General features: G+C 33.1%; 1 protein-coding gene across 1 annotated transcript; it reads left to right on the top strand.

Annotated features, from left to right (window-relative positions):
• Positions 1-27544: 27544 nt before the first annotated feature.
• Positions 27545-70326, top strand: LOC134714446 (zwei Ig domain protein zig-8-like). The gene is made up of 7 exons (XM_063575688.1): positions 27545-28122; positions 62822-62937; positions 64900-65113; positions 65851-65874; positions 68405-68707; positions 69307-69330; positions 69622-70326. Exons 1-7 carry the CDS (start codon positions 28056-28058, stop codon positions 69753-69755), a joined length of 882 nt encoding a protein of 293 aa, XP_063431758.1. The 5' UTR covers positions 27545-28055; the 3' UTR covers positions 69756-70326.
• Positions 70327-72089: the final 1763 nt, after the last annotated feature.

The following is a 72089-nucleotide window of genomic DNA, read 5'->3' as shown; positions in this document are numbered from 1 at the left end:
CGGGTAAACAAGACAAAACGTTCTCAATATCAGTTAAAAAGACAAAACGTTCTCAATTATAAGAGAAATAACGGTAGTTTGCACGGCAAACCAATATACACTAATATCATTATGGTTCAAACTGATACATTGTTAAATTAAATTAACACTGAAAATAAAGCATGTTATACTTTCGTGTGAAATACGTTCTCCCCAGACGTCCATGGAAGATGATTGAATTATCAAAGATTTCCATTATCCTGCATAAACAAAGAAGTTGAAAATTAAAGTTGTACGTTGTCATTGTATCATCAAAGGATTAGTCAGAAGGTAATTAGATCTCGCAACCAAAACGTTCACTTGTATTCAGTAAGGGTATGAAATATTAATATGTCTAATTATTACCTTAATAACATGAGACTTAATATCAGGATTCTTTGTTGAACCGTATAATAAAATAATGTATTTACCTTGATATAGACAACAGAAAGACGTTAAATATTTGTCAAGGGATTTTAGTGTTAATATTATATATATAATAACCAAAGATAACAAAGAGTAAAAAATAAATGAAGGGTGTCAATTCCAGCTTGAAAAAAAATAAATAGGTCAATATTTAATTGATTATACCAGAAGGTACAACAAAAATAAAGCATGCCTGTTCCAAGTTACAAACAGCAGACAACCTTAAAATTTAAATTGTGAGCAATGAGAAAAGACTCGTGATTACGACAAAACAAATAAATTATATGTTTTGCTCTCGCAGTATTATTTCTCTCAATAAAAATATCGAAAGTAAGTCCACCATCATCAACCTCGTACATGTTTTACCATAACTATCAACAGTAAGTCCACCATCATCAACCTCGTACATGTATTACCATAACTATCGACAGTAAGTTCACTATCATCAACGTCGTACATGTATTACCATAACTATCGACAGTAAGTCCACTATCATCAACCTCGTACATGTATTACCATAACTATCGACAGTAAGTTCACTATCATCAACGTCGTACATGTATTACCATAACTATCGACAGTAAGTTCACTATCATCAACCTCGTACATGTATTACCATAACTATCGAAAGTGAGTTCACTATCATCAACGTCGTACATGTATTACCATAACTATCGACAGTAAGTTCACTATCATCAACGTCGTACATGTATTACCATAACTATCGACAGTAAGTTCACTATCATCAACGTCGTACATGTACATGTATTACCATAACTATCGACAGTGAGTTCACTATCATCCACCTCGTACATGTATTACCATTACTATCGACAGTAAGTTCACTATCATCAACGTCGTACATGTATAACCATAACTTTCGACAGTAAGTCCACTATCATCAACCTCGTACATGTATAACCATAACTATCGACAGTAAGTCCACTATCATCAACCTCGTACATGTATTACCATAACTATCGAAAGTAAGTCCACTATCATCAAAACCAAAAACAAATTTTTTAAAGAAAACATTTACATATTCAGGTTCTCAAATATGGAACAGTTTACCAAATGAAATCAAAATGAGTGATACACTTGTATCTTTTAAAACAAAATGTTACAAATTTTTCATCAATTGTGCAAATTAATATGCATTTTCATTATTATTTCAATACAATTGTATATTGTGTATAATATAACTTTATTATACTGTTTGTATTTATAACTATGTTATTATTATTTTGAGGACTCTCAGGAAGATTAGTTTTAACTAATGGGATCATCCTCTTAAAATAAAGATTATTTATTTATTTATTTATTTACAAGTTTGATCGTTTATATCAATATACAATGTTATGTCCATTGTTTTGTGCAATGAAGGTCTACATATAATAGTAATGCTGTAGCTGATTTAATAAGCTTATGTAACATGTCATTGGTCTGTATTCTTTATTTTTGTTTAATTATTTTGTTTAAATTTCTTTATACTTTACCACCCTATTAGCCTTTATTTTTTATATTGGGGTATAAAAGCGTATAGTATGCATTTACAGTTTAAAATGCCATAAATAAATTAATATAACTTCTGACACTACAAATTCTGTTAATAAGATATTTATTTAGGCGCTCCATATAAATAACATGATAAGAATCAATCAATGGACAGGTTACTCTGACATTTTTCTATAAATAGAGAATCAGGTGAAAGCTGCATGGGTTCTTATTATAGGACATTAATCACGACCAGGTCAAAAATGTTGCATAATTAGTAAAGGTTGAATCAAGTGCATTTGGTTACTATGCAATTATTCTAAACATGTAAAATCACGTGAAGGCCGCGTGGAGTCTGCATGCACAAAGCGTGATAGATATTGTTCGGAACCAAATAGCGTTCTGAAATTCTCTTGACTTTTTATTACTTTAACGTATTCCCAATCATTTATTTATTTAGTATATTGATATATAATTTATTTAGTCCACTATCATCAACCTCGTACATGTATAACCATAACTATCGAAAGTAAGTCCACTATCATCAACGTCGTACATGTATTACCATAACTTTCGACAGTAAGTCCACTATCATCAACCTCGTACATGTATAACCATAACTATCGACAGTAAGTCCACTATCATCAACCTCGTACATGTATTACCATAACTATCGAAAGTAAGTCCACTATCATCAACCTCGTACATGTATTACCATAACTATCGACAGTAAGTCCACTATCATCAACGTCGTACATGTATAACCATAACTATCGACAGTAAGTTCACTATCATCAACGTCGTACATGTATAACCATAACTATCGACAGTAAGTCCACTATCATCAACCTCGTACATGTATTACCATAACTTTCGACAGTAAGTTCACTATCATCAACCTCGTACATGTATTACCATAACTATCGACAGTAAGTTCACTATCATCAACGTCGTACATGTATTACCATAACTATCGACAGTAAGTCCACTATCATCAACGTCGTACATGTATTACCATAACTTTCGACAGTAAGTTCACTATCATCAACGTCGTACATGTATTACCATAACTATCGAAAGTAAGTTCACTATCATCAACCTCGTACATGTATTACCATAACTATCGAAAGTGAGTTCACTATCATCAACCTCGTACATGTATTACCATAACTATCGACAGTAAGTCCACTATCATCAACGTCGTACATGTATTACCATAACTATCGACAGTAAGTTCACTATCATCAACGTCGTACATGTATTACCATAACTATCGACAGTAAGTCCACTATCATCAACGTCGTACATGTATTACCATAACTTTCGACAGTAAGTTCACTATCATCAACGTCGTACATGTATTACCATAACTATCAACAGTAAGTCCACTATCATCAACGTCGTACATGTATTACCATAACTATCGAAAGAGTGTTCACTATCATCAACCTCGTACATGTATTACCATAACTATCGACAGTAAGTCCACTATCATCAACGTCGTACATGTATTACCATAACTTTCGAAAGTAAGTTCACTATCATCAACGTCGTACATGTATTACCATAACTATCGACAGTAAGTTCACTATCATCAACGTCGTACATGTATAACCATAACTATCGACAGTAAGTTCACTATCATCAACGTCGTACATGTATTACCATAACTTTCGACAGTAAGTTCACTATCATCAACCTCGTACATGTATTACCATAACTATCGACAGTAAGTTCACTATCATCAACGTCGTACATGTATTACCATAACTATCGACAGTAAGTTCACTATCATCAACCTCGTACATGTATTACCATAACTATCGACAGTAAGTTCACTATCATCAACGTCGCACATGTATTACCATAACTATCGACAGTAAGTTCACTATCATCAACGTCGTACATGTATTACCATAACTATCGACAGTAAGTTCACTATCATCAACGTCGTACATGTATTACCATAACTATCGACAGTAAGTTCACTATCATCAACGTCGTACATGTATTACCATAACTATCGACAGTACTATCATCAACGTCGTACATGTATTACCATAACTATCGACAGTAAGTTCACTATCAGCAACGTCGTACATGTATTACCATAACTATCGACAGTACTATCATCAACGTCGTACATGTATTACCATAACTATCGACAGTAAGTTCACTATCATCAACGTCGTACATGTATTACCATAACTATCGACAGTAAGTTCACTATCATCAACGTCGTACATGTATTACCATAACTATCGACAGTAAGTTCACTATCATCAACGTCGTACATGTATTACCATAACTATCGACAGTAAGTTCACTATCATCAACGTCGTACATGTATTACCATAACTATCGACAGTAAGTTCACTATCATCAACGTCGTACATGTATTACCATAACTATCGACAGTACTATCATCAACGTCGTACATGTATTACCATAACTATCGACAGTAAGTTCACTATCAGCAACGTCGTACATGTATTACCATAACTATCGACAGTACTATCATCAACGTCGTACATGTATTACCATAACTATCGACAGTAAGTTCACTATCATCAACGTCGCACATGTATTACCATAACTATCGACAGTAAGTTCACTATCATCAACCTCGTACATGTATTACCATAACTATCGACAGTAAGTTCACTATCATCAACGTCGTACATGTATTGCCATAACTATCGACAGTACTATCATCAACGTCGTACATGTATTACCATAACTATCGACAGTAAGTTCACTATCAGCAACGTCGTACATGTATTACCATAACTATCGACAGTACTATCATCAACGTCGTACATGTATTACCATAACTATCGACAGTAAGTTCACTATCATCAACGTCGTACATGTATTACCATAACTATCGACAGTAAGTTCACTATCATCAACGTCGTACATGAATTACCATAACTATCGACAGTAAGCTCACTATCATCAACGTCGTACATGTATTACCATAACTATCGACAGTGAGTTCACTATCATCAACGTCGTACATGTATTACCATAACTATCGACAGTGAGTTCACTATCATCAACGTCGTACATGTATTACCATAACTATCGACAGTAAGTACACTATCATCAACGTCGTACATGTATTACCATAACTATCGACAGTACGTTCACCATCATCAACCTCGTACATGTATTACCATAACTATCGACAGTAAGTCCACCATCATCAACCTCGTACATGTATTACCATAACTATCGACAGTAAGTTCACCATCATCAACGTCGTACATGTATTACCATAACTATCGACAGTAAGTCCACTATCATCAACCTCGTACATGTATTACCATAACTATCGACAGTAAGTCCACTATCATCAACGTCGTACATGAATTACCATAACTATCGACAGTAAGTTCACTATCATCAACGTCGTACATGTATTACCATAACTATCGAAAGTGAGTTCACTATCATCAACCTCGTACATGTATTACCATAACTATCGACAGTAAGTTCACTATCATCAACCTCGTACATGTATTACCATAACTATCGACAGTAAGTTCACTATCATCAACGTCGTACATGTATTACCATAACTATCGACAGTGAGTTCACTATCATCCACCTCGTACATGTATTACCATTACTATCGACAGTGAGTTCACTATCATCCACCTCGTACATGTATTACCATTACTATCGACAGTAAGTTCACTATCATCAACCTCGTACATGTATTACCATAACTATCGACAGTAAGTTCACTATCATCAACCTCGTACATGTATTACCATAACTATCGACAGTAAGTTCACTATCATCAACCTCGTACATGTATTACCAGAACTATCGACAGTAAGTTCACTATCATCAACGTCGTACATGTATTACCATAACTATCGAAAGTGAGTTCACTATCATCAACCTCGTACATGTATTACCATAACTATCGACAGTGAGTTCACTATCATCAACCTCGTACATGTATTACCATAACTATCGACAGTAAGTTCACTATCATCAACGTCGTACATGTATTACCATAACTATCGACAGTGAGTTTACTATCATCCACCTCGTACATGTATTACCATTACTATCGACAGTAAGTTCACTATCATCAACGTCGTACATGTATTACCATAACTATCGACAGTAAGTTCACTATCATCAACGTCGTACATGTATTACCATAACTATCGACAGTAAGTTCACTATCATCAACCTCGTACATGTATTACCATAACTATCGACAGTAAGTTCACTATCATCAACGTCGTACATGTATTACCATAACTATCGACAGTAAGTTCACTATCATCAACGTCGTACATGTATTACCATAACTATCGACAGTAAGTTCACTATCATCAACGTCGTACATGTATTACCATAACTATCGACAGTAAGTTCACTATCATCAACGTCGTACATGTATTACCATAACTATCGACAGTAAGTTCACTATCATCAACGTCGTACATGTATTACCATAACTATCGAAAGTGAGTTCACTATCATCAACGTCGTACATGTATTACCATAACTATCGACAGTAAGTTCACTATCATCAACGTCGTACATGTATTACCATAACTATCGACAGTAAGTTCACTATCATCAACCTCGTACATGTATTACCATAACTATCGAAAGTAAGTTCACTATCATCAACGTCGTACATATATTACCATAACTATCAACAGTGAGTCCACTATCATCAACGTCGTACATGTATTACCATAACTATCGAAAGAGTGTTCACTATCATCAACCTCGTACATGTATTACCATAACTATCGAAAGAGTGTTCACTATCATCAACCTCGTACATGTATTACCATAACTATCGAAAGAGTGTTCACTATCATCAACCTCGTACATGTATTACCCTAACTATCGAAAGAGTGTTCACTATCATCAACCTCGTACATGTATTACCATGACTATCGAAAGAGTGTTCACTATCATCAACCTCGTAAATTTATTACCATAACTATCGAAAGAGTGTTCACTATCATCAACCTCGTACATGTATTACCATAACTATCGAAAGAGTGTTCACTATCATCAACCTCGTACATGTATTACCATAACTATCGAAAGAGTGTTCACTATCATCAACCTCGTACATGTATTACCATAACTGTCGAAAGAGTGTTCACTATCATCAACCTCGTACATGTATTACCATAACTATCGAAAGAGTGTTCACTATCATCAACCTCGTACATGTATTACCATAACTATCGAAAGAGTGTTCACTATCATCAACCTCGTACATGTATTACCATAACTATCGAAAGAGTGTTCACTATCATCAACCTCGTACATGTATTACCATGACTATCGAAAGAGTGTTCACTATCATCAACCTCGTAAATTTATTACCATAACTATCGAAAGAGTGTTCACTATCATCAACCTCGTACATGTATTACCATAACTATCGAAAGAGTGTTCACTATCATCAACCTCGTACATGTATTACCATAACTATCGAAAGAGTGTTCACTATCATCAACCTCGTACATGTATTACCATAACTGTCGAAAGAGTGTTCACTATCATCAACCTCGTACATGTATTACCATAACTATCGAAAGAGTGTTCACTATCATCAACCTCGTACATGTATTACCATAACTATCGAAAGAGTGTTCACTATCATCAACCTCGTACATGTATTACCATAACTATCGAAAGAGTGTTCACTATCATCAACCTCGTACATGTATTACCATAACTATCGAAAGAGTGTTCACTATCATCAACCTCGTACATGTATTACCATAAATATCGAAAGTGAGTTCACTATCATCAACCTCGTACATTTATTACCATAACTACCGAAAGTGAGTTTACTATCATCAACCTCGCACATGTATTTTTTTTCAAAATTTCTAAACGTTAATCTGCTATCTTCAAGCTCGTATCACATAACTTCCAAACGTTATTCCGTTTGCACCAACCTTGTATAAACATAACTTCCGAATGTACATTCGATTTCATCAGTAAACTAGTATAAAAGGGGCACTAGCTACTAAATATAAAAAAATAGACTATGATAAAAATAAAATTGAGAAAGGAAATGGGGGATGTGTCAAAGCGACAACAACCCGACCATAGAGCAGACAACAGCAGAAGGGAAATGTGTTTGATTCATTCATATATATGAGTGAATTAACGAATTAATAATTCGTAATTAGCTACTAATTTGTTTCAATTTTGTCAAAATACTAGTAAGCAAATTAACATTGCTGATGAACTATTCATTTGCAAGTGAATAATTCGACCCTATTAAACCCTTATTTATGTGAGCTTTAATTTAATTCAAAGCTGAAGATTGGTTACATGTACGCATGTACAAAATGGTACACAATTAAAAGGAAAAAAATGTAAACATTGAAAGTGAAACAAAGGTAAACCATTTGGTTGACCGATTCAACACAAAAAATATTCTTATACAGGTAAAAACGATAATTAACATTTCTATTTAACCCATAACATGAAATAAAACAGACCTAGAAAAATCCAATTGCACGATGTCTTTATTTCTTTCTATTTTTTGTCTATGTTTATATCGTGTTACATGACAATCGCCAGTCTCCGGTGTTATATCGTGTTACATGACAATCGCCAGTCTCCGGTGTTTATATCGTGTTACATGACAATCGCCAGTCTCCGGTGTTTATATCGTGTTACATGACAATCGCCAGTCTCCGGTGTTATATCGTGTTACATGACAATCGCCAGTCTCCGGTGTTATATCGTGTTACATGACAATCGCCAGTCTCCGGTGTTATATCGTGTTACATGACAATCGCCTGTCTCCGGTGTTATATCGTGTTACATGACAATCGCCAGTCTCCGGTGTTATATCGTGTTACATGACAATCGCCAGTCTCCGGTGTTATATCGTGTTACATGACAATCGCCAGTCTCCGGTGTTATATCGTGTTACATGACAATCGCCAGTCTCCGGTGTTATATCGTGTTACATGACAATCGCCAGTCTCCGGTGTTATATCGTGTTACACGACAATCGCCAGTCTCCGGTGTTATATCGTGTTACATGACAATCGCCAGTCTCCGGTGTTATATCGTGTTACATGACAATCGCCAGTCTCCGGTGTTATATCGTGTTACACGACAATCGCCAGTCTCCGGTGTTATATCGTGTTACACGACAATCGCCAGTCTCTGGTGGTCATCTCGAACGTTAATTTAATGACGTCAAGACTAAAACACACACGAGATTATGATATACTTCAAGTACAGGCAGTGTTAACTGTTTATTTTAGACTTATTGTAATATAAATATACGTTTTAGTATTTTATGAATCAAATATGAGAATTTGAGTCAAATTGGTGAACATAAACTTGACAGCTAGTGCTTCATTCAAGTAACTTCAGAGAGTAAATTAGATATCATTAACATCAGACGTTTTTGTTCTTCAGTAACCAATACCTTTTTGTGAATACGGAGTATGCCCGATAGTGCTTAAGAGAAGTTAAAACTAATATATTCTCACAGACGGATTTTGGGAGGAGGGACAGGGGTCCCCTTTTCTGGGAAAAATGGTTGAATATATTTGCAATTACTGAAACTTGACCGGAGCGGGCCCTCTCTTATGAAGTCAGTGGGCCCCCACTAATGAAAATTTCTGCATCCGCCACTGATGCTGTTTTTACACTGAATATATTGGTGGTCGAACGTCCAGCAGCCAATGCTCCATGTGTTATATGTAATATATAAACACATTTCAAATAAATATACCTAAGTTCAGCTAGGTATGTTGATTCGATAAGCATAAGGAGTGTTAGAAACAGCAGAAAAGCCTTCAAACTTGTCATCATCGGAACCATTAGATGCATTGCAAGGGTTCGTAAAATGTAGAATATGCATGGCGACTGATACCAGACATTTTTTCGGTTTACGGATATGGATAGTTAACTGCACATTGTTAGAAAACAAAGACATATTGTTGTTAACGTCAAATACGTGAAGAAAGTAATACAAATAGACAGGAAATACTGAAAACAAAAACATTGATTACAAATTTTTTTAATCTGCTAACCTAATCCCTGTGGGAAAATCCAGAAAATCGCATCGGACGCATGAATTATCAAACGTGTTGTTTTAATCTTTTACAACAAGAGCTTAATCGACGGGAAGACCAAGGATGGGTAAACTTGTATACAGTAATTTCCTCCTTTTTTTATAAATGTAACAAAAAAAAAAAACATTTATCGATAACATTCGTCCAAGACAATAGATTGGATACGTCCTGTCATTTGCGTATCATTTGAAATATTGTAAATTATACAATTAATTTTTTGATGAGGTCAATATGCGTTGTTATTGACTTTTAAACAAATCCGAATTAATTTACTTAAAGGAATCTGTTTGAAAATTCTTTAATACAAAATATTTTACGGCTATGTTAATTCATTCATTTTCAATCGAACAAAATCCAGAGCCTATTTGAGGACTATGTTTTATAACAGACACCGAGCAGACGATCGATCGATATCACAGCCACTAGCACGTGAATATAACAGATGTTATAAGAACTTTGTCTCGTGCGATTCACAGAGTAAATGACTGTAGTTAGCACCAAACACGAATGCATTAAACTGATTATAATCGACGAATATTGCAGGAACTGTCAGATATTAATATTGGACTTTGTTACCAAAACACGAGGGGAAATTCAAAGGAAAATGTTTTAAATTAAATCATGCATCCACATATTATTTGTTACATATAAAAAAGAAGATGTGTTATGAATGCCAATGAGACAACTATCCACAAAAGACCAAAATGACACAAACATTAACAATTATAGGTCACCGTACGGCCTTCAACAATGAGCAAAGCCCATACCGCATATAGTCAGCTATAAAAGACCCCGATAAGACAATGTAAAACAATTCAAACGAGAAAACTAACGGCCTTATTTGTGTAAAAAAAAATGAACGAAAAACAAACATGTAACACATAAACAAACGACAACCACTGAATTACAGGCTCCTGACTTGGGACAGGCACATCCATAAATAATGTGGCGGGGTTAAACATGTTAGCGGGATCCCAACCCTCCCCTAACCTGGGACAGTGGTATAACAGTACAACATAAGAACGAACTATAAAAATCAGTTGAAAAAGGCTTAACTCATCAGATAGACAAAAAATAATAGTGGATAGTGTGTTAGTGACCTAATATGATATATATACAGGGTAAGTAAATTCCATATTGGGTTCGAGCAAAGATCGCTTCTAACCAATCATATTCCGAGAAATGTACAGAAGGTAAGATAAATCTGTATACAGTCCCATTGACTAAAGCAAATTAACGAGGAACTGCTTAAAGACTATAATATATTCTATGAATTTTAGCTGATAGCTCGAATAATCATGTATTTCCTTAATGTGTTTTCTCGGACAGAACGACAATTGTTAAAACAGTGACGTATGCTCAACATAATCAACGTTTCATTGCCGAATTCCCAATGTTTTATTGACGATACTGTTCTTTGTTTTATTTACGAATATCAGTACCTATTGTATTGATGAATGCACCACGTTTCATTGTCAAATTTTCACAGTCCATTTTCATGTGACTGCCACTTTTGATTGTATCTTTTAATGCACAGTGATAGCATTTCTATGTCAGGATGACACTCATGTTTTTGCATAGTTCCGGTCCGATTACAGTGCGTTCTTATTACTTAAAGATATATTAATTATGTACATACTTCAAAGGATCGGTCCGTGATGAAGAAGATAAATAAATAAATTGCCTTTTTTTTGCATTCGACTAGTTAAATCAATTGCCCTCCAGCGAGTCTTTTATGAACATATTAACCTTGTCCCAAAGTACTTTTAATAGAATATAACTACCCAGCTATTTGCGTGGTCATGACTGGTAAATAATAAACTATTATGAGAAATGTTTTAGGTTTTTTGTCTCATATAGTTCATAAAGACTTACTTGAAAGGAAAGTCGTTTGAGAGATCAGTCTTTCTTCTCCGGTGAATCATTCTTCAGAGCGATAAAATATAAGTCAGAGTGCTCAAACATTAGAAATAGGGATTACATTCGAAAACAGGCATTCAGATACAATCAAAAGAAAACGTTTAGCAAACTTCTGATGATTCAAAAGTTTTATACTGAAATAAGATGTACAATAAACACCGACGACTAAATATTAAGCAACACGGACCCCAGCTAATGCTAATCGGAGCTTTTGTTTCTTGATTTTTTTTTTATTTCAACCTAAACAATGTTTATGATTATAAGAATTATAAATCTTTATGCATTTCAGGGAAATAAGCATGAAATCAGATTTTTTTTTTAATATTCTTTGATATTTTTCCAGACATCATTTCAAGATTTGGAGAAATATATAGCTTACCAGTAATATATGAATACATCTTGTACTTTTGAACGTTTATCTCATTTTATCATATTATACTTATAGAAATTAATGGTATAATTGTTCCCCTTTATAAAATTAATTTGTACATATTATAAATTATATTTATAGATCTCAGAACCGCTATGGTACTCAGAACTGCGATGATCCACACTGAAGTGCGATGGTTCTACGCTGAAGTGCGATGGTCTGTCTGACTGCGACAAAGAGTAGAAAGCAACATGTGCAGAAACTGTTTAAATGGTATAACATCATTAAGATTTATTTAGACAAATGCAGCTGCTGACCTCGTATTTAAAATATCTGTGCAGGTCCAACCAAAGAATTTAAATCGTAATTTGTTTCAATTTAGTTTTGAATTCTCCTATTAGTACGTAGAAGTATCGAATCAGAAAATATAATCCTAGTGTACGTTGATATATCAGGTTAATTTCGGCCTAATATGATTTACTTAACTAACAACAATAAAATAAGGCTAGGGTGATGATGTTTTTACAAATATAACCGAGTTCATCTTTTGCCGCTTTAATTTTGTTCCTAGAGTTTGCCACCTCACAAAGCAATGTATGTTATATCCACCTGTACTAGTACTGTTGAAAACTAGAACTGTTGAAAACTAGTACTGTTTAAAACTAGACTTAGTACTGTTTAAAACTATTACTGTTTAAAACTAGTACTGTTTAAAACTAGACTTAGTACTGTTTAAAACTAGTACTGTTTAAAACTGGTACTGTTTAAAACTAGTACTGTTTAACACTAGTACTGTTTAACACTAGTACTGTTTAAAACTTGTACTGTTTAACACTAGTACTGTTTAAAACTAGTACTGTTTAAAGCTAGTACTGTTTAAAACTAGTACTGTTTAAAACTAGTACTGTTTAAAACTAGTACTGTTTAAAACTAGTACTGTTTATATCTAGTACTGTTTAAAACTAGTACTGTTTAAATCTAGTACTGTTTAAATCTAGTACTGTTTAAATCTAGTACTGTTTAAAACTAGTACTGTTTAACACTAGTTCTGTTTAAAACTAGTACTGTTTAACACTAGTACTGTTTAACACTAGTACTGTTTAAATCTAGTACTGTTTAAATCTAGTACTGTTTTAAACTAGTACTGTTTAAAACTAGTACTGTTTAAATCTGTTATAGGACTTGAATCGTTCTTTACTTTATTTTTCCTTTGTTTGCATGAAACTTTCGTCTACTCACATAAAACTTTCATCTTCAATATCTTATTCTCCTGCCTGTGAATCCCTGTTGTATTTGATGTATCGTTGTATTTGAAAACGTCACAAGTATTCAGACGTCATGCCAAACCATCTACTTCAGCGAAAGGACCATCGTACTTCAACGTATGCGTGGACCAACACACTTCAGCGAAAGGACCATCGCATTTCGACGTATGCGTGGACCAACACACTTCAGCGTCCCGCACCACCGAGTCCTACATGTGTATTCCTTTAATTTGAAGAATTGTCTTAGCCGTATAATGACTTCCGTGATCAACTGCTTTCGGTATATATCCACTGCTTTCGGTATATATCCACTGCTTCCGGTCTATACCAACTGCTTCCGGTTATTGCACGTCTTCCTTTAATGTTATTCTGCTAATTCCGGAAAAAACCAACCTAAGTCGTACATTTTAGTAAAAACATAACTAAATAGAATAAAAGGACGAATATTTAGAAACAAGAAAAAAATATTATTTAAAAATGCAAAGCAAATAAAAGAATAAATTAATTTTATAATGTTTTAAAACATTTTTCTTATATCTATATCCTCTGCAGTCCATCGGATACATGTACCACACAAGTACACATATCCTCTACAGACCATCAGATACATGTACCACACAACCAAACATATCCTCTACAGACCATCCGATACATGTACCACACAACTACAGAAATCCTCTACAGACCATCAGATACATGAAACACACAACTAAACATATCCTCTACAGTCCATCAGATACAAGTACCACACAACTAAACATATCCTCTACAGACCATCGGATACATGTACCACACAACTACACAAATCCTCTACAGACCATCAGACACGTGTACCACACAACTAAACATATCCTCTACAGACCATCAGATACATGTAACTCACAACTAAACATATCCTCTACAGACCATCAGATACATGTAACACATAACTAAACATATCCTCTACAGACCATCAGATACATGTACCACACAACTAAACATATCCTCTACAGACCATCAGATACATGTAACTCACAACTAAACATATCCTCTACAGACCATCAGATACATGTAACACATAACTAAACATATCGTCTACAGACCATCAGATACATGTAACACACAACTAAACATATCCTCTACAGACCATCAGATACATGTACCACACAACTAAACATATCCTCTACAGACCATCAGATACATGTACCACACAACTAAACATATCGTCTACAGACCATCAGATACATGTAACACACAACTAAACATATCCTCTACAGACCATCAGATACATGTACCACACAACTAAACATATCCTCTACAGACCATCAGATACATGTAACTCACAACTAAACATATCCTCTACAGACCATCAGATACATGTAACACATAACTAAACATATCCTTTACAGACCATCAGACACGTGTACCACACAACTAAACATATCCTCTACAGACCATCAGATACATGTAACACATAACTAAACATATCCTTTACAGACCATCAGATACATAAACCACACAACTAAACATATCCTCTGCAGTTCATCAGATACATGTACCAAACAACTAAACATATAGTCCACAGACCATCAGATACATGTACCAAACAACTAAACATATCCTCTACAGACCATCATCAGATACATGTACCACACAACTAAACATATCATCTACAGACCATCAGATACATGTACCAAACAACTAAACATATCCTCTGCATTCCATCAGATACATTTACCATTCAACCAAAGATATCAGCTAAACAAGTCCACAAGTATATTAATTACACAATTGAACAATTCATTTGCAGTCCGCCATATCAAATAAATTCAATTATCCTCACATAACAGTTTGCACATAAATGAACAATTCATCTGCAGTTCGCATAATACGTTTATCAAACAATTAAACAAATTGTCAGCAGCTAACAAAGTGCATTTATCCGACAACTAAACAAAGTATGTACAGTCAGCCGAATACATATTGCCCACATAATTAAACAAATTATCTGTAGTCCGCCAGATACATTTAGCACATATCAGTAACTAGACATATTTTCTCTGCAAGCCGCCAAATACATTTATCCCATAACTAGAAATATTATCTGCAAGCCACCAAATACATTTATCCCATAACTTAACATATTCTCTGCAGTTCGCCACAAGATACCTTTATCAGATATCTAAACAAATGCAGTCCGCCGGATACATCTATCGAGTGGATCAATTTTTCACATACAGTAATTTAGATGACAATCAGGAATTACAATATTATCGTAAAACATTTTATCAAATTATTATATAAGATTAGATATTTAATTCAAAATTGAACACTTTAGGTTTATTTTGGAATAAAACACTTCCAATATCTGCATATACATTAGCTTACAATATAATATGTGTATTTAGCGATCTGTTGTTTTATTGTAACAGTTACTAAATGAATAATTCCTATTAGTTTCGCCTGGTTCAAGTAAATAGTATATAGCGTCTGATTATCTTGATAACTCCATGTAATGTAATATACTACAAAGAACATGGTTTGATTAATGTCCATTAGTTATAAAGACAAAGTAACTCCATGTAATGTAATATACTATAAAGAACAATCACACATAAAATATGGTGATTCTATCTCTATAAATCTCACACATAAAATATGGTGATTCTATCTCTATAAATCTCACACATATACTATGTTGATTCATACTTAACTTTACATTTTTGTACGCTCTTACCTTTTTTTTAAAACCTTCTGGATCATCACAGAAAAAAAAACACTTTTAAGAAAAAGAAGTAAGAATGTACTTGGATAATCAACACAATGAAAACATTCAGTTAAGAGTTAAAGGTGCACTAGCTGTTAAATTCATGTTCACAGAAATTAATCTAATTCTCATATTTGATTGATAACAAAGTAAAACATTAATCCAACTCGTTTCGTGTGTATTTTAGTCTATATGCCATCTAATTTACTATCGAGTTGACCTCTAAAGTCGTCCAATGACCATATAAGCGATGCAAACATAAATATAGATATAAATAGATTTAGCAAACTCGTGATGTTGGATTTTTGTAGGTCTATTTAATTTCATATTATAGTTACAAAATAAATGTTTATCATCGTTTTTATCTGTATAAGAATGTGGATCGAATAAGTCAATCAAATGCTTTATCTTTGTTTCACTTTCGATGTTGACATTCTTATTCTTTAAATAACTTTACACATACAATTCACGTGTAAAAAGTAAAAACACAAAAAATACATATAACATTGGTAAAGTCAAAACACGTTTTCAATGGGGAAAAATGTTTATATCTAAATATGAATCTATTAGATGACAAATATTAAGGACTGTTATTTGAACCATCTGATATTTTCACAAGTGGTATACATCTCCTTTATAGAAAAGCCTTAAAGGTAATAAATGTTTGCTTATTGTATTCTGACAGATGGTTTTATTTCTATGTGAAATTTCCAGTAAGGTTTTGTTTTGATCCAATTACCAACTACTATGGTGCTATAAGGTTACCTTATTATATATGATACTGTGAAGAACATATGAGTGGCCGTTCATGTCATTTGCGCGATTATATACGCGTATATAATTTTCAACGCGTATATATACGCGTATATTGTGGTTTTCAACGCGTATATTGTGGTTTTCAACGCGTATATTGTGATTTTCAACGCGTATATTATCGTTTTATACGCGTATATTGTTAAAATAAACACGTTTATACTTTATTCCAATTTATTTATCATATACGCGTTAATATACGCGTTGAAAACCACAATATACGCGTATATATACGCGTTGAAAATTATATTATGAGTGGCCGTTCATGTCATTTGCGCGATTATATACGCGTATATAATTTTCAACGCGTATATATACGCGTATATTGTGGTTTTCAACGCGTATATTGTGGTTTTCAACGCGTATATTATCGTTTTATACGCGTATATTGTTAAAATAAACACGTTTATACTTTATTCCAATTTATTTATCATATACGCGTTAATATACGCGTTATTTGCATAAATATACGCGTTAATATACGCGTTATTTGTGTTAATATACGCGTATGAAATCATTATATACGCGTTAATAAACATTCGTTTGTCTTATTGTTTTAACCAATGAAAGCTGCGTTCTTAAACTGGTTTGCATGTGACAATTGTATAACGGTCCGTGTAACACTTATCAAATCAAAGTTTTAAAAAGTTTTGAAATTTTAGATTTTTGGAATTTTGATCCAAGTTTTAAAATATCAAAATTTCAAATTGTGTTAAAGTTTTGAAATTTTGAAATTTTAACCAAATTATTAAAATATCAAAATTCTTAATATCGTTTATAAATTTGATAGTTTAGAAATTTGATCAAACTTCTAAAATACTAAATCTAACGCGCAATTTTAATTATTTCACTTTTTGAAAGTTTGATTTTTCAAATGTTTGCTTAAAATATCAAAATAGAAAAGGGGCAATAAGAGGGATACCTGTAAAAAGCGAAAGGAAATAAAAGCGGAACGATAAGAAACAATATGAATTAAAAACATACTGATACTTAAAAGTTTATGTATGAAATAAAACGGACAGTTGTAAGCGGTGAAAAAATAATGACAAAATTAATATTTCTTCAAAGAAGATACCAGACGTACGGCTCTGATATTGACCATTTTACCTGCTGGTTTTTCTAGCACCCATATTTTTGGAGAAACAGGAGTAACAGTAAAAACTGAACAACTCGCAGTAGTTCATATAGTATGGTTATGTTGAGCATGTATATATACATTTTCTACTAAACTCTTAAGCAATAAAAAAGCCCAATACACGATGTATTACTTCTTTTGATTTTATTTTTTTTTCTGTTTTGCTTTACGACTTCTTACTTTCTGCAATCATGTTGGCTAAAGAATATGTCATTTCATGTACAGAATGAACGATCATCTTAAACGTTTTTATCTATTCTTTGTAAGTTGTTTGCCCTAAATATTCAGCTTTAAGCGTTCCGTAAGAAGGTTGGTCAAGAAAAGCGCTTCATGATACTGAATGCACGGTGTCCTAATTAAGGTTGTGCTAGTCCACAACGTGGGAGGTTTTTAATATAATCTTATTTACGCTGAAATTAAGACGGTACTAAGATCCAATATCACAAAATTGGAGCCAAGATATTGTTACAAGGTATCTACAACAACTCATCATAGATTGATACCAGGTTATAAATTTTGCCGCTTTTTGCGCCAGACGCGCGTTTCGTCTACAAAAGACTTATCATTGACACTCGAACCAAATTAAGTTAAAAAGGCAAATAAAGTCAAATGAAATTGAAAAGGCCAAATAAAGTAAACTTTTAAATCCAACGTATAGCTCTGGTTTTGTAAAAGTTGAAACCTTTCATATCATATATAAATGTATACCATAAACATTATTTTCACGAGCATTTATATTTATGTAATAGTTACCGCTGTACTACATTTAGCACCCAACCGTTTCATTCATGTTTATGTAATATTTGCCGCTGTACTACATTAAGCACCCATCTATCCAGTTGTAGGTGTTGGCATTTTGAAAGTTGAAAATTGTTTTCAAAGTTTATATCAGCGATAAATAGTAATCTTCTGGGAAACCAATATTTAGATAGTCACTATTTTTTTACTTGATACTACCACTAGGGGCTTCGATAATGGTACATTAAAATTATTATGATCCTCAATTTGATGAGGAAATCAATAGGGAATCAAACGGCATGAATAGAGGAGGATATAATAAACGGGGAAGAGGAAATAAAAGTAATCGTGGATACCGTGGTCGTAGTTAGGTTTTATGCGGATCTTGGAATGTAAACGGTTGGAATGATGATTTTAAAAGTGATAAATATAATCTTTTAGTGGCCTGTATTAATTCTCTTGATGTGGATATATTGGGCATTGGTGAAACACATTTAATAAATTCTAATAGTATAAATATAAAAGGCTATAAATGGTACGGCCATAACCGTAAGAATATTCATATACGTGCGAAGTGTGGATCAGGTGGTGTTGGATTTCTTATACGCCAAGAAATTGTAGATGTCTTTAATATTGAAATTGTGAATGATGTCACAGATGGAATTTTATGGGTAAAACTACAGGATAAACTATGCTTGTCGAATATATTCTATGTTTGTGCAGTGTATTTGCCACCTGAGAATTCAACACGAGCTGTTAACGTCCATGATTTTATGGAGACACTTATGACACATATTTATACGATACCAAATGGTCATGCATTTTATATTTGTGGAGATTGGAATAGCCGCTGTTCTGACTTCTCTGACTTTATAGAGGGAGTAGATCAATTACCGGAGCGGAACATCATTGACTTTCAGCACAATTCGTATGGCAGTGTCTTTTGCGACTTCCTTATTGATGTGAACTGTTGTATATTGAATGGTCGTAACTCGCTTCATAATGACTATACTTTCATATCAACCAGAGGCTCAAGTGTGGTTGACTACTGTGTGCTACCATATGAACAATTAAAATCTTTCAGTGACTTCACAGTACATAGAACTACTGAGCTAATTAAGAACATTGGTATGGTGGATAAATTTGACCTGCGTAGGATTGTTCCAGATCACTCAGTTTTAATTTGGTCTATGAGCTTGAATTTTAACTTTGTTGATAATATTAGTTTAAATGATCATGAGCCTGTGAGAAAAGTTAAATATAGCGCTGATAATATTCCACAGGACTGGCTTTGTGACCCCACTATCATAACTAGTATTGATAATATTATTTCTTACTTAGAACATAGTGAAACGACACAATTTGCCATTGATGACATGTATGATAGCTTTGTAACAGTGATGAAGTCTGAGATGTCACAGAAATTACCATGTAAAACTGTTTTATATAATAGTAATAACAATAAGCCTAGGCGATGTCAGAAGCCATGGTGGACTGACAACTTAGGCACTTTATGGAACGATGTTTGTAAAGCAGAAAAAGTCTGGACTAAATGTAAAGGAAATACCAGTAAAAATTTACGCCATTTATATGTAGAAAAAATAAAACTGTTTGACAAAAGTGTCCAGAAAGCCAAACGTCAATATTGGTTTTCGTCGCAGGAAGAATTGATGAACACTGCCAGCAACCCAAAAGAATTCTGGCGAAAGATCGGCAAAATTGGTGTGGGAAATGAACGTCAAAACAATATACCAATGGAAGTAAAATTAAGTGATGGTTCCTTATGTAACAATCAAAATGTAGTAATAGATACATGGAAGAATAGTTTTTGTGATATGTTAAACCAAAATCATAGTAGTTTTAGCTTAAATTCAAACCAGGTTATTTTTGATGAATTTTTGGATAATGTAATTTCAATAGATGAAGTTTATAAAGTTTTGAATTTGTCTAAAAATGGCAAATCACCTGGGATAGATGATATTCAAGTTGAATTGTTTAAAAATAATACTGCTTTGAATGCATTGACACGTATTTTTAATATTTGTTATGATTCTGGTAAAATTCCATCTTTGTGGAGTAAGGGTATGATAACGCCAATTCCAAAGTCGTCCACTTCTGACCCACATGATCCTATGTCATATAGGGGAATAACTTTAGCCCCGTCATCATATAAACTTTATTGTGGAGTACTTAATGCTAGACTTACAAGTAAGCTTGATGATTTAGATTGTTTAAATGATGAACAGAATGGTTTTAGAAAAGACCGTAGCACTATTGACCATTTGTATACATTAACAACTATCATTGAAAGCAGAAAATTAAAAAAGCTTTCAACTTTTTGTGCATTTATAGACTTTAAAAAAGCCTATGACTGGGTTAATAGAGGCTTATTGTTCACCAAACTTGAGTCATTAGGTATAAGTTCGAAAATGTTAAAAGCATTACATGCTATTTATAATAATGTACAGTCATGTGTTAAAATAAATGGCCATATGACAGAATGGTTCAATGTAAAGTCAGGATTAAAGCAAGGGTGCATTTTATCACCTCTTTTGTTCAATATTTTTATTAATGATCTTATTGATGAGGTCAAGAGGTTAAATGTTGGCATAAAACTTGATGATGATATTGTTTCTGTACTTGTATATGCAGATGACATTGTATTTATGTGTGATAATGAAAAAGATTTACAAAAAATATTAGACATTTTAAGTCAATGGTGTAACACTAATGATCTTGTTGTAAATTTAAGCAAGTCAAAAATTGTTCATTTTAGACCCCAGTCAGTACAAAGAACAAAGTTTCAATTTATGTTTAATGATAATAGCATAGATATTGTAGAAAAATATACATATCTGGGACTAGTGTTAAATGAATATTTGAATTATATAGATATGGCAAAAGCTGTTGCTAAGTCTGCCAGTAGGGCATTAGGTTTGTTAATTGCCAAAAGTAAAGCTAATGGTGGTTTTGAGTTTTCAATTTTTACAAAACTTTTTGATACACTGGTTATGTCAGTTATTGAATATGGTGCCTCAATATGGGGAGCTAGGGAGTTTACATGTATTAATGCAATTAAAAATAGAGCCATGAGATTTTTTATGGGTGTTGGTAAATATACCCCAAATTTATCATTATATGGAGATACGGACTGGATGCCATGTATTATTAAACAATGGTCATGTATTTTTAGAAATTGGTCAAGATTTTTGAAAATGAATGATACCAGACTTAATAAAAAAGTGTTTTTATGGGCAAATAGAATATGTAACAGTAAAATTAAAAACTGGAATTTTAGAGTTCATAGTAAATTTAGAGAACTTAATATTGAAAATTTTTGTAATATAAACTGTACTTTTAGTAAAAATGATATTAAGAATATTGAAAGTAATGTTTTTGATATGTACAAGAGAAAATGGTGTAATGATTTAAACACAAATGATCGCAGTAAACTGCGTACATATAGATTATTTAAACAAGCATATTATAAAGAACATTATTTAAGTGTTCATATGCCAGGAAAATATAAAAGCGCCTTTGCTAAATTTCGATGTGGTGTGGCGCCGATTAGAATAGAAACAGGCAGATATGAAGGGGTTTTAAGTGAAAATAGATTTTGTTTTAATGATTCATGTATACAACAGAAACTCATTGAAGATGAGAAACATGTTTTACTTAAATGCCCTTTATATTCACAGGCAAGACAAGAGGTTTTTACTAGAGCAGTTTCTTTTAATATCGATTTTTTAGACTTAAATGATGATGAAAAATTTATATTTTTATTTACAAATAAAAATTTATGCTTTTATTCGGCCAAAATCTGCCATGATATTTTAATTCAAAAGAAGAATGTTTTATATAGATAAAAAATGTTTTATATTTTTATCGAGCTGTCCTTTTTTATGTAAAAGTCTCTCATAACTCTTTTGAGAGTGGCTCTCGAATGTTTTTAAGATTGTTTTGTACTTATAATTAAAACATGTTGTATATATATATTGTGTTCATGTTTGTATTGTACATGTAGAGAGGTGAGACTATAATAAAATATTTGATTTGATTTGATTTATAATATTCTGTGCCAGCAGAGGACAAAAGAAAAATTCTCCATGCCTTTAATGTTAGATATGAACCAGATAAGTTGATTAATAGCGATGAAAAACTTTTAAAAAAGTTAGCGCTACGACACATTTAAAAAATAAAACTTTCAAAAAGTGAAATTATCAAAATTGCACGTTATGTTTAGTATTTTAAAAGTTTGATCAAGTTTCTCAACTATCAAATTTATAAACGATATTTAGCATTTTGATATTTTAATAATTTGGTTAAAATTTCAAAATTTCAAAACTTTAACACAATTTGAAATTTTGATATTTTAAAACTTGGATCAAAATTCCAAAAATCTAAAATTTCAAAACTTTTTAAAGCTTTGATTTGATAAGTGTTACACGGACCGTTATACAATTGTCACATGCAAACCAGTTTAAGAACGCAGCTTTCATTGGTTAAAACAATAAGACAAACGAATGTTTATTAACGCGTATATAATGATTTCATACGCGTATATTAACACAAATAACGCGTATATTAACGCGTATATTAACGCGTATATTAACGCGTATATTTATGCAAATAACGCGTATATTAACGCGTATATGATAAATAAATTGGAATAAAGTATAAACGTGTTTATTTTAACAATATACGCGTATAAAACGATAATATACGCGTTGAAAACCACAATATACGCGTTGAAAACCACAATATACGCGTTGAAAACCACAATATACGCGTATATATACGCGTTGAAAATTATATACGCGTATATAATCGCGCAAATGACATGAACGGCCACTCATAATATAATTTTCAACGCGTATATATACGCGTATATTGTGGTTTTCAACGCGTATATTAACGCGTATATGATAAATAAATTGGAATAAAGTATAAACGTGTTTATTTTAACAATATACGCGTATAAAACGATAATATACGCGTTGAAAACCACAATATACGCGTTGAAAACCACAATATACGCGTTGAAAACCACAATATACGCGTATATATACGCGTTGAAAATTATATACGCGTATATAATCGCGCAAATGACATGAACGGCCACTCATAAGAACACAACAATGTATATGAATACTAATGTATTAATCGAACCGGTAAAACATCAAATCACAAAGATTATCGTTGAAGTGAATTCAAAGGTGAAAATATCAGATGGTTCAAATAACAGTCCTTAATATTTGTCATCTAATAGATTCATATTTAGATATAAACATTTGTTCCCCATTGAAAACGTGTTTTGACTTTACCAATGTTACATGTACATACTAATAGTAGTTTTGATACGACAAACTTAATATGATACAACACTTTTAAGTTTTATAAATAAAATAGCAAACACATTGATTGTACTCATCAACCCTATTCCGTTTTATTATATTTCTCTGCACATTGTACTCATCAACCCTATTCCGTTTTATTATATTTCTCTGCACATTGTACTCATCAACCCTATTCCGTTTTATTATATTTCTCTGCACATTGTACTCATCAACCCTATTCCGTTTTATCATATTTCTCTGCACATTCTTTTCATCAATGATTATTCTAAATTAAATGTTAAGAAGCTTACACTATATATCTCATCACAATCTAACTAGGTTCACTGGGATCTGGCTGATTGCTATCGTTGATGTCCATATAACATAAACCGTAGTTCAGAAGAGGTTTTTGGAGGTTTTTTTTATTGCTCGACCGACTGTTGTAAAATTGTGTTCAATACATCTAAACACTGTAAATAACTTTGAACCAAGTAATTAGTTTCTCTAAATATTCTACTTCAAACAAATCTTTGCAACTTTCGAGGACTTTAAATGATGGTATTGCAAAGTTGAACAGTTCAAACTGTTTAACATGTGCTATAAAACACAGTATTAATTTATCATTTCATATTCTATAACTCAAAGATTAACTTTGCATATACCTATAAACAGCAAAACACCAAATCTTTTAACTGATAAATGATACAAGTAGTCTCTAAGAGATTACGGACCAAAAACAGAGGTAGTCAGATATAGGAAGATGTGGTGTGAGTGCCAATGATACAACTCTCAATCCAAATAACAATTAAAAAAAAGTAAACCATTATAGGTCAATGTACGGCCTTCAACACGGAGCCTTGGCTGACACCGAACAACAAGATATAAAGGGCCCTAAAATTACCAGCGTAAAACCATTCAAACGGGAAAACCAGTTAACGTTCTAATCTATATAAAAAAAACGAGAAACGAGAAACACGTATAAATTACATAAACCAAACGACAACTACTGTACATCAGATACCTGACTTAAGACAGGTGCATACATTAGCAGCGGGTTTAACGTTTTAATGGTAACAAGCCTTCTCCCTTTTTCTGAAACAATAGCATAACATCAAAACATAGAAAAATACACGATAAAATATCAATTGGCAGGCATAACTCAATCAAAAAACGTAAATTATTACACTATGAACGAATAAATTTAATCTGCTATATCTGAATGCAAATGCACAGTTAATAAAATATTAGGAAGAAACATTCAAGGCCAACATGCAAATAAACCAGTCCAAACAAAACCATGACAAGACACCAATGCGTACAACGAGGGACTTAAATTACATTCAATTTAGCTTTCAGAGACAAAACAAATATTAACAGATATCACAATTTAATGATTGCTAAAAATAATTGAAACAAAGGTAAGAGGGTGTAAAAAAACTATGAGTGGCAATTTTTAGTTTTTTCCGATGTCTATTTAGCTACCTAGCATGTCCAAAACATTCCATATCGGATTTAAATTGAATCACAACAGGTCTTGTCAAAATGAGGGACAACAACTGGAAGAAATCGTCAATAATTTGCCAACTTTGAGCCTCTGAATTTCGGCCATATGGTACCAATACACAGTTAGGGGAAACAATTGACACTTATATTTTTTAACCACCCTCGTTTCCTTCCTATCTAATAAATAACACTATTTGTGTTATGCATGTGTATATTTCTGGAAAGAGCATCTTCCATAGATTTCATTTTCAATAGTTAAAAAGGGGAAATATAATATCTTCTTTGTGTAACCATGGCAACAATCTGCATTTATCTGATATAAAATATTGCAAAAAAATTGTCACAGTGATATCTTTCCTAAAACCATAGACATGTATCTATCAAGAGGTCCAAAAAAATCAAATGCCTTTCTGCTCGTTGTTCATGGTACTCCTTAAACGTTGGCGTTAATGAAGGGTCAGTAGCTCTGCCTCGTTAATGACATCGCTCTTGTTAATTCTGAAACAAATCCTAATCTACTAAAGTATTACTTTTAATTTGTCTTTGTGAATATGTCTCTTATTGTAGAATGGTCGTCGACAAATACGTGTTTAGTAAAACAGATATAGCATGTAAATAAACAATGCCAAGGCTCCGTGTTGAAGGCCGTACTTTAACCTATAATGGTTTACTTTTTAAATTGTTATTTGGATGGAGAGTTGTCTCATTGGCACTCACACCACATCTTCCTATATCTATCTAATGACATGTACATGAATATAATGAACAAATAATAAAAATAATAAGTTTGAGAAATAAGAATTGTGTAAAATAAATAAAACAAAACTATGATAAACAAGTAATCCTGTGTTAGGATGCTAACACAAAAGTCACCAAAACGGACCCCAAATCGTTGTTCTGCAGTTTCCATGATGCCACATTACCGATGTGTAAAGTTTCATTAAATCGAATGGATTCTGATATTTTAACATTTTTGCCGTTTCCATGGTTACGGCGGCCATTTTGAAAAAAGTAATGTTTACATGTGGTAGGCAACATTTGTTTTAAGTTTCATCAATTTTGAAGCATTTTGAATTTTTTGGACATTTTTGCTGTTTCCATGGCAACGGCGGCCATTTTGAAAATTCCAAACTCAAAAGTTTAGTCTACATAAATTAGGCAACATTTGTTTTAAGTTTCAATACTTTTGAAGCATTTTGAAGTTTTTTCATATTTTTGCTGTTTCCATGGTAACGGCGGCCATTTTGAATATTCCAAAGTCCAACCCCCACTGTAATTTGTTCCCTCCATAATTGTAAACAATCATGTACCATTTAATGTCTTACAATGTAGTTTTCATTTCATGGCAAAAATGAGCAGGTTGTGTTAATTGTAGTTTGAAGCAGAAGACATATAAGGCAAAAATAAAAAAATAAAAAAAATATTTGCACATGTATGATTACAGATAAATTGAATAATGATTTTCATTCATTAATTGGTTGTCATAATTAAAAATTACATATAGAATACATGAACGTGTAGTAACAGAACCACGCGATAGCTAACTACCATAGTAAAAGACATAAATACGACTACAGGCGTTATTAACGGAACACGTTGTCATAAACAATATACATAAGTAAATTAAATATCCACATAGTCTATTTCTCTGCCAGTTCTAAATGGAATATCGGCATGCACAGTCACTAAACATTCAGTTGGCTGTTTTTAATTATTTTTGTGCTACCGTATGATCTGCTATTTAAACAGGAATCGTCCACTTTAATACATTGTTGTGAAACGGAATATAGGAATTCTGATGTGATTAGAGTTTATCGCAGTTACTCAATAAATTAAATCATCTGAGCATATCGTCTTAATATATCTGATATTGAATTCTTATCGGTCATGTGTTACGAGAAGTTATCAAATATAATAACTTGTTATTAATCATCTAATTACATTTCTCACATGGGATACTAGATTATCCTATTGGATATAACAAATGATCTGTAACGGTCCTAATTATAAAGTCATCAAATATTTAGTAATTGTTATTTTCTATTCATGAACATTGCAAATAAAGTGTCTCCGGAAATCTAATGCCGATATAAGAATGGTAATATATCAACGATAAATGTACAGGAGATTTACCTATAAATGTGGCGGGTTATATAATGATAATATTGAAGATTTGACAGATGGATATGTTATGTGAAATAAGTTACTACCTGTGGATTATCATTCCCTGGATTATACAAGTATTAGGTAAGACTTCCTTATTATCATACCTTGGTTTATACAAGTATTAGGTAAGACTTCTTAAAACTAATATCTATTTTCCTGCGAACTAGACTGAGGTTTAATATCCGTATATTTCAAATGTATTAAAAAAAATGACATGTGTCTATCATAAAATTCATAATGGAAATAGGGACTATGTCAAAGAGACAACAACCCGACCAAAGTACATATAACAAGCGAGAAAATCCCGCTCCCGGAGGTGGTCCTTAGCTGATTCCTCTCTCTCTATATATATATCTATATATGGTTGTTGTCCAGTTTAGATATGGTTGTTGTCCAGTCTAGATAATATTTCATTCATCTTCTGGACTGGTGCAATTTTACAAAACTATCAAATTGGAGGCTTTAAACAAAACTATCAAATTGGCGGCTGTAAACAAAACTATCAAATTGGCGGCTGTATACAAAACTATCAAATTGGTGGCTTTGTACAAACTGGAGGCTTTATACAAACTGGAGGCGTTATACAAATTGGAGGTTTTATACAAACTATCACATTGGAGGCTTTATACAAAACTATCACATTGGAGGCTTTATACAAAACTATCACATTGGAGGCTTTATACAAAACTATCACATTGGAGGCTTTATACAAAACTATCACATTGGAGGCTTTATACAAACTATCACATTGGAGGCTTTATACAAAACTATCACATTGGAGGCTTTATACAAAACTATCAAATTGGTGGCTTTGTACAAACTGGAGGCTTTATACAAACTGGAGGCGTTATACAAATTGGAGGTTTTATACAAACTATCACATTGGAGGCTTTATACAAAACTATCACATTGGAGGCTTTATACAAAACTATTACATTGGAGGCTTTACACAAAACTATCACATTGGAGGCTTTATACAAACTATCACATTGGAGGCTTTATACAAAACTATTACATTGGAGGCTTTATACAAAACTATCACATTGGAGGCTTTATACAAAACTATTACATTGGAGGCTTTATACAAAACTATCACATTGGAGGCTTTACACAAAACTATTACATTGGAGGCTTTATACAAAACTATCACATTGGAGGCTTTATACAAAACTATTACATTGGAGGCCTTTCTCCAACTTTGGTCAACTGGTATTCACGTCCAAAAATTGTTTGAAAGTAAAATTTACCATTCTTCTATGCCGACCGTGGATTGCAAATTGTGTGAAACTAGAAAACACTTAGTAATTGTGTGTTTATTATTTTATTTTGCTATACATGTTTTATGTATATTATTCAATGTTCATCATATATATATAAATAAATAATACATGGTATTTCTTGAGAAACCTGAAAAGTTGGAGGTCTTATTGAATCTTTTAGTTTCAAACAGATATGTCAATCTATGATCCTATCTCAATATAGAGAACGCTTTGAATTGTTGTATTATATATTAGATATGTGCTTAGTTGGGCTACTTTGAAAATAAAAATAAAATTAAAAAGGAAAACGAGGAATGTGTCAAAAGAAACTACAACCCGATCGAAAAGCAGAAAGCAGTTGAAGGCCACTAATTGGTCTGCAATACAGCGATAAAATTCTGCACCCGGAGACGGGAAAAACTTATAAATTCTTGAAACAATGTACGAGATCAATTAAATCTTTAATCCAAAGAAAATTAAGATATAAAATTTGTGAACATTTCTTCAATGTTAAATTGTGGTTTTCCGATATGAACCTTTACGAAACTAGTCGTTTATTTTTCCTAGGATTTAATAACATGCCTTCAAGATGGAATATTATTCTTTACAATTCATATATTACAGTAACAAATCTGATATCTTTGTATTTACAAAGCGACAGTGAAACGTACATTTTGTAAGTGGGTTTTACATTATAACTATTTTAAACGTTTTTAAATAAGTTTTATTATTGAATACCAATACTTCATCGGAACAATAATTGTTTTTTCCACAATGTTGACTTAAATTAAACGTTAATAGGAAAATTTTGCGTCAAATTAAATCTGTACATTCTATTCGGCTGATTTGACTCACCTTTTTACTCAAGAACAATTAAGTCTTCATTTATTCTAAATCCATTACTAAAACATAACCTTAACTACTTGTGTATCTTTAAGTTTAATTAAAACAAAGTCTATAAAGACTAGTATGCCTTTATCTGGTATTTATTTGAATTTCCTAATGATATACCATATGTGACTAGTATGCCTTTATCTGGTATTTATTTGACCGTTATTACATTTCCTATTGATATATCATATGTGACTAGTATGCCTTTATCTGGTATTTATTTGACCGTTATTACATGTGCAAGTGATATATCATATGTGACTAGTATGCTTTAATCTGGTATTTAATTGACCGTTATTACATGTGCAAGTGATATATCATACAAAGACTAGTATGCTTTAATCTGATATTTATTTGACCGTTAATACATGTGCAAGTGATATATCATACAAAGACTAGTATATCTTTATCTGGTATTTATTTGATCGTTATTACATGTGCAAGTGATATATCATACAAAGACAAGTATATCTTTATCTGGTATTTATTTGACCGTTATTACATGTGCAAGTGATATATCATACAAAGACTAGTATATCTTTATCTGGTATTTATTTGACCGTTATTACATGTGCAAGTGATATATCATACAAAGACAAGTATATCTTTACCTGGTATTAATTTGACCGTTATTACATGTGCAAGTGATATATCATACAAAGACAAGTATATCTTTATCTGGTATTTATTTGACCGTTATTACATGTGCAAGTGATATATCATACAAAGACTAGTATATCTTTATCTGGTATTTATTTGACCGTTATTACATGTGCAAGTGATATATCATACAAAGACTAGTATATCTTTATCTGGTATTAATTTGACCGTTATTACATGTGCAAGTGATATATCATACAAAGACAAGTATATCTTTATCTGGTATTTATTTGACCGTTATTACATGTGCAAGTGATATATCATACAAAGACAAGTATATCTTTATCTGGTATTAATTTGACCGTTATTACATGTGCAAGTGATATATCATACAAAGACTAGTATATCTTTATCTGGTATTAATTTGACCGTTATTACATGTGCAAGTGATATATCATACAAAGACTAGTATATCTTTATCTGGTATTAATTTGACCGTTATTACATGTGCAAGTGATATATCATACAAAGACTAGTATATCTTTATCTGGTATTTATTTGACCGTTATTACATGTGCAAGTGATATATCATACAAAGACAAGTATATCTTTATCTGGTATTAATTTGACCGTTATTACATGTGCAAGTGATATATCATACAAAGACTAGTATATCTTTATCTGGTATTTATTTGACCGTTAATACATGTGCAAGTGATATATCATACAAGGACTAGTATATCTTTATCTGGTATTAATTTGACCGTTATTACATGTGCAAGTGATATATCATACAAAGACTAGTATATCTTTATCTGGTATTAATTTGACCGTTATTACGTCCTCGAGTGATATATCATACAAAGACTAGTATATCTTTATCTGGTATTTATTTGACCGTTAATACATGTGCAAGTGATATATCATACAAGGACTAGTATATCTTTATCTGGTATTAATTTGACCGTTATTACATGTGCAAGTGATATATCATACAAGGACTAGTATATCTTTATCTGGTATTAATTTGACCGTTATTACATGTGCAAGTGATATATCATATAAAGACTAGTATATCTTTATCTGGTATTTATTTGACCGTTAATACATGTGCAAGTGATATATCATACAAGGACTAGTATATCTTTATCTGGTATTTATTTGACCGTTATTACATGTGCAAGTGATATATCATACAAAGACTAGTATATCTTTATCTGGTATTAATTTGACCGTTATTACATGTGCAAGTGATATATCATACAAAGACTAGTATATCTTTATCTGGTATTTATTTGACCGTTATTACATGTGCAAGTGATATATCATACAAAGACTAGTATATCTTTATCTGGTATTTATTTGACCGTTAATACATGTGCAAGTGATATATCATACAAAGACTAGTATATCTTTATCTGGTATTTATTTGACCGTTATAACATGTGCAAGTGATATATCATACAAAGACAAGTATATCTTTATCTGGTATTAATTTGACCGTTATTACATGTGCAAGTGATATATCATACAAAGACTAGTATATCTTTATCTGGTATTAATTTGACCGTTTTTACGTCCTCGAGTGATATATCATACAAAGACTAGTATATCTTTATCTGGTATTAATTTGACCGTTATTACATGTGCAAGTGATATATCATACAAAGACTAGTATATCTTTATCTGGTATTAATTTGACCGTTATTACATGTGCAAGTGATATATCATACAAAGACTAGTATATCTTTATCTGGTATTAATTTGACCGTTATTACATGTGCAAGTGATATATCATACAAAGACTAGTATATCTTTATCTGGTATTAATTTGACCGTTTTTACGTCCTCGAGTGATATATCATACAAAGACTAGTATATCTTTATCTGGTATTTATTTGACCGTTATAACATGTGCAAGTGATATATCATACAAAGACAAGTATATCTTTATCTGGTATTAATTTGACCGTTATTACATGTGCAAGTGATATATCATACAAAGACTAGTATATCTTTATCTGGTATTAATTTGACCGTTATTACATGTGCAAGTGATATATCATACAAAGACAAGTATATCTTTATCTGGTATTTATTTGACCGTTATTACATGTGCAAGTGATATATCATACAAAGACAAGTATATCTTTATCTGGTATTAATTTGACCGTTATTACATGTGCAAGTGATATATCATACAAAGACTAGTATATCTTTATCTGGTATTTATTTGACCGTTATTACATGTGCAAGTGATATATCATACAAAGACTAGTATATCTTTATCTGGTATTAATTTGACCGTTATTACATGTGCAAGTGATATATCATACAAAGACTAGTATATCTTTATCTGGTATTAATTTGACCGTTATTACATGTGCAAGTGATATATCATACAAAGACTAGTATATCTTTATCTGGTATTAGTTTGACCGTTTTTACGTCCTCGAGTGATATATCATACAAAGACTAGTATATCTTTATCTGGTATTAATTTGACCGTTATTACATGTGCAAGTGATATATCATACAAAGACTAGTATATCTTTATCTGGTATTAATTTGACCGTTATTACATGTGCAAGTGATATATCATACAAAGACTAGTATATCTTTATCTGGTATTTATTTGACCGTTATTACATGTGCAAGTGATATATCATACAAAGACTAGTATATCTTTATCTGGTATTTATTTGACCGTTATTACATGTGCAAGTGATATATCATACAAAGACAAGTATATCTTTATCTGGTATTAATTTGACCGTTATTACATGTGCAAGTGATATATCATACAAAGACTAGTATATCTTTATCTGGTATTAATTTGACCGTTATTACATGTGCAAGTGATATATCATACAAAGACTAGTATATCTTTATCTGGTATTAATTTGACCGTTATTACATGTGCAAGTGATATATCATACAAAGACTTGTATATCTTTATCTGGTATTAATTTGACCGTTATTACATGTGCAAGTGATATATCATACAAAGACTAGTATATCTTTATCTGGTATTTAATTGACCGTTATTACATGTGCAAGTGATATATCATACAAAGACTAGTATATCTTTATCTGGTATTAATTTGACCGTTATTACATGTGCAAGTGATATATCATACAAAGACTAGTATATCTTTATCTGGTATTAATTTGACCGTTATTACATGTGCAAGTGATATATCATACAAAGACTAGTATATCTTTATCTGGTATTTATTTGACCGTTATTACGTCCTCGAGTGATGTATCATATGTGACATAGTAAATTAAACATTCGTGCATGCATTTGAAACATGAAAAACTTAGATGCAAATCTTTATTTCCAATTATACTACAGCCTTATTTCATTTTAGTAATTACCTGTCGCTTTCTCTTAAACATTGTGGACCTTTTGTTCTGAAAAAATTAAGAGACTTATCTGACGCCAAGGAAAGCTCAAGCAAAGAGATATATTCTGGCCTCGGAGTTAAAAACTTCATGTTATAATGTCATATCTTTCCATAAATAGAGTAGCGCTAGATAATTCTATGCCATTATCTATCTGTCCTGCCCTGTGCACACACCTGTCCTTATAGCCCCTAACAGTCCCAGGGCACTCCTTATAGTCATGCAATATACCCCCATCTCTCCTTATAGTCCTTCCATGTACACCTATCTCCCCTAACAGTCCCAGGGCACTCCTTATAGTCATGCAATATACCCACCATCTCTCCTTATAGTCCTTCCATGTACACCTATCTCCCCTAACAGTCCCAGGGCACTCCTTATAGTCATGCAATATACCCACCATCTCTCCTTAAAGTCCTTCCATGTACACCTATCTCCCCTAACAGTCCCAGGGCACTCCTTATAGTCATGCAATATACCCCCATCTCTCCTTATAGTCCTTCCATGTACACCTATCTCCCCTAACAGTCCCAGGGCACTCCTTATAGTCATGCAATATACCCACCATCTCTCCTTATAGTCCTTCCATGTACACCTATCTCCCCTAACAGTCCCAGGGCACTCCTTATAGTCATGCAATATACCCACCATCTCTCCTTATAGTCCTACCCTGTTCACATATCTCCCCTAACAGTCCCAGGGCACTCCTTAAAGTCCTTCCATGTACACCCATCTCCTCTAACAGTCAAACCCTGTACATAAATCACTGCACACAGTTCTTTCTCGGGCACTCCTTGTAGTCATTTCCTGTAAACCATCCTTCCTAAATGTCCTGCCCTGTAAGCTTAAAGTCTATGCCATTACTATACACCTAGCTGTTCTGCTCTCTGTAAACATCTGCTCCTATAGTTCTGGCCTGTTGTTATATTTCGATTTCTGGTCTTCTGGTTTTCGGGACTGCGGCACACAATTTATCTCTTATGTCCGAAACAGTGTCACATGTTTATCTATCAATTATTAAGTTATTTGTCGTCTGTCAGTGCAGAAGCATGGCCTTGTATTTAAAACTAAATGAAGTAAAGTGTGAAGTACAGTTTATTTGTCGACTCATTGCTTGATTGTTACCATAGTCGCCAAGCCAAGTACACGATACTATACACCCATCTCTCTTTATATGCCTGCCCTGTACACCAATCTGTCCTGTTATTGCTGCCCAGTATACCAATCACTCCTAATAGTCCTGCCCTAATATTCCTGCCCAGTACATCCATCACTCCTAATAGTCCTGATATGTACCACATTTATACTAATATGCATGTCCTGTACAATCATATGCCGTAATAGACCTGCCTTGTACACCCATCTACCGTAATATTACTTCCCGGTACAACCATCTACTCTAATATTCATACCCTGTACACCTATATCTCCTGATATTCCTGCCCAGTACATCCATCACTCCTTATATATATCCCTGGCATGTACTCTCTCCTATTAGTCCTACCATGTACATGTATCTCTCTTAATATATAGTCCGGTTCAGTACACGTATCTCTCCTACTAGTCCTGGCCTGTACACCCATCACTCCTAATAGTCCTAAAATGCACATCCATTTCTTCTAATAGTCCTGATATAACACCCATATTTCCTAATCATTGTCCAGACCTTCTACGCATTTCTACTATGGCACACACATTCGCCATATTCCTTTACTTACTATATATATGACACACACATTCGCCATGTTCCTTTACTTACTATATATATATGACACACACATTTGCCATGTTCCTTTACTTACTATATATATATGACACACACATTTGCCATGTTCCTTTACTTACTATATATATATGACACACACATTTGCCATGTTCCTTTACTTACTATATATATGACACACACATTTGCCAAGTTAATTTACTTACTATAAATGACACGCATATTCTCCATGATCCTTTACTTACTTTATATATGACACACATATCCACAATGTCCCTGTACTTACTATAAATTACACATTTATTCGCCATCTTCCTTTACTTACTTTATATATGACACACATATCCACAATGTTCATGTATACTTACTATAAATTACACATTTATTCGCCATCTTCATTTACTTACTTTATATATGACACACATATCCACATGGTCCCTGTACTTACTATAAATTACACATTTATTCGCCATCTTCCTTTACTTACTTTATATATGACACACATATCCACAATGTTCATGTATACTTACTATAAATTACACATTTATTCGCCATCTTCATTTACTTACTTTATATATGACACACATATTCGTCATGTTACTTTACTTACTTTATATATGGCACACATATTCGACATTATACTTTACTTACTCTATGACACAAGACGTTTGTTACGTCAGTTGTGATTTTCATCATTTCATTCATTAAATTGACAAGTTATTATGTGTGTTTATCTATTTTTCTGTTTTCTGTTCATCCATAATAAACTGCAATACATCAATACAATTGTAATGCAAGTTTTATTCAAAAGAAAACAACATTATACACGAAAAAAGGGAATATGTACTTCTCATACTTAACTCAACTACTCCCGCACTCTGTTAGAATAGTTCGTGTTATGATTTATATAATTCAATAATCTATATATTCATTGGTGTGTGTACAATGCTTGTGTAATTATGATATTGCCATACTTTGAAGAAAACTGCTTATAAAAATCGAATTGGCAAAAAATAACAAATTATAAAAAACAATCGTTCATTTCTGTTTTGGTATTATAGTAAATTACATAAGACAACTTGTCCCAAGACATGGTTAAATCGATAGACATTATACGTTATACAGGCCTTACGTTCTCTGTGTATAGTGATACAATAGAGTATGGCACCATTGCGTGATGCGATTGCTATAATGCAGAGGAGTTCCTAATGGACTAAATAATATATTGTTACTATCAATATTAGTGACACGAGTAAAAAGACTTACTTACTATATGTATTAAATATTCATTACAAGTGCTGTCTGTCTAACTTGCAGTTCGGTATCAGTACATACATGATATATCTAATAAACTCATCATAGATACCAGGACTAAAATTTGTATATACGCAGACGCGTGTTTCGTCTACAAAAGACTCATCTGTGACGCTCGAGTAAAAAAAAGTTAAAATTGCCAAATAAAGTACAAAGTTGAAATGCATTGAGGACCAAAATTCCTAAAAGTTTTGCCAAATACAGCTAAGGTAATCTATGCCTGAGGTAGAACAGGTATGGTTTTTTTTGGAAAAAAAAGTTTGTTTCCAGGTTTTGGTGAAAAAAATAATTTGTTTTGGACCCTGAGAAAAAAAAATTGTTTGTTTCACCCTCAGCTGCCACTATATGTAATGCTAAAATTGAAAGAAAAAATTGTTTTCGGTTTGTCGCTAAAAAAATAGATTGTTCTTCGCCGAAGGCGAAAAAAAAAGTTTGCACAGAAAAAAACCATAGCCCCCTAGAGAATCTAGAAATGTTTAATTAATTTCTATCGTTTGTATAGTATGTACATAAACTATGTTCAAGCCATCGTTATCACTTTACCAGTTAGTTTTAGCGCGTTATAAAAGTATGCGTCTTATCATTTCAACAATAGTGAATAACATGCATTACACGTCATCTCCTGGATATAAGTAGTCAGTACTAATTATCATACCGTCTTTTTATCTGCCAAAATATGGCACTAGGCTAACGTGCTTTTAATCAACCAATTTGTCAGAACTATTAGGTAAATTGCATTCGACCATTCCGTTATGTTGAAAACCAAGCGGATATTGACCCATAGTTTGTGTTTTCCTTTCGTATTGACCGAATCGACAACTACAGATATTGTTAATTGATTTCATCGTTTGGAAATTTCATCATAATGTATCATCTTGCGATAACGATGTTTAAGATGTCTTTGTATGCGTCTTTTGAAAAAGATACAAACAAAAAAAATCAGTAAAATTTAGACAAAAATAAAAAAATTCCCAGAAATCAATGCACATAAGTGTAATACCTGAATAGATATAAGATGATGTGGTATGAGTGTCAATGAGACAACTCTCTACCAAGGTCTTAATTTGTAAATGTAAACCATTAAAGGTACATGAATACGTACGGTCTTCAAACAATACCGGTTTTGTAAATCATCTAAAAGAAAAGTTTTACGTTGAACTTCTTACTTGTATAAGATGGATAACTGAAGGTAATGTAAACGAGACATCATCTGCCCCTAGATATCTCACTTAAATACAAAAGAACGGCTTGGAGACCTGGGCTAGCATTATTACTGTAAGCCCTCTCTCATGCAGCTTGAAGGCTGTATGGTGACTTATAGTTGCTAAATTCTGTGTCATTTGGTCTGTGGTGGTGAAATGTCTTATTAGCAATATTCCTATTTTTATATTATTTATATACAAGTCTTATTTCTTACAGACATTCGGTTCTAAAACAGTAATTAAATTATGATTTATATGTAGTCATTAATTCCGCACATTATAAATTTCGCACGAGATAGACAAAACCTGTCTAATATATTTCATCACGTTATTACTAGTACTAGAGATTTCTTTTTTATTGCTTTGTTATGGATTCTTCAATCAGTTGATTTGATATATTATGTAAGAATATTCAAAGTAAATAAGCAAAAGAAATATAATATAAACATATTAACGGAAAGAAAATAAATAGGAAAATATATTTATCACCCACATATTTATGAGAGCACAGCGCACTGTAAGGAATATACACTTTAAAAATAAGGAGAACTGGTATGATTGGTAATTAAATATACTAACCACTAGAAACCAAACGACGTTATTTACTAAACTATAGGTCATCTTACAGTCTTTAACATATAGATTCCACAACCGAAACAATGTGTTACGATATTTCTCCACTCGAGACAGTTAAAAGTTTAATATTTAAAGCACGAAACTTACCGAGCTTTTAAAATAATTAAAACTTAACTGTCGAGAGTGGAGAAAATGAACATAACCATACCATTGGTTACATGTATAACTGTCATATCGTTAAAGCGAATCGAGGTTTGACGTCCATTTGTGCTCATGAATAAAATCGAGTAAATCATGAGTAAACCATCTTGTCATCTATGAGGGCGATGTGTGTTGGTAAACCATCTTGTCATCTATAAGGGCGATGTGTGTTGCCCTCCATGTTCGGCTCTAGCGTTATACAAAACAACAGATGCATACTTTTTTAAAGGTTTGCCACGTGTTTTCGAAGTAATTAAATAACTACATGCGAACATCTTTCATTCTTCTCCCGAAGTCCATATCGAGAATTAGAGCTCACTCCGTACGGATACAATAACACACCTTATAAAGTCCAATTCGTGAAGTAGAGATCACTCCGTACGGATACAATAACACACCTTATAAAGTCAAATTCGTAGAGTAGAGATAACTCCGTACGGATACAATAACACACTTTATAAAGTCCAATTCGTGAAGTAGAGATAACTCCGTACGGATACAATAACACACTTTATAAAGTCCAATTCGGGAAGTAGAGATCACTCCGTACGGATACAATAACACACCTTATAAAGTCCAATTCGGGAAGTAGAGATCACTCCGTACGGATACAATAACACACCTTATAAAGTGTAATTCGTAAAGTAGAGATCACTCCGTATGGATATAGTACACCGTATAAAGTCCCAAATCGAGCAGTAGACCTCAGTCCATACGGGTACACTTACACAACAACACTTGAGTATACACAATTTAAAGATGGCATGCATTTAAAAACATTTAATTGTAGCATATAACATTTAAGCGTGACGAAGTAACTAAACAATTGTAGCATGTGACCTGACGAATTTATAAACATTCAATTTTCGCATGTAACATGCGTTAGCGTGCCGAAGAAGTTAAACAGTTGTAGAGACATGTAAGCGTGGCGAATTCACATACATTTAACTGTAGCATAATTACATGTTTAAGCGAGACGAAGTAACTAAAAATATTTGTAGCATGAAAGCGTGACTAAGTTTATATCTATAGTTGGTTGCTAATTAGGTACACAGATTGACAATGATAGTGTAGGAGTTACGGTTGTTTGATCTTAAGAAGATTGTCATAATACATGTAATAAAATAATAAGAAAAAGAGAGCATAAGTATACCGAAAGAATCTGATTCAAGTTTGGGAAACGATATAACGGTATCAGTGAAGCAACCAAGGAACTGTTAGTAGTTTGTGTGCATTGTTGTGGTTTAAATCAGAGGATAGTGAAAATTCAAGTTGCCTTGAACTTTATATGAAGTATTGTAAGATTTCTATTATTGTTTTCGCATGGAACGATTTACAAAAAAGTACATGAAAATATTGCATAGCTTTTATACATATAGTCCTGTTCAAATCAGCAAACTATGATAAATCCTAATCACTTTATATGTATATACATACACGTATGTGTAAAATCTGCACAGTAAAACATTGCATCACTAACACATAATCTTAGAAATAATATCGGGACTAAGTTTGAATGTGTACATGTAAGATTCGACTTACAAAAGGGAAAACAAGTAAGGAAAAAGTATTAGGTAAACGCCATTTCTACTTGGGGAATAAAATTCATTCCACTCAGTTTGTTATTTCAATAATTTTTATAGAGTAACTGCGACTACACATTTTATAATTTTCCTCTGAAGAATCTGCCATTTGCTGAGAATATCAAAACAACTTTTATTTCATAAAGGTTTTATATTTTTTGACAATTTTTTTTGTGTTGTTTAAACATGTAAAACGTTGTCTTAAATTATTTTCTCGTTATGGAGCCTTTTTTTATAATAATAATTTTATTTAATCTTATAAATACAATAAAGATATAGCATTTTGTAAAAGTAGAACAACGTTACGTTACATGTTACAAAAGAACCAATTTCGCAGTATTTTCACAGAGATCGCACTATTTCATCAGATCTGTTCATGGCCCGAATAGTTATTTCACTACCTGTTCATGGTCCGTATAGTTATTTCAAAACCTGTTCATGTTCCGTATAGTTATTTCAATACCTGTTCATGGTCCGTATAGTTATTTCAATATCTGTTCATGGTCCGTATAGTTATTTCAATATCTGTTCATGGTCCGTATAGTTATTTCAATACCTGTTTATGGTCCGTATAGTTATTTCAATACCAAACCAATGTCTACGTATCTATTGTTTAATTGGTAAACAAAACTTCCTATAGATCACGTGGTCTGTAAATATGCTATCCATCATCGATTGTTATGATTTAATTATTAATGTTTACTGATAGGATGAAAGTATTAAATATGCATGCTTACCTTTCACTGAACTATGCATGATTAATGTCCGCCTTCAATTAGAGAATTTGTCTGGAAATGTAAAACCTTCAATAGTTCAGCTTAGATATCGTTTTGGTCAAAGCTTACATTTACTCTATGGAGTTACTTGATATCGAACTCAGCTTGTTAAACAACTAACATTGTTCTTATGTTTGGATGTTATACAAATGTTTAAAGTAATGGAAAAGGTAGACTTGCTACATGTCCCTTCCTAATGTTTTTTCTTCTTTTTTTCAATTTTGCCCCTTTAATAGTTTCACTGCTATAACTAGGAGATTACAATTATACTGACATCTGCAGGAGGTTTCTCCAAGGGCAATCAGTAGGCTAGCACTTATCAGTAAACATATAAATTAGTAAGAGAAAAATAATAGAAAGGGAATTGTAGCAAGTCTATGGAAAAGGTTGACCGCCCGCATTTTTTTTTATCCCCACAACAATCTGTATCTGCATGTCTAAAATCAGGAGTTGTTTTTTGCTGTATATCATAAATTATGTTTGCAAGTCGTGTACGTGGTAACAGACGCTGTCTGACTTGCCAAAAAATATTGAACACTTAAACATTAATTTTACTTGCCACTTTTATACTGGGTCTGTGTACAATATATTTTGTAATGTAACTTGCAAAACCCGGAATGTTGTATACCTTCTTCAGTGTCGATGTTGGCGAGGCAGACCTAAATGACTACTCCTGCAAATCCCGCCTCCCCGTAAATAAAGACAACAGTAGTATACCGCTGTTCAAAACTCATAAATCCATGGACAAAAAACAAAATCGGGGTAACAAACTAAAACTGAGGTAAACGCACTTTTGGGGACAGGTTACACGTGCCTGCCCTTTTCTCTAATTTCCTAAATGAATTAAAAATCGCCGAACAATTTAAATGAAGAATCGTGCATACTCATATGGGGACCTTACTTTAACCAAACTTCACAGAAACAATAAATTCAGGATCTTTTGGAATCATGAATAAAGCCAATAATGATTAGCCTGACAATTTATCTTACATGAAATTCAAAGGCAAAACTACAAAAGAGAGAATCATTCCCCTACACCCTCCTACCCAAATTCCTTTAGAATATTAGAATAAAAAAATCTGCATCAAATTTATATTTTTTTTATTTTATTTTTTTCATTAGAATGAGTTTTTTTTCCTAAAACGATGCGCGACAATATAATTATTTAAAACAACTCGTGCTTTATTTAAAACCTCCAAAACATGATGATATATCTTCATCGTTATATTTTTGGCCGGACAAATACCGAAAACTCGAATAGCCACTGCCTTAAATATAAGAGGAGAACAACGACACAACATAAAAATGTAACACACGTAAGTCGATCGTCATTTGAGATCGCCTGGGCACGACTAAGCTGATCTCAAAAACCATACCATCACAATCATAGACTACAACGAGGGTTGGTCATGGACCGAAAGGCTTGCTCGTGAGAGGTTTTGGGTAAGAAAGTTAAGACATTTTCCCAGTAGGCATTAATGAAAAAAACTCATTTCCCCTAACATCACACATTTTTTCTAACAACACTTGTTTCCTTATTTTATCTGAATTAATATACTCGTTTGAATAAAAGGGTTCTATTCATTTGGTAGGGATGTACAAGTACGCAGTCACGTTCAATTATTTAACTTTAGTCCAAATTTATAATTTTTTTTCTAATCTTTATTTAACTGTTATTTATTTGAGACATTTAAATACCGTCGTCATTATACCAGCTTAGATCGGTCAGTGTTGTTTATTGGGAATGTATTTACACCCAGTTATTTAACATCTTAGTCCATCGTCATTTGGAATTTTAAAATTGTGCCACTTCATATTGCAAATTACTATTTTTATTTTTAGGCATATCTTTGGGTCTTTGCGTCGTGTTTTGGAAATTTTAGAATTGTAGTTGCATCCCTATATATGATGTTCGGGTAAAACTGTTTAATTGTTTAGAATTCAAGATTGCTATAGTTTTATAATCAGAATAGATTTACACCGAGATCATACTGATGATATCTGTTATCCCAAATGTTTACCGTTTTGGCGATGTTGTACCATTTTAGACCGATTATCTCTTTGTAAAGATAAAAACATATGTTTGGATCTTTTTTCCGTAAAATTCGAACAGTGAATCAATACATCTATGAAATACGAGTGTTCATGTGTCTGTCCCAAATCGGGGACCTTGTAAATATTTCACCCAAATCCGGGACCTCGTTCATATTTGTCCCAACTCGGGGACCTCGTCCATATTTGTCCCAAGTCGGGACCTCGTCAATATGTGTACCAAGTCGTAGACCCCGTCAGTATTTGTCTCAAATTCCGGGACCTTGTTAGTATTTGTACCAAACCAGGGACCTCGTCAATGAGTGTCCAACGTCGAATGACTTCGTCAATATGTGTTGCAAGACGGAGAACTCGTCAGTATATATTTATCCGTAGTTAATCTTGTCAATGTGTTTTTAAGTCATGGACATCGTCAATATTTATTATAATATGTATATCCAAATGTTTTCCTTTGTGTAGAATCGGGGTCAATGTCAACTCTTTTGGTGCTTTTGACAAATCAAGTATCATCTGTTATAAATTAAGGATGATTCAAAGCTTGTCTGAGATTATCTAATTTTATTGTTTAGCTCGTTTTGTATAATGTGAAGATTTCACTCTCAGAGTGGTATAGTTTTAAGTTGTTTAAAAAATCCACAAATTCCACACGTATAGTACTAACTGCCCATCAATAAAACCCGCTGATACGTAAAACATGTTGGTCAAGCAGCTTAATTATATTTATTATCAATTATCGTTGGTATCTTGTGCATGCTGTCGGGCTAATGAACAAGAAAATAAATCCTACTTCAGCTGTCAAAGTATCCGTCTAGACATGCATGGAAAACAAATGAAAACTAACACCTGTGGGCAAAATGATTATCATAATGTTTGTTTACAGTATCAATGACTTTTACTGTCCGTGACACAATCTTTGAAAGTATATTTGCACTTTAGTCAAACATGTTTTCATATTCGTTAATCCTGAATATCCTCCCGATGTGGATCGTTTATATTTTCGTGAATATATATTATATTTATATTGTAATATTGGTGCAATTCGTACTGTTATAAACCAAATTTAATATTTTTATACATGTATTAGGGGCCTCGATGGCTGATGTGTCTAAGTAGTTGAAATACTGTATAAATAACCTGTTAACACTGAGGTTGTGAGTCGAACTATAGCAGATGCGAGTCTACGTTCTTAACTTACTGGCGTTGTCAGATTTCCTACAGAAGGAGTCTACATTCTAAACTTACTGGCGTTGTCAGATTTCCTACAGAAGGAGTCTACATTCTTAACTTACTGGCGTTGTCAGATTTCCTACAGAAGGAGTCTACATTCTTAACTTACTGGCGTTGTCAGATTTCCTACAGAAGGAGTCTACATTCTTAACTTACTGGCGTTGTCAGATTTCCTACAAATGCGAGTCTACATTCTTAACTTACTGGCGTTGTCAGATTTCCTACAGAAGGAGTCTACATTCTTAACTTACTGGCGTTGTCAGATTTCCTACAGATACGAGTCTACATTCTTAATTTACTGGCGTTGTCAGATTTCCTACAGAAGGAGTCTACATTCTTAACTTACTTGCGTTGTCAGATTTCCTACAGAAGGAGTCTATACATTCTTAACTTACTGGCGTTGTCAATTTTCCTACAGAAGGAGTCTACATTCTTAACTTACTGGCGTTGTCAGATTTCCTACAGATGCGAGTCTACATTCTTAACTTACTGGCGTTGTCAGATTTCCTACAGAAGGAGTCTACATTCTTAACTTACTGGCGTTGTCAGATTTCCTACAGAAGGTGTCTACATTCTTAACTTACTGGCGTTGTCAGATTTCCTACAGAAGGAGTCTACATTCTTAACTTACTGGCGTTGTCAGATTTCCTACAGATGCGAGTCTACATTCTTAACTTACTGGCGTTGTCAGATTTCCTACAGAAGGAGTCTACATTCTTAACTTACTGGCGTTGTCAGATTTCCTACAGAAGGAGTCTACATTCTTAACTTACTGACGTTGTCAGATTTCCTACAAAGGAGTCTACATTCTTAACTTACTGACGTTGTCAGATTTCCTACAGAAGGAGTCTACATTCTTAACTTACTGACGTTGTCAGATTTCCTACAGAAGGAGTCTACATTCTTAACTTACTGACGTTGTCAGATTTCCTACAGAAGGAGTCTACATTCTTAACTTACTGACGTGGTCAGATATCCTACAGAAGGTCGATGGTTCTGTCCGGATTCCAGCTTGAAGGACGCTTCCGGGTGCGGGAATTTCTCGCCTTTCCGGATTCCAGCTTGAAGGACGCCTCTGGGTGCGGGAATTTCTCGCCTTTCCGGATTCCAGCTTGAAGGACGCTTCAAGGTGCGGGAATTTCTCGCTACATTGAAGACCTGTTGGTGACCTTCTGCTGTTGTTTTTTTCTATGGTTGGGTTGTTGTCTCTTTGACACATTCCCCATTTCCGTTCTCAATTTTATTCTCCACCAATGAAACTGACCGCCATTTTCTACATAAGAAAATGCCTGTACTAAATCAGGAATATGTGAGTTGAATTTCGAGGAAAGTTCTAAACGGAAAGTCCCTAATTGAATATGAAAATCTAAATCTCAAACACAGCAAACAACTGTCGTACTCCTGACTTGGTACAGGCATTTCAATGTTGAAAATGGCGGATTACGTCTGGTTTTAAAAACAAACTTACTTAATTTTTGCTGTGATTTAAAATGTAATTTACTTAGTTGGTAAATGTACGATATAGAAGTAATTGTTTTAACAATATGACTATGAGGTGAGTATTTAGACAATCAACAATAGAGAGTTATTTAAAAAAACCTAAACTAAACAATGAAGTCACTAGTTCGACAACAGACAGTTTTATAAAAACGAAATTAAACAATGAAGTCAGTAGTTAGAAAACAGTGAGTTATCAAAAGTAACACCAGACAATGAAGTCAGTAGTTAGAAAACAATGAGTTATCAAAAGTAACACCAGACAATGGAGTCAGTAGTTAGAAAACTTATTCATCGCCCTTGATACAAACATCAATCATAACATTGGTCAACTGGGAATCGTGTTCTGTATTTCATTAACGAAGCCATCCTTTTAAATTATTGTGTGAAACATCAGATAAAATAACCGATACCTTTGAGATCATGGCCATTACAAAAAAGAATATGATAAGCTTTCACATTTTACAAATAGATTTTCCGTAGAAATGTTAAATGAATAATACAATCATATAAATTTAACTCAATGTACTACCAGACAACATCAAATATATATGCATGATAAGAAAATAAATACAATTATAGATATACTATATCATTGCCTTCACACTTGACTGACCTCTTGAGTGAAACATAAAATATATAGCATCATTTGATCGATGATAACTCTTTGCTTTAATCGAAATTTAATCTCTTGCAAAATATAAAACTGATGACTATATATATCACTTTTACAGTTACATAATGTACCTACATTAAACATCATATTTATATTGACCTACAAATAAGTAATATATCACTTGAACATCTACATTATAATATTTTAAGAAAGACTGCCCTGATATACCCCAATAACACTCAAATGTTTCTTTACAAAAATACAAATGAAAGTGATTGCAATAAAATGTACTGCAAATTTTAACTTAGAAATTCACATCCCAGCAACCTAATGTACTTTACAACACTAATAAAAAGGAAACACTCTAGCAACATAATTTATCACCAAGAAACATAATATATATTAAGAGACACCACTTTACCACACAACGTACTCAAAACCACACATAAATATATAAGTAAAAACAAAATATAAGTAACCACGCACCACAATATAGCCCAAACAACGTTTAAAAACGACAGTACCTAAGCAAAGCAGTGTACCTCTGACCACATTAAAAACAGCGCACAGGCAACGCATTGTACCTCTAACCATATATAAAACAGCACTAAGCAACGCAGTGTAATTTTGACCACATGTAAAACAGCACCCAGGCAACGCAGTGCACCTCAAACCACATTAAAGCTACACTTAAGCAACGCAATGTTCCTCTGACAACGTTTAAAACAGCACTCAAGCAACGCAGTGTACCTCTGACCAAATATAAAACGGCACCCAGGCAATGCAGTATACCTAAAACACCATGAAAAACAGCACTCAAGCAACGCAATGTACCTCTGACCACATATAAAACAGCACTTAAGCAAAGAAGTGTACCTCAATACACCTTTAAAGCTACACCCAAGCAACGCAGTATACCTCATACAACATATAAACAGCACTCAAGCAACGCGTTGTACCTCTGACCACATATAAAACAGCACCCATGCAACGCATTGTATCTCACACCACATAAAAACAGCACTCAAGCAACGCATTTTACCTCTTTAAACATATTTAACAGCACAAAGACAACGCGTTGTATCTCAAACAAGATATAAACAGCACTCAAGCAACGCGTTGTACCTCTGACCACATATAAAACAGCACCCAGGCAACGCATTGTATCTCACACCACATAAAAACAGCACTCAAGCAACGCATTTTACCTCTTTAAACATATTTAACAGCACCAAGACAACGCGTTGTATCTCAAACAAGATATAAAACAGCACTCAAGCAACGCGTTGTACCTCTGACCACATATAAAACAGCACCCAGGCAACGCTTTGTACCTCATCCACATATACAACAGCACTCAAGCAACGTGTTGTACCTCATTCACATATAAAATAGCACTCAAGCAACGCATTGTACCTCTTTCAACATATTAAACAGCATCAAGACAACGCGTTGTATCTCAAACAAGATATAAAACAGCACCCAGGCAATGCGTTGTACCTCTGACCACATATAAAACAGCACTCAACCAACACAGTGTACCTCTGACAACATATAAACAGCACCCAGGGGGGCGCATTGTACCTCATCCACATAAAACGGCACATGCCATTTTGGAATACAAGCAAAGACTGCTCGGTTAGGTGTCATCATCAAAACATTCATTTAAACAAGCAGATCTTATTTAACAACGAACAAAAAAACTATTTATGCATTGTGAAATATAATGGACAATATTTCAAATTAGCTCGTGTTAACCATTATGCCGCAAAACTTTTACAATGTTTTCCCATTATTTCTCTGGTCAATGTCAGAGTGATCATTTTAGAAATACGTTTATATAGTTTGTCTTAAAACTGATAATAACCTGATTGTACCGATCAACATTGTTTACGTCAGACAGATCCGTATTGGAATGTTAATATGCTTATCAAAGCAAACACTAAGATCTTTATTGCGATATATCGATGATATGAAGAATAAGACGGTATAAATATATTACTTGAACAGGTCAACTTTATAATTTTTGTCCAAATTAACAATATCAATAAACAGAAGTCTGTAGGTCGCGTGCAGTGGAAGTATACAATCATGGATTTTGCAAGTCTGTAGATTAATGAAGGTTTTATAGCAAAAGGTCTTACAGTTACACATTTCTTTATTTCTTGTAAAGAAAATGTACGTTCACTTACATTCAGATCAGGAATTACATTCCACATACACAAATTTTCAAAGAAAAAACTCCTATGGAAATGTAACAACTCTAGATAACTTCAAGATCGAATATATATATAAGACACTTCTTTCAATAAAGGGCTATAACCTTTTCTTATAAATAGAATAGATATATATAAAACTTCTAGATTTTGTATGCATATTTGCGTTTAGATGTGTGTGACCACTTTACGACAGATGAACTTCATGGAATAGGCAAACATCAAAATTCATATATTCTTCGTCTCAAGTTTAACCCAAAGATGTAAGATCTGCAAATTTAATTTTTGTGATTTTAGTTTTTCGCTCAGCTGGATTCGAAAGCCTGTTTCTGAGACTGTGAGGCAATTCCATCAGCACTGTGTTCAGACCACTAGAGTAACTAAGCTTTAAATAGTCGAGTTAATTCATTCCTAGTTGGATTTATCTAGGGATGTAACACGATTTAAACCCTTACTCGTCGGATTTATCTAGGGATGTAACACGATGTAAGCCCTTCCTAGTCTGATTTATCTAGGGATGTTACACGATGTAAGCCCTTCCTAGTCGGACTTGTCTAGGGATGTAACACGATTTAAGCCATTCCTCGTTGGATTTATCTAAGAATGTAACACGATTGAATCCATTCCTCGTTGGATTTATCTAGGGATGAATCACGATTCAAGCCCTTTCTCGTCGGATTTAACTAGGGAAGTAACACGATTTAAGCCATTCTTAGTGTCGGATTTATCTAGGGATGTAACACGATTTAAGCCCTTCCTAGTCGGATTTATCTAGGGATGTAACATGATTTAAGCCATTCCTAGTCGGATTTATCTAGGGATGTAACATGATTTAAGCCATTCCTAGTCGGATTTATCTAGGGATGTAACACGATGTAAGCCCTTCCTAGTCGGATTTATCGAGGGATGTAACACGATTTAAGCCATTCCTAGTCGGATTTATCGAGGAATGTAACACGATGTAAGCCATTCCTAGTCGGATTTATCGAGGAATGTAACACGATTTAAGCCATTACTAGTTGGATTTATCGTGACACGATATAAGCCATTTATAGTCGGATTTATTTAGGGATGCAAACAACTTTTGTCCGTCGTAAAGGATAACAAGTTTACATTTTTGTACTTACCATGGCGCCACTTCAAATTTTAATGTTCTTGTATAAGTTATTATATGTCTTAATTATAATTTGTGACCACTTTACGACAGACGTTCTCCATCGAACAACCTGTGGATATACAATATATAATTTTCAATATCTTGACCCTAAACAAAAACTGATATGGTTAATGAATAATGAAGATGAGAATTTATTATCAGAATTATGCATGTTCATTAAGAAATATGAAAAGTTTTAATGGGATTTATTTCCCTCTACTACTTGTAATTTGAACTTTATATTTTCTCCATAGTGATTTCTAGAGCACCGTCCCTTGATGAATATTGTCCAGTAGCAATGTTAACCCTTGCTGTTGTACATTAGTCATGAGGAGAATCACTATTGGAGTAATCTCATGTATCTGTAGCTAGTTCTGAAGGATCCCCCCTTGATGACCTTTGCATTGTTGTGATGAAGTCCCTCACTACTGTGCACTGGTCATGAGGAGAACTACTGCAGATTGAGATACTATATTCCCGGTTCTATTTTTGCTATTTTTTTTAGTTTCCGTATTTTAAAATAAACTAAATATCATATCCTTTTAATATCAAATCGGCCTCATTGCACTCAATGTCTCTTACTATAATTATATCCTACATTGCTCATATTATCAATTTATTATTTGTGTATTACTTATTGTGTATTTCACTAATGTTTATATAATCATTGTATTATGATGTTTTTGTATCTTGCCTGACAAGGGCCCATGATTGGAAAAAATAAAATAATGTCTAATGTCTATACAAAGCTAACACTCCTCTTAAGATACAATGTACCGGTATATGTCAGTTTAAAAATAATAACGCTGATGCAGTTACTAAATTAAATCGTTTTATACCAAAAGAAGAAACTGCACAATCACGCGATACCTCTTACGATCAAGACCTGCTAGTGAAAATATCACCTTTCAAATAAAAGAGGGTCAAACAAAGGGAGAGATATTGGATGCATCAGCTACATACTCTATACTCTACATAGATATGATGGAGTTAATGAGAGATATCAGAAAACGTTCGAAACACAAAAAATGAAAGGAGTAGGTTCAGTAAGACCCCGTTATGGTCCCAAAATATAGCAGCTTTATAAAATTGTGAAAATGTAATCCTTAAGCTATTTATTGGAAAGTAGAATGCTTCTGCTACACAAATATGGGCTGTTTATGACATAACAATGCACATATATCGGGTACTAAAATCATTAAGTCATGCTAAATTAATGAAATCTGCACAATTTTAGCATTTTAGTTAAATTTTAGACGGTTTCCGTCTTTTAAAATAAAAGTGGCCGCATTCGTGTTCATTCATAAAATTGAAATACAAGTTGTATTTGATGATAATACATAACATATAAAAAGGTTGAGGATGAACACGGATGCGGCCACTTTTATTTTTGACAAAAACATCTGAAAAGTGACGAATTTTGGCATACAGTATTTGATAGATTTTTCATATTTAAGCTTGAATCGGAGCATTTTTAATTATTTAATCAGTTAAAATATTTCACATAAACTAATTAAATCAATTGAAATACACACTTAAGTGTTTAAAAAGTGTCTAAAATATTTCATTAGAAGAACCTGAAATTTGAGATCAAAATCGGCCCTTACCGGACCTACTCCTTTGAATAGTATTTAACTAACACAGTTATTTGTTTATGAGTCTACAATATACGAATCGTGTTGTTCTATAAGCTGCTGCAAAAATATTATAAAGGACATGTACAATAAGCTACAAAAAAATTCTGAACAGCATCCGATTTAACCTGGATGGCTGCACGGGCCTAATTATAATTATAGCCAACGATAAATCTTACGGGTGGTGGATCATGTACTTATGATAATAAGCAAGTCGTCCAGTGTATCATATCGCCAAAGTAACAATAAAATCAAATCATGATTTTTTTTTTAACATTTCGAAAAACCAATATCCTTCATCAGTGAGATAAACAATATTAGGTCAATGTTATAAAAATACAAACTTTTTTTACCGGTACTTTTTTGTATTCGGCACAACACTTGGGAAGAGCTCAGTAACATTTCAGACATTGACCTAATACTGTATATATATATATTACAATATGTTTGTTAAACAGAAACACCATTTAACATCCAACTAAAAAACCATCTGTCATGTTATGCAAAAGAAAGAAACTGTCCATTTACAAGACACCTTTTAAGAGTAGGACATGATTTTGAAAACGTCACATTTCAAATCATTGAGAAAAATTAAAATTGGGATAAACAAGGACGAAACTTTTTAATGTATTTATTAGCGTGATTAATTTATATAATTTTAATTCAGTAACTGTATCAGTTTATTTTCACAAACTGATCCACGCTTAAATAGATTGAAGACAAGACAATATTTTATTTGAATGTTGATTGTTGCTATTTTTAGACATATATATTTCTTAGCTTATTTTCAATAGGAATATTTGCTGAGTATAATTTTTGTTATATGATATGCCAATGTGTTACAGTTGAAATCACTGCGGAATAATTTGAGCTATTAACTTTAGTGTAATTACGTTTTGTTGGTCTAACATAATTCAATTTAGGTGTCTTCGAATTGTAGTTCTGTTAAAGGAAAGTTGATAAATGTTTTCAGCTTCAAGAATATCGGAAATAGCTTAAGCAAATGATACATAACTGTGCAGTATTTGTGAATTCATATTAAAGAATTTACCAAGAACTGTCAGTCACGAGGAAACAGTAATTTAATATCTGGAAATCAAGTGTCAAGTAATCAAAGACGTGAAGGAATATCCTTACACACTGGATAATATCTTTAATACTCAAACGGTTCATTTATTTTTACAACTTTCCAAAGGAATCCCAAGGGTATATCTATTGATCATACTTTATCTGTCTGTGGGGTACAATTCAAGGGTAAGGGGGTATTTTTAAATATACAGAATGTATAAATACGATTGACAAGACTTTAAGTTAGTGCAGTCGGAGTGGGAATCTGAGTTGATTTCCATTTCTAAGATGGAACATTCCAGCATATGGAGTGCATATCTCTAAGTTGAAACGATATTTTCCAGAGCTTGAGATTTGTGTAACCTGACCATCTTGATAGTGTGTTGCTGTTAACAAAGAAGCTATATTAATTTACTGTTTATAGATATAGAAGACGGGGTATGTGTTCCAAGGAGACATTTTTTTTTTTTATCAAAATCACAATTTATAAAAGTAAATCATTATAGATCAAGGTACGGTCTTCAACACAGAGCCTTGACTCACACTGAACAGCAAGCTATAAAGGTCCCCACAATTACTAGTGAAAAACCATTTGAACGGGAAAACCAACGGTATAATATATATATAAAAAAACGAGAACCACATCAACAAACGACAATTAGTCTGTTTTTATTGATATCCATTTGACGTGGTTCGGTACTTGTACATCCCGTCTTTGTGGTTTTGTTCTATGATAATCTCGATGATAATATTCGTGTTATTGTCATTCAATTATACTAAAGTGCGTTGTCTATATGCCTTATTTTGTTTCTTTGATACATATGACGTGGCTTTGTACTAATACATCCCAATATTATTCTATTTTAAAACATTTTTGTATTCTTGTATTTATTGTTAATGTGTTTGTCTATATGAAATTTTAATTTTCTTAGATGCATACTACGTTCTCTGTACTTATACACCTCTTCATGTCTTTATATTTTGCTGATATGCATGTGTATATGCTATTTTGTGCTTCTTAATTACATATTTGTTTATTTTCGTAATGATTAGGATTATAGCTCTACATTATACGTTGACTACTGTACCCAAATTTTGACACTTTTTAGCTCACCTGGCTCAAAGGGCCAAGTGAGCTTTTCTCATCAATGGGCGTCCGTCGTCCGTCGTCGTTACATTTTACAAAAATCGTCTACTCTGAAACTACTAGTACTTGACCAAATGTAACCAAACTTATTATTGGGGTATCTAGTCTAAAAATAAGTCCGGTGACCCAGCCAACCAACCAAGATGGCCGTCATGGCTAAAATAGAACATAGGGTTAAATGCAGATTTTGACTTTTATTTCTAAAACCAAACCATTTAGAGCAAATCTGACCTTGTGTAAACATGTTTATCTGGTGAAGAATTTTCAGATGAATCAGACAACCCGTTGTTGGGTTGCTGCCCCTGAATTGATAATTTTAAGGAAATTTGCAGTTTTTCGTTTTTACCTTGAATATTTTTTTTAAAATAGAGATAAACTGTAAACAGCAATATTGTTCAGGAAAGTAAGATCTACACATAATGTGTACTTTGTCAGTGTTTGTCATTCACTTGGGATGCTGTCTCAGTGGTGTATGGTGTATATGTTTATCATACACTTGGGTTACTGTCTCAGTGGTGTGTGTTGTCTATGTTTGTCATTCACTTGGGTTGCTGTCTCAGTGATGTATGGTGTATATGTTTATCATACACTTGGGTTGCTGTCTCAGTGGTGTATGATGTCTATGTTTGTCATTCACTTGGGTTGCTGTCTTAGTGGTGTATGGTGTATATGTTTGTCATTCACTTGGGTTGCTGTCTCAGTGGTGTATGGTGTCTATGTTTGTCATTCACTTGGGTTGCTGTCTCAGTGGTGTATGGTGTATATGTTTGTCATTCACTTGGGTTGCTGTCTCAGTGATGTATGGTGTATATGTTTGTCATTCACTTGGGTTGCTGTCTCAGTGGTGTATGGTGTCTATGTTTGTCATTCATATGGGTTGCTGTCTTAGTGGTGTATGGTGTATATGTTTGTCATTCACTTGGGTTGCTGTCTCAGTGGTGTATGGTGTCTATGTTTGTCATTCACTTGGGTTGCTATCTCAGTGGTGTATGGTGTCTATTTTTGTCATTCACTTGGGTTGCTGTCTCAGTGGTGTATGGTGTCTATTTTTGTCATTCACTTGGGTTGCTGTCTCAGTGGTGTATGGTGTCTATGTTTGTCATTCACTTGGGTTGCTGTCTCAGTGGTGTATGGTGTATATGTTTGTCAATCATTTGGGTTGCTGTCTCAGTGATGTGTGATGTCTATGTTTGTCGTTCATTTTGCTTAAAGGTCGTCATATTAGAATAACACGAGTCGAAATAAATGTAATCAACCTAACTAAATGTAATTAATCCGAAATACATGTAATCAATCTAAATTCTTATATCACGACCTATTATCGTCAACCAGTATAATCACAATATATCTACCTTTAAATTAGCGCAAAAGCGGCGAAACACAAAAACGGCTGTTCCGCATGTTAAAGCTTTGTACGCCCTACATATAATATTACTTATATTATCAAAATTTGGTAAAACAGAACAGCAATAAACAGTCACGTTTGTATAGGGCTTTCACGGTTAACAAAATACCGAATTTGTCCTATTCAAATCAAAATAATGTATGGCAGCCGTTAATTTGTTTGCATTTAACCATGGGTTGGGCATTTTTTAAGAGGGATAAAATAAGAATATAAATACCCAACCCATGGCTAAATGAAAACAAATCTACGGCTGCCATGAACTATTTCTTAAATACAATATGTAAATGTATATATACACTAGCACACACCTATCGCGGGTCCGTGACTGAATTAAAGTATATAACTATGCGTAAGCCTTATTTTAGTATTGGTATTGTCATCTAATAAAGTAATGCAGGTTATAAGATATACAGTTTATCTGCGTTCAAATCTTCCTGTTTGAGCCCGTCGACCTGGAACTTATCAATTATTGGTAATATTAATTATTTGGAAAATAAAAGGTCCTGGAATGAAGTATTTTTTAATCAACAGCATTGTCCTATATCATTTATAAATAAAGTTGGAGTTTTGATTCGTTGTTTTATGTCATGTCCGCTAACAAATTGGAAACTGTACCTAAACGCCTTATTTTAAGTCCAGATTTTTAGTATTCGTATTGTTATCGTCGAGAGTCTTACTGATTAAAATGCCACAAAAGGGAACAATTTGACAATGATTGAATTTAGTAAAGTCAACCCTGTGATTATGACCCGTGTATACAGCAAATTCCTAAATACATCGTTTGGTGGTGCGTCTGTCAGATGCGGAACGTACAGATAAGGTAATAGGTAACAAGTTAATATATTACTGGTATCGGTATCGGATTGGACCCGGAACTTGTTAATTATTGGCAATATTAATTATGTGGAAAACTAAAGGGTCTGGAGTGGTGTAATTTTTAATATACACCATTGTCCTATATTAGCTACAATGTATATACAAAGTTGAATTCTTTGATTTGTCGTTTTTACCTCATGACGGCTGACAAATTGGACCTCGTTATTTTAGTATTATAGATAGGTGTATAAAAATTGGGATATGTGGTAGGATTGACAATTAGACAAATATCCATTGGTTAGTTACAAAGATACGTCGATGTAAAAAAAAAGTTATAATTCACCATACGACCCTTAACAATGAGCAAAACCAGTTTCCATAGTAAGATAGAAAATCAACCAACATGACAAAATAAGAAAAAAATAAACCAATAGCCTAATAACAACGATAATTTGTTTTTCTCGTGTTTTAATATTTTTTCTCGACTTTTGTATCTTTGAAAGATACCTTTAAGCCTACAACAAACAAATCATCTGTTTCCAATGATATGTTGGCAAAGGTGATACATGCCTGACGAATCTTTACCATGCATTAAATGAACCTATTGGCCAACAGATTCTGTACTCATATTAAAAGAATAGTTTTCTTTCAATACGAATTATAGAAAGTTCTAGGTAAATGTCAATGAGACATAACCACTTCACACGAGTGTACCAGAATACATTTTGACTACATGTATACATTCTACAAAGACAATAGTACATGCATCGATTGTACAAAACCATGTGTATGAAAGACGTAGTATGATAGCATTTTGCACGTCTAAATACGAATTAACAAGCATTCCAGTGAAAGCCGTAGAAAGAAGTATATCTAATATTCTGACGCAACAACTGTATATGTAATCTTCGGACGCAACAACTTTATATGTAATCTTCGTTTTATTCTAATTCCCGATTTAACAAGGGTGAGGTATGGAACGCCGTAGCTGCCTTATGTGTTCTTGTTTTTAGATACGCTTATACTTTTCAATATATGCACGTAGTTTTTCTATATATGCACATACTTTTTCTCTATATGCACATAGTTTACTTTATATGCACATAGTTTACTTTATATGCACATAGTTTTTCTATATATGCACATAGTTTTTCTATATATGCACATAGTTTTACTATATATGCACATACTTTTTCTCTATACGCACATACTTGTTCTCTATATGCACATAGTTTACTTTATATGCACATAGTTTTTCTCTATATGCACATCTGTTACTTATTCGTTTTTAATGCGCGGAGTATACGGTTGCACTTTGAATTAAATCGTTTTTCAAATGTGTTCATGTCTCTGGTGGTAACAATGTGTTCTTACAGATGAAATGACCCTATAAGCGCGATTGCAACCGTTCCAGTGCTCGGTTAATACCCTGTTACTTATTCACTTATAATACGTTTGTTGTACGTTGCACCTTTAAAAAAAAATCAATTGTGCCCATGTCTCTTGGTGTAACAATGTGTTCTTAGAGATGAAATGACCCTATTAGCGCGCATGTACCCGTTCCAGGGCTCGGCTAATACCCTGTTACCTATTCGTTAATTATTCGCGTATAATACATTTTTTTATACGTTGCACCTGTTAGGAAAGGATTTTCAATTGTGTTCATGTCTCTGATGGTATAAACAATGTGTTCTTAAAGAGGAAATAACCCTATTACTGCGTATGTACCCGTTCCAGCGCTCGGTTAATACCCTGTTACCTATTCGTTACTTATTCGCTTATAATACGTTTGTAATACTTTTTATGTGTAGTGTAGTATGTTCAGACTTATTTTTGTTTGTACGTTTTGGATGATTTTTTTTAAATATTCCATGTGTAATGGCAGTGTAAACATTCAGAGTTTGAATTTATTAGAATAGTAAATTTGACATTTAAGAGAAAGCTGCACTTGTCACAAAGCTGCCACCAAAAAATAGGGACATTGCTTTCATCTACAATTTTCTCTGACAATGATAAATGTTCAATAAGAAGAGCAAATTTTTATCTTTTATTCATCATATTTGATTTTCAACCATATTTGTCAGGGTTCTCCAAGGAAAATATGTGCAAAAGCAGAAACATGTAAATACTTTAATTTTATATAACAGGTAACATGTTATTTACCGAGCGCTGGAACGGGTACATGCGTGCTAATAGGGTAATTTCATCTCTAAGAACACATTGTTACCACAAGAGACATGGACAAAATTGAAAATCCTTTTCTAAAAGGTGCAACGTACAACAAACGTATTATATGTGAATAGGTAAAGAATAGGTAATGAAAAGGTAACAGGGTATTAACCGAGTGCTGGAACAGGTGCATGTGTGCTAATAGGGTCATTTCATCTCTAAGAACACATTGTTACCACAAGAGACACGGACACAATTCAAAAACCTATTTTAAAAGGTGCAACGTACAACAAACGTATTATAAGTGAATAAGTAACAGGTATTAACCGAGGTCTGGAACGGGTGCGTGCGCAATAATAGGATCATTTCATCTTTAAGAACACATTGTTACCAACAGAGACATTAACACAATTGAAAATCCTTTTCTAAAATGTGCAACGTACAACAAACGTATTAAAAGTGAATAGGTAACAGGGTATTAACAGAGTGCTGGAACTGGTGCATGCGCGCTAATAGGGTCATTTCATCTCTTAGAAAACATTAATACCACCAGAGATATGAACTTAATTGAAAACCCTTTTCTAAAAGGTTCTACGTACAACAAACGTATTATAAGTGAATAGGTAACAGGGTATTAACCGAGCGCTGGAACGGGTACATGCGCGCTAATAGGGTAATTTGACTAATTTCATTTTTTAAAACACATTGTTACCATCAAAGACACGGACACAATTGAAAATCCTTTTCTAAAAGGTGCAACGTACAACAAACGCATTATCAGTGAATAGGTAACGAATAGGTAACAGGTTAATTACCGAGCGCTGGAACGGGTACATGCGCGCTAATAGGGTCATTTCATCTCTAAGAACACATTGTTACACCAAGAGACATGGGCACAATTGATTTTTTTTTTTAAAGGTGCAACGTACAACAAACGTATTGTAAGTGAATTTGTAACAGAGTATTAACAGAGCACTGGAAAGGTTGCAATCGCGCTTATAGGGTCATTTCATCTTTAAGAACACATTGTTACCAACAGAGACATTAACACAATTGAAAATCCTTTTCTAAAATGTGCAACGTACAACAAACGTATTAAAAGTGAATAGGTAACAGGGTATTAACAGAGTGCTGGAACTGGTGCATGCGCGCTAATAGGGTCATTTCATCTCTTAGAAAACATTAATACCACCAGAGATATGAACTTAATTGAAAACCCTTTTCTAAAAGGTTCTACGTACAACAAACGTATTATAAGTGAATAGGTAACAGGGTATTAACCGAGCGCTGGAACGGGTACATGCGCGCTAATAGGGTAATTTGACTAATTTCATTTTTTAAAACACATTGTTACCATCAAAGACACGGACACAATTGAAAATCCTTTTCTAAAAGGTGCAACGTACAACAAACGCATTATCAGTGAATAGGTAACGAATAGGTAACAGGTTAATTACCGAGCGCTGGAACGGGTACATGCGCGCTAATAGGGTCATTTCATCTCTAAGAACACATTGTTACACCAAGAGACATGGGCACAATTGATTTTTTTTTTTAAAGGTGCAACGTACAACAAACGTATTGTAAGTGAATTTGTAACAGGGTATTAACAGAGCACTGGAAAGGTTGCAATCGCGCTTATAGGGTCATTTCATCTGTAAGAACACATTGTTACCACCAGAGACATGAACACAATTGAAAAACGATTTAATTCAAAGTGCAACGTATACTCCGCGCATTAAAAACGAATAAGTAACAGAGGTGCATATAGAGAAAAACTATGTGCATATAAAGTAAACTATGTGCATATAGAGAACAGGTATGTGCGTATAGAGAAAAAGTATGTGCATATATAGTAAAACTATGTGCATATATAGACAAACTATGTGCATATATAGAAAAACTATGTGCATATAAAGTAAACTATGTGCATATAGAGAAAAATTATGTGCATATATAGAAAAACTATGTGCATATATTGAAAAGTATAAGCGTATCTAAAAACAAGTACACATAAGGCAGCTACGGCGTTCCATAGTGAGGTGTTATTTACAACCGGGCATTTAACCAATCAGATTACAAAATTCTTTTTGCATAAGAAATAATAGTTGTTCTGAATACTTAAATTATCATCTTTTTGTACCTAGCCAAAAGAAATAATGCTAAATTAAAGTAAAGTGTAATACATTTATTTCAACTTTCTTCTTTCAAACAAAGGTCATACAAACTTAAATGGGAAAGGGGTGAAAAAAAACCACACGGTAATTACAATGTTGATCTGTGTTATTTTCCTAACTCGTTCGCTATGGCAGTATCTATAGTGAAGTTTTAAATATTTAAGTGGGTTTTTTTAAACAAATTTATTTCAACTTTTATTAAATTCATGAAAATATAATAGTTTGACGTCTGACATTACACGTATCCCTCTAACAACAAACTGGTACAAAGATTAAGGGATCATCAAATCAATCAGTCGATATAAAAAAAACAATGTCATGGCAAAAACGGAAAATGATGTAAAGACAAACACAACATAGAAAACTAAATACTGAACAAAACGAGTCACACCAATACTGCAAGGCTGAGCAGATCCTGCTCCACGTGTGACATCCTTTATGTTTCTCATGTAGGTACCAACCCAATGATACTGTCAGTTTCATGAAAAATAGGACAGATTGTGGTTACATGAATTGGAAAAAATCCGTCGTCATCTCTAAAACATATATTTCATAACGATCAACCAACTCGTGTTGGCGTCAGTAAAACTTTACAAAGGAACAACATCAACCACACCACTTAGAACTCTTGGTTTAAACATTCTTCATAAGAAGAAAACCTCTAAAGGAAACAACAAAACATAATAGGAAATGAAAGCTCTTGAATAACATATCGTATCGGAGATGCATACTCCATATGCATGCTACCTGCTACATATAAAACGCCGCGACTGTATCTTTTGTGTCCATTATTTCACTTAAAACTATTTATTAAAACTAGCTTCTTTTCATTCTTGCGAAGACTCATCTGTATGAAGTCTGTATCATATAAATAAATGAAACATCAATTCTTACAACTAACAGGTTATATTTACTTTTTGTTTTGTTTATTGATGTAGATGGTTTGTAGTATCTCAAACAGGTGGTGTCTCAGTTTAGTAATGCCGTGACCTTTATCACCTTAATCACTGACTATATATAATAGCATTGGTTTCGGATCTGTTTAAATTGCATTATGCCGTATAGTTGTTAAAATCAACGTCAGTTTGACTCCATTAAATTGTTGTACTATTGACATTCCCACCACGACTCCTATTGCTATATTGTGCCTTCGAAAACAGTAAAACTGCAAACATTTCAATGACGAAGGTGAACAATATTCTGTCCGATTCCATATACCACAAAACAGCGAACCAATGTTCCTATAATAAGCTGATACTATTGTCTTCTTAAAAAACCTAACAGGATAACAAATAGTGTTGAACATTACATGATAACAAATAGGGTTGAACATTACATGATAACAAATAGGGTTGAACATCCGACATGATTAAACTTGATCTGACCTCTCATTTACCAAAGATCATAATTGATCAATATGACATAAATTCATCAAAATTATATTATCTTTTTCCCAAGTTGGTATTCATAATTCTTATATCTTTCCAATGATACTAGTTATCCGCTGCTCTGGTTCCCAGGTTAATTCACATAATTGGTCTACCAAAAGTACTGCCGTTGATACCAGCAATCCTTGGCGCTGGTTCTTAAGTTGATTCATGTACAAACTGTTTTATAAGAATTATTTCCATTGATGGCAGTTATTGAATGCAACAGCTAAGTTCTTAAGTTTCCTTCCGACAGATTTGATTTTTATTAATGTTTTGTCAATTAATCTCCATGAAGCTCCTTGGTATTTAGTCCAACGCATAGTTTATCAATTATTTGAAATATATATTGTAATGTTCTCTTTTAAATAGGATTAGTTTTTCTATACATTTGATTTTATATAATCATTAATAGCAAATTGATCATTATTGATAACAGTTTATAGTATCTGTACGTATCATAGGTCAGTTTACTGTGTGATAACTTGAACATGGGGACATATTGACAATCATTATTGTTGATTGGGAATGTGTTTTATCTCTAGACTATGCCAAGTCATTCACTTGTTTCTATTGAGATAGGTAGGAACGGTCCTGTTATACCACCAACGTTTTAGTATATGTGTTTGACTCGTTTCAGGTAGGAACGGTCCTGTAATACCACCAAAGTTTTTACCTGTACCCAGACATATAACCGTCCACAGAGGGGAGACTGCAATGTTAGAATGTACTGTAGAAAACCTAGGAACTAAAAAAGTGGGTTAATTACGTATTTTTTCTTACTATTTTTAGTTATGGTATATATAAATGAAATGATATTGAAAAATTCGATTGAGTAGTGTTGAAAACAAAGTCTCTTGGTTGAATAGTTATCAAAGGTACCAGGATTACAATTTAGTACGTCAGACGCGCGTTTCGTCTAGATAAGACTCATCAGTGACGCTCATATCGAAATATTTATAAAGCCAAACAAGTCAGAACAAAGTTGAAGAGCAATTAAAATCCAAAATTCCAAAAAGTTGTGCCGAATACGTCTAAGGCAATTTATGCCTGAGATAAGAAAATTCTTAGTTTTTCGAAAAAAATTCAAAGTTTTATAAACAGGAAATTTATAAAAAATGACCACATTATTGATATTCATGTTAATACCGAAGTGTTGACTACTGGGCTGGTGATACCCCTGGGGAAGAAACGTCCACCAGCAGCGGCATCGACCCAGTGGTGTAAATAGTTATCAAAGGTACCAGAACACTTATGAAAAAGTGAAATTGAAGCCACGGCAAAGAAAACAAGTCCGTCTAGAACTTACGAGACAAATAAAAGTCCTGATACATGCATTATATACTATCTGCATTGTTATGTGTTTTATATACTATCTGCATTGTTATGTGTTTTATATACTATTTACATTATTATGTGTTTTATATACTACCTACATTATTATGTGTTTTATATACTATCTACATTATTATGTGTTTTATATACTATCTACATTATTATGTGTTTTATATACTATCTACATTATTATGTGTTTTATATACTATCTACATTGTTATGTGTTCTATATACTATCTACATTGTTATGTGTTTTATATCCTACTATCGACTTACGATCTTCTATACTCATCTCATTTTATATTGCATTTCGAGAAGCTGTCCCGTATGCTTTGGAAACCAAGTACATAAACCAATATCACATTCATCATTTTCAATCTGGTTTATATGATGTTAAAGGGGCACTAGCTACATGTACGAGATATATAAAAAATCTAAAGTTTGATTTTTGTTGTTCAATCAATAATGAAAGTGAAATAGTGAAATAACAATTCGCTTTTTGCAGCCAAAAAGGTTCAATTTCGTCAAATTACGGTTAGAAACATTGATAATTAGTGAGTCGACCTCGTTAAATCGGTATTCATGTGAACTTCAATTTAAACCCTAGCCAGATATTGACAACGCATGCATTACACGTGTACTGAATATTTAAAGAAAAAGAATGTCAACAATGAAAGTGAAACTACAGTAAATCAATTGATTACTTATTCGATGCATTTAAAATCATACTTATACGGTTTAAAGCAATGAGAAACATCTGTTTTTAATCTATAAAATAAAATCAAACAGACTTATATATGTTTCTCTTTTCTCGTTTTGTTTATATAGATTAGACCGTTGGTTTTCCCGTTTGAATGGTTTTACACTAGTAATTTTGGGGCCCTTTATAGCTTGTTGTTCGGTGTGAGCCAAGGCTCCGTGTTGAAGGCCGTACTTTAACCTATAATGGTTTAATTTTTAAATTGTTATTTGGATGGAGAGTTGTCTCATTGGCACTCACACCACATCTTCCTATATCTATTATAAAAATCCAATTGCACGTGTTTGTTTAATCTATTTATATCTTTATTTATGTTTACATCGCTTATATGGTCATCTGAGGTCAAATCGATCGTTAATTAGGTGGTGTCTTGACTAAAATACACACGAAACGAACCTATATATTATCTACCCCATGCTCTGTGAACTGTTTATTTTAGACTTTTGATAGTTTAGATAAATGTTTTACATTGTTATATCAAATATGAGAATTTTAGTGAAATCGGTGACTATGAAATTGACAGCTAGTGCCCCTTTAACTAACCTAAAAAAAGATACGTAAATGTAGTCATGACAAAAAGACCGGTTACATCATATATAACTATATGGATTGATAATTTTCAGGTTACATGGAGGAAAATTCCTTATATAACGCCAATAACAACTGGTGAACAACTATTTGCTCAAGACAATAGATTCCAGGCCAAACATATCTCATGGAAACAACAGTGGAATTTAAGTATCAAAAATGTACAGTTACATGATGCAGGGGTGTATGAATGTCAAGTTAGTGTGCGAGGGCTGATGCTCCGACAGAATATAACTTTATCTGTGATAGGTACGTTTTCAATTGACGTCAAATAGGCTCGAATCTTGCAAAATATCGTGTTATCGTTGTAGGTCTGATCTATACACAATAATAAGGTTTGAAGCTTGCTAGAAACTGTACTGCCATGATTGGGCTGCGAGCATAAACAAAGGCAATAGTAGTATACTCACTTTTGGTACATCTATTTAACTGAAACAAATCCTATCACAAACCAAAAATTGAGGGGGAAACTTTAACTATAAGAGAAAAACAACGGAACAAAAAAAACTCTGATACAAAAGCAAACCCCAACATACACAGAAACGGACTATTTGATAACAACGGTGAATGTTCTAACTTGGTACTGGACAAAAATGGTGGATTGGACCTTGATGTATCGCTAGTCAACCCTCCCGCATATGAGACAATGTTAAAATACCGATAAAATGACATACTGTTCAGGCTCGAAGTTTGCAGAATACGTTCCTGCTATGATTGGACTGATTTTAAATACACAAACATTTAAGCTGAACGTTAATTATATAAACGATAACACTTTTCAATATCTATATAATAAATAGATATAGGAAGATGCGGTGTGAGTGCCAATGAGACAACTCTCCATCCAAATAACAATTTAAAAGAAAAGTTAACCATTATAGGTCAATGTAATAAAGCCTGAACCAGAAAAGGATGGTGATGAATTTTACTTTGTCACAGTATGTAAAGTAAACAAAAAACGTTTCAATTTATTATTATCTTTTCAGATGCAATATTACCGAGAAAAGCAGGTAAAATATTTATTATTTGTTTAGTGTTTATATGGTTTCTATGTACTAGTATATATATATATATATTTATATTTATATGTAATAAACGAGTCTAAATTGAAAACTACGTTCAAACCTAAGATTGCGTTGGATAAAAACCGCAATTTTTATACGTGTGCATGTAAAACAAATTTCGTTGTAGAAGGGTCTTAATACAGCACAAACAACATTTTCCCAAATAAAAGACCAAAAAAGTGAAAAAGTATATTTAAACAAAACGCATTTGACTAACAGGTCGAACAACTGATGTTCTTTAACCCTGCTGACTGCCATGGGCGATTGCCAAATAAAATTGATCACAAGATGTAACAAAATGGATCTTAATATAAATTGAATACTAAACAGAAAACAAATAACTTGTGGCCACGATGTTATGCCACAAACATAAGGTGTCAATATTTTTGTGACCACCAGATCCGGATTCCGACAATAAATGTCTCTTCAGTGATGTTAGGGATCGAAACGGTATTTGGAAGACCATAAAAAATATACACTCATTTTTAGATATATTTATATTTATATGTAATATATATATACATATATAAACGTCTTAAAAAGTGTACACAGCAACACCAAAAACAAACAAAAAAGGTTACTATAAAACTAATTATTTACAAATATTTCGAATAACAAATATCCTTCCTCAGTAAGATTCTGATGTTAAATGAATCATCTTTTAGTCTTCTTAGATTAAACTATAACAATCTTGAAATTTATACAATAAAAAAAGGCAAACCGCACATCAGTTAAGACGCTTGCACCATTCTAAAAAGGAGTAGGTCCGATAAGACCTCTTTTTGGCCCCAAAATATAGCAGTTTTACAAAATTGTTAAAATGTAATTTTTTAGTTATTTATTATGCAGTAGAATGCTTCTGCTTCAAAAATATGGGCTGTTTTTGACAATACAATCACATATATCGGGTACAAGCACCATCAAGTCATGCCAAATTACTGAAATCTTCATAATTCTAGCATTTTAGCTAAATTTAAGACGGTTTCCGTGAAAAATGAAAGTGGCCGCATTTGTGTTCATCCTTAATATTGAAATATAAGTTGTATTTGATGATACCACACAACATATATAAAAGTAGGGGATGAACACAGATGCGGCCACTTTCATTTTTGACAAAAACCATCTGAAAAGTGACATTTTTCGGCATATTTGGAAGATTGTTCATATTTGAGCATGAATCGGATCGTTTTTCATGACTAAATAAGTTAAAATATTTTACATAAACTACCTGAATCAAATGAAAGATACACTTGAGTGTTAAAAAAGTGGTTAAAATCTTTCGTCAGATGAACCTTAAATTTGAGGCCAAAATCGGTCCTTACCGGACCTACTCCTTTGTTAAAAATGACATAGGTTATTTGGCTAATTACAACAGAGAGTTCTAATATATGCTTTAAATAAAAATAATAATGTGCGATATGAACTAGCACAATTCGAAAGCTTTAACGGTAACGACAGTAATGAAAGTACAAGAACAATTACAGTACTGAACGATCTAAATTTATAAATATTTTAAATTGACAGAATAGAGTAGTTGCAACATAGTCTGCGCAAACAAACGGCCGTTAAAACATTATAATAAGTGTTGACTAAGGTAAACTAGTTGAACGTGGCTTGGTACTTTCACATCCCTCAAAAAGTAACCGATTTAAAAGGGTATTTTCAACATATTTATTTTATAGTTGAGTAAGGTTAAAAAATAGAAACAGAGGCTGTCATAATAATTAATATAATCTAAATATGCAGCACTGCACGAAGTCGACCTACATCTTTTCATTTATCCCGTTTGGTGCCAAAATTGTTAATTTTCGTATTCAAACCTTTCCCCGAGCATATCCTCCCTAGACCAAGCAGAGTTGTGGGCAATGATTGTAATGGTCAGTCGATTGAAATCTGCCTCAGTGTGGCCAGGGAATCTCAAATGTCGACTGAGAGGGAGGTCTTGCTTACATTGGTAGTCGCTACGATGACCGTTCATTCGTTTGTGAAACTGCTGTTCTGACTTGCCAACATACTGTTTACCACATTTACACTGTAAGTGCAAAACATTTGAAGTCTTGCAATTTACATTGTAAAATATGGTGTTTTCTGTACCAGTGGAGTGACTGTTAAAAGTCTCGGTATCCAGTATTCGTTTGCAAGTCGAACATCGTTTTCTCCCACAAACCTAGCAAGAACCCACAGATGAAGAGCCTGCTTGAGAGGATAAATCAGCTTTCACCAGCAAGTGAATAATTTCTCAGTATATTTTACTTTAAAATATAACGTTAATAGTTAATTCAGAACTCGAGTTACTTAATTATAAAAACTATCACAGTTAAATTGCTGTAAACCCGTTACTTTCATTGTCTTTTGGTATACAAGGAATATATATACGAGTAACGGCTCCGCAGTTTAGCAGTTATTTAGTCTGATCTAGGCAGAAAAATTCTTTCACATTTCTATAGTAATTTTGTGCATATATTTTTCTTTTCAGAAATAAGAATATCCGGAACGGAGTTTCCAGAAAAAGGAAGTTCTATAAAACTATTTTGTAATGCCACGGGTACTCCGAACCCTCCCGATGATATTCAATGGTTTAAAGACGGAGAAAAACTTTTTTCAGACCCATATGAAAAAATATACATTAAAAAGCATTATGCACGTAATGCTGGTGTATTAACTAGTTCTTTAGAAATAAAAAGTTCGAAACTTGACGACAATGGGACCTACATCTGTCGAGCCACAAGTCACAGTCAAGATGACCTTATTACTAAGATGAAGGTCAATGTGTTAAGTGGTAAGTTCATTTGTCTCATTACTAAGACGAAGGTCAATGTGTTAAGTGGTAAGTTCATTGGTAGATAAAGTTTAGGCAACGTTATTTTACACAATTCATGTTCATCGTTAAGTAACATAGGTAAAAATAAAAATATGCACTAATGAAAATAAAAATGCACAACATCAATTTTTTTATTTATTAATACTATAGTAATACAAGTAAAAAAAAAACAACACCAAATGGAATACTTAAAGATTGAGCGACATGACGCACATCTGCCGTTTTCATTTAAATGATTAAATCTATTTTTGCGCATTCATTTTTGTCGATGATCTGCATGTATTATCTGCAGCTATATTGATTATAACACTTTTAACATCTGCTTCATCACTTTTCGATAAATTCAAATGTAAAAGCCATTACCATTATCAAAACTCTGAACGCAATAAAAAGATGAAATACTAATGGAGTATGCATCTTTAGACATCACATACTAATGGGATATGCATCTTTAACCATCAAATCGTATGTAGCTATTATCAACCCTGAAAGTTAAAGTTAATTGATTAAATGTATTTGATACGACATAACTAGAACTTGATATTTTATTCTTACAGCTGGTTCCAACTATGCAAAAAGAGGTAAGTGACGAAATAACTAATTAAGTAAGACACCTTTGCTATCATTGTCACTTTAATAACAATTTAGGAGAGACACTACTTTTGTTATCTCTTACATACACATTAGGTAAGACACTACAGTATGTCATTTGAATAAGAAATCAGTTGAAAAAGGCTTAACTCATCAGATGGACAAACATACAATTTAACGTGGCCGCTAGGCCACAGCAACTTACAACTAATAAAAAATTCATGCATCTAAGTACACTTATAATGATATTGTTTAGGTTCATTTATTTTGATACATTGTAGGTACACTTAACCACACAACAAGGCCAGAAAGTGTAGACCCTCGTGATGCAGCCAGATTTTTAAGTTCAACAGCTGGATTAATTTGTACTGTCCTATTCCTTCAAGTTATATTACACGTTGGTGTGTTATCATGATAGTTAGACCACCGGGGTTAGACCACCGTCCATAAACAGATCTTTCTTTGACTCTGGTCGCTGGTGTTGTATAAAACGGGTTTATTTGTAACACATCAACACTCTATATTTTGACAATTTGCTTGTAAGCATTTCAATAGGACGTGTAGTTTAATAGATACAGTACAACGCAGCAATCATAATGGTCATGGCATAGTTCTAAACAGGAAGTGAAAGTACGCATGTCGTATATAACAATTCTGTGAAGATTTATTTTTTACAAATTAAGTGCATCATACTTTATTCTACATTTGTAGTCTGTTTATAAATAGTTTAAGATTGAACAAGACTGCGTGCGCATATCAATGTTTATAAATAGTTTAAGATTTAACAAGACTGCGTGCGCATAACAAAACTCATTATATGTTATTATTGTAACAATTTCTGCATTTGCTTAATTTTGAAACAAAGTTAAATATTATATTTGTCGATTAACAACTCATTACATGTACCATATTAAATAACATTTGCTTATTCATTTTCATGTCACAAAATGTTTATATGCATTAAGTTAAAATGTAATACTTACTTTTTTCTTATGTAAATACTTTTCAAATGTCCATAGCTTTATTGCTTCACATTATTAACACTTTTATATAGTTCGTAAAATACAAACATGATTGAGGGTTAAATGGCAAGAAAAAAAAAACAACACCAAATGCTAAAATCAAAATACCAATGTCATAACTACCCCAACGTCATAATATCTAATGAAAACAACTTAAGAAATTAACTTATATTTGCTGACATCAAGAAGTAAATGCAGGATCTTTAACTTTAATATTAGTCTTTTTTTCACTATTAACCTTTTATTGTAAAGTTAGTAATTTCGTACGTACTTGGCTTATAAATAACCTTGCACATTGAGTCTTTTTTTTATATGATAAATCAATGTCATATTTTCTGATCCTGTGTTAGGAAAAATTACTGATATTATTTTTCTTGTAAGGATTTATAAACCTTCAGGAAGTTAACATAATTCTTTTAATTTATAAAAAAAGGAGAGAAATAAATGATTGTAGAATAAGTGGAAATTAATAGTGCGTTTATATTAATTAAACAAATAAAGGTTATTTACAAGCTAAGGGTAAAAAAAGATTAACATAATATGATGTTGTCTTAGATCCATTTGTATAAGCCATATCAACACAACTTACTTGAAATGCAACGATGTCCACCGTATGTTAAGACTATTTAATGCATGTTACACCTTCATTTAAAAATAAATAGACAAATCGACAATCACGCATCAACTTGACTTTAAAACACTTTTTGAGTTATTGAATTTCAGCTGTAAATTTCTTTTATCTATCATGCGTAACCATGTTAATTCAGTCTATTTTTTTAGTACTATTTATTACATAATTTCGACCTACAACAGAGGAATCGATTGTTAACATACAATAACCGGATCGATTTCCTTACTACAACATCGGAATAGATTTTCCTACTTACAACATCCGAATAGATTGACCTACCTAATACAGCAGAATCGATTGTCCTACCTACAACAGCAGAATTGATTGTCCTACCTACAAAAGCAGAATAGATTGTCCTACCTGCAACAGGAGAATCGATTGTCCTACCTACAACAGCAGAATAGATTGTCATACCTACAAGAGCAGAATCGATTGTCTTACCTACAACAGCAGATCCGATTGTCCTACCTACGACAGCAGAATCGATTGTCCTACCTACAAAAACAGAATCGATTGTCCTACCTACAAGAGCAGAATCGATTGTCTTACCTACAACAGCAGAATCGATTGTCCTACCTAAAAAAACAGAATCGATTGTCCTAACTACAAGAGCAGAATAGATTGTCTTACCTTCAACAGCAGAATCGATTGTCCTACCTAAAACAGCAGAATCGATTGTCATACCTACAACAGCAGAATCGATTGTCCTACCTACAACAGCAGAATCGATTGTCCTACATACAACAGGAGAATCGATTGTCCTACCTACGACAGCAGAATCGATTGTTCTACCTACAACATCAGAATCGACTGTTCTACCTACAAAAACAGAATAGATTTTCATACCTACAACAGCAGAATCGATGGTCCCTCCTACAACAGCAGCATCGATTGTCTTACCTACAACAGCAGAATCGATTGTCTTACCCACAACAGCAGAATCGATTATCCTACCTACGACAGCAGAATCGATTGTCCTACCTACGACAGCAGAATCGATTGTCCTACCTACAACAGCAGAATCAATTGTTCTACCTACAAAAACAGAATAGATTGTCATACCTACAACAGCAGAATCGATTGTCCTACCTACAAC

Source organism: Mytilus trossulus, chromosome 4 (assembly GCF_036588685.1).
Source record: "Mytilus trossulus isolate FHL-02 chromosome 4, PNRI_Mtr1.1.1.hap1, whole genome shotgun sequence".
NCBI classification, from domain to species: domain Eukaryota; kingdom Metazoa; phylum Mollusca; class Bivalvia; order Mytilida; family Mytilidae; genus Mytilus; species Mytilus trossulus.
This window is presented reverse-complemented; position numbering and strand designations above follow the sequence as displayed.

Excerpts from the sequence above, each read along its gene's own strand:
- LOC134714446 (XM_063575688.1), top strand. The coding sequence starts at position 28,056 with ATGGATATGTTATGTGAAATAAGTTACTACCTGTGGATTATCATTCCC. Across the intron at positions 65,875-68,404 it reads AATATTACCGAGAAAAGCAG|AAATAAGAATATCCGGAACG; the intron begins GTAAAATATTTA and ends TTTTCTTTTCAG. Across the intron at positions 69,331-69,621 it reads TTCCAACTATGCAAAAAGAG|GTACACTTAACCACACAACA; the intron begins GTAAGTGACGAA and ends GATACATTGTAG.